This window comes from Trachypithecus francoisi, unplaced genomic scaffold (genome assembly GCF_009764315.1).
Source record: "Trachypithecus francoisi isolate TF-2019V2 unplaced genomic scaffold, Tfra_2.0 Lachesis_group5, whole genome shotgun sequence".
NCBI lineage: Eukaryota > Metazoa > Chordata > Mammalia > Primates > Cercopithecidae > Trachypithecus > Trachypithecus francoisi.
This window is the reverse complement of record NW_022681470.1, coordinates 138,087,291-138,159,087: the sequence shown is the minus strand read 5'-3', so window position 1 is coordinate 138,159,087 and position 71,797 is coordinate 138,087,291. Positions and strand designations below refer to the sequence as shown.

At 44.5% G+C, this 71,797-nt stretch overlaps 2 protein-coding genes across 5 annotated transcripts in view; one reads left to right on the top strand and one right to left on the bottom strand.

Annotated features, from left to right (window-relative positions):
• Positions 1–14,787: 14,787 nt before the first annotated feature.
• ZNF823 (zinc finger protein 823) lies at positions 14,788–56,231 on the bottom strand. Of its 4 annotated transcripts, none has more exons than XM_033196943.1 (4): positions 56,151–56,231; positions 18,722–18,848; positions 17,727–17,787; positions 14,788–16,873 (listed from the first exon to the last, which is right to left on the bottom strand). In XM_033196943.1, exons 2-4 carry the CDS (start codon positions 18,753–18,755, stop codon positions 15,232–15,234), a joined length of 1,737 nt encoding a protein of 578 aa, XP_033052834.1. In that variant the 5' UTR covers positions 18,756–18,848; positions 56,151–56,231; the 3' UTR covers positions 14,788–15,231. The 4 variants fall into 4 exon arrangements, with proteins under 4 accessions (XP_033052834.1, XP_033052833.1, XP_033052835.1 ...); XM_033196942.1 differs by lacking the exon at positions 56,151–56,231 and adding an exon at positions 32,496–32,697; XM_033196944.1 differs by lacking the exons at positions 17,727–17,787; positions 56,151–56,231 and adding an exon at positions 32,496–32,697.
• A 6,988-nt stretch (positions 56,232–63,219) lies between these two features.
• Positions 63,220–71,797, top strand: part of ZNF441 (zinc finger protein 441) — a 17,958-nt gene continuing 9,380 nt past the window's right edge. Inside the window, exon 1 of the mRNA XM_033196866.1 lies at positions 63,220–63,424. Within this exon, the coding sequence (XP_033052757.1) occupies positions 63,422–63,424 (3 nt within the window). The 5' untranslated portion in view covers positions 63,220–63,421. The remainder of the gene's footprint in view (positions 63,425–71,797) is intronic.

The window sequence follows — 71,797 nt, the reverse complement described above, 5'->3', positions numbered from 1 at the left end:
TGCAACCTCCACCTCCTGTGTTCAAGCAATTCTCCTGCCTCACCCTCCCGAGTAGCTGGGACTACAGGCACCCGTCACCACACCTGGCTAATTTTTGTATTTTTATTAGAGATGGGGTTTCACCATATTGGCCAGGCTGGTCTCAAACTCCTGACCTCATGATCTGCCCACCTCGGCCTCCCAAAGTGCTGGGATTACAGGCGTGAGCCACCACACCTGGCTGAGCACTCATCTTCTGTTATAATTTGCTCCTAACTCTGAAAACAGGTGGCCTGTTCTGGACTCAGGGCTTCAAATAACCTCCACATGATAATATTCTCAATATTCCATCCAGATCTTCCTCGCAAGCTCCAGACTCCCAGGTCCAGTGGCCCACTCAACATCTTCCCTCGTTTGGCTCAAATATATCATGGCTGAACATGAAGCGTAACCCTTGACTTCCCCTCCTATCAACTCCCCTGAGTCTTGTTCCTCTGAGTGAGAGGCAGCACCCAGGGGCTCTGAACAGTAGGATGTATCCTGGACTCTCCTTTCTCTTTTCACTTCATCAGAAGTTGTATAGGAGCTACCTCTGCCTGATTCACTCCTACTCAGGCTTCCGGTTTTATTTTGAGCATCAGTCCCCACACCAGGGAAGCCCCCACTAACCTCTCAGACTCGTTTGGGAACCTCCTCCATTGTCTTATGCTCTCAGATCCACACACCCTTCTCTACTGCACTGAACACGATCAGCACTGGTCCTTTATCTTTATGTCCAGACTCTACTAAATAGTGGGAATGGTGGGGCCTTTCTCTACCGTCCCACCCGGCTCCAAAAACACTGCTCAGGTTCGTATCTAGATTTCTAAATACACAACCTTCTGTTAACATCCACTAACACTACCCAAGTCCAGGCCAGCACAACCTATCTTGCAACTACTAGTATGGTTTTCAAACTGGTCTTCCAGCTCCCCTCTACCATCTTTTTTTCCCACCCAACAGAAGGAGTCAGCTGCTTCAAATGCTAATGAAAATTGCTACTTTGCTCAAAATCCAGTAACTGTCTATCACACGGTGACAAGATCCCATGTGATCCAGCCCCTGCCTATCTATTGAAGCCCGTCTGTTATTACCTTGGCACTCTATCTGTGGTCCAAGGAACAACAATATAGATGACACCTGGAAGCAAGTTAGGAATGCAGACTTCCTTTCTTCCTTTCTTTCTGTCTTTCTTCCTTCCTTTCTTCTTCTTTTTTTTGAAATGGACTTTCATTCTTGTTGCCCAAGCTGGAGTGCAATGACGCGATCTCGGCTCACTGCAACCTCTGCCTCTCGGATTCAAGCAATTCTCCTGCCTCAGCTTCCTGAGTAGCTGGGATTACAGACATGCACCACCACGCCTGGCTAATTTTTGTATTTTTAGTAGAGATGGGGTTTCACCACGTTGGCCAGACTGGTTTCGAACTCCTGACCTCAGGCAATCCACCCGCCTCAGCCTTCCAAAGTGCTGGGATTAGAAGCGTGAGCCACTGTGCCTGGCCAGGAATGCAGACTTTCATGCCCTACTCTTCACTTGCTGAATCAGAAGCTGAATTTGAAGATCCGTATTTCCTGTGAAAGTTTGAGAAGTGAGTCTCATAAGCTTCCCCCTCAGCCTGATTCAGCCCTAGGGTATTGCATATTCCTCACCACTGAGATATTTGAATCAACAGAATGTCTGAGGTGGTGGAGACCCAGGAGGGCTGCAAAATGCTTGGGCTGGAACTGGGAGAGGATACTACAAAGACGGTCCCAAGAAGACCATGCGGCCAAGGGCGAGGCTGCCTTTCCAGCACTGCCATGGCAGGTCCCACCACTCCTGACGTACAGGAATGGCCACTCATGGGAACTGATTGGGAGTGACTGTGTGCTCAGTCAGCAACACACTGAGGCTGGAGTGCTTGTAGCAGGACGAGCCACAGACAAAACCCCTAAGACATAGAGTTAAAGAAGGAAGCGCTTTATTCGACCAGGAGCATCGACAAGACTCACATCTTAAAAACCGAACTCCCCAAGTGAGCAATTCCTGTCCCTCTTAAGGCTGACAACTCTAAGGGGGTCTGCATGAGAGGGTTGTGATCGATTGAGCAAGCAGGGGGTACGTGACTGGGGGCTGCACACACCAGTAATGAGAACAGAACAGAACAGGACAGGGATTTTCACAGTACTTTTCTAGACAATGTCTGTAATCTATAGATAAAATAACCGATTAGGTCAGAGGTCGATCTTTAACTACCAGGCCCAGGGTGCGGCGCCGGGCTGTCTGCCAGTGGATTTCATTTCTGCCTTTTAGTTTTTACTTCTTCTTTCTTTGGAGGTAGAAATTGGGCATAAGACAATATGAGGAGTGGTCTCCTCCCTTATGCTCACACCCTGAGGCTGGAGTGCTCACACACTGAGGCTGGAGTGCTTGCACACTGAGGCTGGCGTGCTCACACCCTGAGGCTGGAGTGCTCACACACTGAGGTTGGAGTGCTCACACCCGGCGACCGATGTGCTCACACCCTGAGGCTGGAGTGCTTGCACCCCTCGACCGATGTGCTCACCCTGGGATTCAGGGAACCATGCACACAGGCAAGCAGGAAAAACACGAGGATCCTGCAAGGGGATGGGCAGAACGTGATGGAGGAGAGAGGTTTCTGCTTCCTCCGAGGGCCAAAAGTCACTGTCTGACATGAGAACGACAGGCTCTAACACAGTTCGGGGGTGGGATGGGGGCGGATATCCAGTACCTGCCACACAAGGCCAGTAGTAGTGTCACAACAAATACCAGAATGTCATGTTTCAAAGGTTCTTTAGATAAGCATTGATTTTAAAACCATGTAAGAAACTTGTTGCCAGGCACCATGACCCATGCTTGCAATCAAAACGCTTTGGGAGACTGAGGCAGGAAGATGGCTCAAGGCTAGGAGTTCAAGACAGCCTGAGCAAGATAGCGAGACCCCATTTCTACAAAAAAAAAAAAAAAAAAAAAAAAAAAAAAAAGCTGAGTTTGGTACCATGCACCAGTAGTCTTAACTACTTAAGACTGAGGCAGAGGATGTCACGAGCCCAGGTGTTCAAGGCTGCTGTGAGCTATGATCACACCACTGCACTCCAGCCTGGATGACAGAATAAGATGATATCTCTAAAAATAATAATAAAAAAAGAAATAAATCGACTTGTCTATTACACATAAACTTCAAGCAACTCAAGGATCCAAGAGAATACAAAATGGAAAGAAAAATTTTATTAACTGACTTTACCAAAACAAACCCACCACCTATTCAACTTATGAAAGCTCTTTTTTAAATCAACTTTTATTTTAGATTCAGGGAGTACACATGCAGGTTTGTCACTTGGGCATTTTGTGTGATGCTGAGGTTTAAAGTATGATTGATTCCATCACCCAGGTAGTGAGCATAGTATCCCATCACCCAGGTAGTGAGCATAGTATCCAACAGGTAGTTTTTCAGCCTTTCACTTCCCTCCCTCCCCCATCTACTAGTCCCCAGTATGTATTGTTCCCATGTTTATGTTCACGTTTACTCAATGTTTAACTCCCATTTATTATTATTTTTTTGAGATGGAGTCTCGCCCTGTCGCCCAGGCTGGAGTGCAATGGCACGATCTCGCATCACTGCGACTTCCACCTCCCGGGTTCAAACGATTCTCTTGCCTTAGCCTCCTGAGTAGCTGGGATTACAGGAGCCTGCCACCATACCCAGCTAATTTTTGCATTTTTATTAGAGATGGGGTTTCACCATGTTGACCAGGCTGGGTCTTGAACTCCTGACCTCGTGATCTGCCTGCTTCGGCCTCCCAAAGTGCTGGGATTACAGGCGTGAGCCACTGCACCCAGCTGTTTAACTCCCATTTCTAAGTGAGAATATGTGGTACTTGGTTTTCTGTTCCTGTGTTAATTTGTTTAGGATAACAGCCTCCAGCTGCATCCATGCTGCACCAAAGGACATGATTTTCTTCTTTTTTTTTTTTTTCCAAGACAAGAGTCTCGCTCTGTCGCCCAGGTTGGAGGGCAGTGGTACGATCTCAGCTCACTGTAACTTCTACCTCCCAGGTTCAAGCAATTCTCCCGCCTCAGCCTCCCAAGTAGCTGGGACCACAGAGATGCACCACTACGCTGGGCTAACTTTTTTTTTTTTTTTTTTTTTTTTTTTTTTTGAGACGGAGTCTTGCTCTGCCACCCAGGCTGGAGTGCAGTGGCCGGATCTCAGCTCACTGCAAGCTCCGCCTCCCGGGTTCACGCCATTCTCCTGCCTCAGCCTCCCGAGTAGCTGGGACTACAGGCGCCCGCCTCGTCGCCCGGCTAGTTTTTTGTATTTTTAAGTAGAGACAGGGTTTCACCGTATTAGCCAGGATGGTCTCGATCTCCTGACCTCGTGATCCGCCCGTCTCGGCCTCCCAAAGTGTGGGGATTACAGGCTTGAGCCACTGCGCCCAGCCTTATGTATTTTATAACATCTCTTTGATGTGGCAACTTTTCTGGAATATTATACATGAATTAATTTGGTTAAAGCTTTCCTGAATTACTTATGTACATTTACCTCCAGTTGGGTGAAGATGAGGAGCCTTCAATCCAACACAGTTGTAGACATATATCCATGGAGGTGACAAGCAGGTCATTTCATCAGGAAACTCTCACACTTGTCAGCACATAGATGCTGCACATGGAATTAGTTCTATTCCTCAGAAATTTATATATATTTGTAAGAAATGTGATTTTAATTCAATAGTATATAGTTTATGTTATTGTGTACACAGCATATGTTTATTCCGTAAGCAGGAACTTGACTCCATTATCAGGTTTAATACTTTTCCAGGTGTTTTGTTTTTAGTTTCCTGGGCAAATAGTGCTATCACCTCCAATCACAATACTTGCTTCTTCCGTCTGGTTCTTCATAGTGTTTTTTTTTTTTTTTTTTTTTGAGACTGAGTCTTGTGCTATCACCCAGGCTGGAGTGTAGTGGTACAATCTCAGCTCACTGCAACCTCTGCCTCCCGGGTTCAAGCGATTTTCCCACTTCAGCCTTCTGAGTAGCTGGGATTACGGGCACCCACCACCACACCCGGCTAGTTTTTGTATTTTTAGTAGATGTGGGGTTACGCCATGTTGGCCAGGTTGGTCTTGAACTCCTGACCTCAAGTGATCCACCCGCCTCGGCCTCCCGACATAATGATCATTTTTTGACAGTAAGTAATATAGACTACTGTAATAATAAATGACTTGGGTGAAATAGACATATTTGCTTTTTTTTTTTTTTTTGAGACTGAGTCTCACTCTGTCACCCAGGCTGGAGTGCAGTGGTGCGATCTTGGCTCACTGCAAACTCCACCTTCTGGGTTCACACCATTCTCCTGCCTCAGCCTCCTGAGTAGCTGGGACTACTGGCGCCCGCCACCACGCCTGGCTAAATTTTTTGTATTTTTAGTAGAGAGGGAGTTTCACCGTGTTAGCCAGGATGGTCTCCATCTCCTGACCTCGTGATCCGCCCACCTCAGCCTTCCAAAGTGCTGGGATTACAGGCCTGAGCCACCGCGCCTGGCTATATTTGCTTTCATTAGATTCTGTTCCTCCTTTCACTGGGAAACCTCTCACCTACCAGTTCCTCATCATGCTGTGCTTTGAAACATACCTTAATGAAGAATCCTATATCCAAAAAATTCATTTTCAAAATGGAAGACAAAAGAAAAACTATCCCAGGCTTAAAACATACATATATATATAAAGAGAATGTGTTCCTACTACACCAGCCCTACAAGAAAGATCAAACGAAGGTCTTCAATTTGAAATAAAAACATGTCAAAATCTTTTTTTTTTTTTTTTTTTTTTTGAGACGGAGTCTCGCTCTGTGGCCCCAGGCTGGAGTGCAGTGGCCGGATCTCAGCTCACTGCAAGCTCCGCCTCCCGGGTTCACGCCATTCTCCTGCCTCAGCCTCCCGAGCAGCTGGGACTACAGGCGCCCACCACCACGCCCGGCTAGTTTTTTGTATTTTTTAGTAGAGACGGGGTTTCACTGTGTTAGCCAGGATGGTCTCGATCTCCTGACCTCGTGATCCGCCCGTCTCGGCCTCCCAAAGTGCTGGGATTACAGGCTTGAGCCACCGCGCCCGGCCAAACATGTCAAAATCTACAGGGAAAAACAAAGAGCACCATTAGAGATTAAGTAAGCGGAAAAGACAAACGGTATGTGTATTTTTTCATCTTTCTTCTCGTTATAGATTTAAAAGGCAACTGCGTAAAATAATAAGTAGTTAATGGATTGTGGGGCCTGCAATATAGAAGAATGTAACATGTACATTATATTTACAAATGAAACCATAAAAAAGTGAGCTAACTAAATGACTACCATAGCAAAGTAGAAAGAATGTACTGTTGGATGTGTAAACCTAAGGGTTGTTAACACATGCAACAAAATACCTCAGAAAGGCAAAAATATAATAGGGATTTAGGCTGGGCGCGGTGGCTCACCCCTGTAATCCCAGCACTTTGGGAGGTCAAGGTGGGCAGATCATGAGGTCAGGAGATCGAGACCATCCTGGCTAACACAGTGAAACCCCATCTCTACTAAAAATACAAAAAATTAGCGGGGTGTGGTGGTGGGAGCCTGTAGTCCCAGCTACTCGGGAGGCTGAGGCAGGAGAATGGCGTGAACTCGGGAGGTGGAGGTTGCAGTAAGCTGAGATCACGCCACTGCACTCCAGCCCGGGCAAGAGAGTGAGACTCCATCTCAAAAATAAATAAATCAATAAATCAATAAAATAGGGCTTTAGAGGATAAATATGTTTGTATATCACTGGAATTTATCCATAGATCACTGGAAAATTGACCCTGATTGTGGTAAGTTATTTACATGATAAACACTTGAGTAAACATGACAGAACCTCAAGTCATCCTACATTGTAAAGACATATTGGATGAAAGCAGAATTTACTGTCCTTCCTAAATTAAAAATGAACTCTACATACATTCTATAACATTATGAGGATAAGATTTCCCTCATTCATCCAACCTGGAAATTTCCATGTTATATTACATATTTCCCCTTCACCATTCACTCTACAATTAGAATCAGAAAATTGTTTCTTGTACAGGTCGTGATCTCTGTATATCCATTTCTTGAACTTCTAGCCCAGGTACAAAATTACATTTCAATGATCCCTTATGTTGCATTATATGTTCTCAATTTTTTATAGTTAGGAAATTCTTTTCTACTTTATTGTTATTTTTAGTTTGTGCTGCTTAATTTTTCTCATATTTTAGAAGACTCAATCATGAATAAAACTTTTTAATGGCTCAACTTCAGCTTATGAATATTATGCAGAGGAAATTAAGACAGTCCCTTCTAAACAGACAATAGGAAGGGGTTAGCATCATCCATGGGTCCAAAGTCAGTATGATGCAAATTGGGAGCAAAGCTGTGTGGTAGTAGGTGACCTAAGCCTGGAGATCAAATCTAAAGGTTGCCTGACAGTCAAAGGGACTGCATGGGAACAGGTTTTTCACGGACAGAAGAAAATGAACAAAGTGCTCAGGACAAGGAAACATGTGACCAAGTGCTGCTTGGTATCTTGATAATCTAAGTCTCTGCACTATTGTGACTTTTTCCCGTGACTTTATTTATGGTGCAAAAATACACATAAAATAAAATTTACTCTCTCTCTTTTTTTTTTTTTGAGACGGGGTCTCACTCTGTCACCAAGTTGGAATGCAATGGCACGATCTCGGTTCACTGCAACCTCTGCCTCCTGGGTTCAAGCGATTCTTCTGCCTCGGCCTCCGGAGTAGCTGGGACTGTAGGCATGCGCCACCACACCCAGCTGATTTTTGTATTTCTAGTAGAGACGGGGTTTCACCATGTTGGCCAGGATGGTCTCGATCTCCTGACCTTGTGATCCCCCTGCCTCGGCCTCCCAAAGTGCTGAGATTACAGGGATGAGCCACTGTGCCTGGCCAAAATTTACCCTCTTAACCCTATTCATGAGGGCCCTACCCTCATGGTCTCATTTCATCCTAATGACCTCCCAGAGATCCCATCTCCTCATTCCATATATTAGAGAGTAGGCTTTCAATGTGTGAATTTCAGGGGACAAATAAACTCAATAATATTGTACTCGCCACCCCAATTTATTTCCTCACATGCGGAATCATCATTTATTCCATCCTAATACCACCAAAAGTCTTGACTCATTCTATCATTAACTCTGAAGCCTAAAATCAAAGTCTCATTTAAATAGCATCTGAATCAGATAGAGGTGAGAGTTGAGGTCGCATTCATGCTGAGCCAACATTCTTCTCCAGATGTAAAATCAAATCAGTTGTGTGCTTATAAAATATAATGGTGGAACAGTTATAAGATAAACAATGCTATTCCAAAGGGGAGCAATATAACGGCTGGAAGACTGACAGTTCCCAAGCAAGTCCAAAACCTAGAAAGGTAAACTTCATAAGATCTTAAGGCTAAATAATAATCCCTTTTCATTCGGTACTCCGCCCTCAAGGAATTGGGACACAGCGATTGTGTCCCAGCAACTCTGTTAGACACGGTCAAACCCAAATAGCGTTTGATGGCGCCGCATCCACACTTCTGGGTTTAGCTCATCTTGTTTGTGGACACTCCAAAATGTCCCCTACTGTTTATACTCAGGAGGCAGCCTTCATGACCTCTAAATAGCTATGGGGATCCTTCTTCTCTTGTCTCTAAGAATACCACACATTCAGCACTATGGATGATTCCTGTAAAATAACACAGGTTCAACAACTTTCATTCCTTTCTTCCTGTGACCTTCACTTTCAGTTCAAAGGGGCTATTTGACTGCTGAGGTGGCTAAGTCCATGCTTGGCAAACATACCACTTTCCTATCAAAAGGTCTTGGACACACCCTTGGTGCGCTCTTCCCAACGTGCCTTTTCATCTTTGCAATAATCCTTTTCTAAACATTTTCATTTCAATTTCTTCTTGCTTAATATTTCCATCTCCAACATTTTTCTCTACTCACATTTTATTTATTTATTTATTTATTTATTTGAGACAGCCTGTCGCCCAGGCTGGAGTGCACGGATGTGATCTCGGCTCACTGCAACCTCCACCACCCGAGTTCAAGCGATCTCCTGCCTTAGCCTCCCGAGCAGCTGGGATTACAGGCATGCGCCACCACACCTGGCTAATTTTTGTATTTTTAGTAGAGACAGGGTTTTACCACGTTGGCCATGCTGAACTTGAACTCCTAACCTTAAGTGATCTGCCTGCCTCAGCCTCCCAAAGTGCCGGGATTACAGGTGTGAGCCACCGCGCCTGGTCTCTCCTCACATTTTAGTATATGCAGTCAAGAGGAACCAAGTTGTTTTTTTCAACACTTCCAAGAAATATTGTCAGCTCAGTATCAAGTTTCATCACTTCTTAGTTCTACTTTCTCCAAAACAGCACTGAAGTACAGTGGCAAAGTACAAGTTCTTTGCCACTTTCTACAATGATTCATCTTTTCTGTATTATGCAATAATATTATCCTCAATTCTGAGACCACATCAGTATTGCCTTTATTGTCCATATATCCACCAAAATTTTGTACATGATTTTTTATGTGCCCTAGTAAGATGAAAACTTGCTTTATGCCTCTTTTTATTTTTATGTTTTAGAGATGGGGTCTTGCCACACTGCCTAGGCTAGACTTGAACTCCTGGGCTCAAGCGATCCTCCTTCCTCATTCTCCCAAAGTGCTGGCATTATAGGCATGAGCCACCATACCCAGCCTGCCTGTCCTCTTTTGTGAGCTCTTACCAGTGTTCAAAGACAAAATTACAACAAATTTAGGTACTGGCAGACTTAGTGTCTGATGAGGGCCTATTTTCTGATTCACAGATAGCTTTGTTTGTTTTTTGAGACACAGTCTCACTCTGTCACCCAGGCTGCAGTGCAGTGGCATGATCATGGCTCACTGCAGCCTCGGCTTCCCTGGGCTTGGGTGTCCTCCCACCTCAGCCTCCCGAGTAGCTGGAACTACAGGTGTGTGCCACCATGCCCAGCTCATTTTTGTATTCTTTGTAGAAATGGGACTTTATCATGTTGCCCAGGCTGGTCTTGAACTCCTGGGCTCAAGTGATCTGCCCACCTCAGCCTCCCAGAGTGCTTGGATTACAGGCATGAACCACCATGCCTAGCCTCATAGATAGCTATCTTAATGTATCCCCCAAGGCAGTAGAGCAAAAAAGCAAGCTATTGGGAGGATTCACAATAGGTAACCGATTGCATTATTGAGGCTCCACTTTCATGATCTAACCTAGTGTGTATTATATTCCAAAGAAGACATTCCCTAATTCTGTCACATTAGGGAAACGGATTAGAATGAGTGAATTTTATGAGGACACATTTATTCCATAACAGGTGGTCTGCTTTTTTTTGTTGACTTTTCAGAGTTTTCTCAGCAGTCTGCATATTAACTTCTTTTCAGATACATGAATGGAAATGCTTTCTCTCATTCTATGGGTTGTCTATTTTGATGCCAAAAGTTTTAAAATTCCATACATTTCCATTTATTTTTTCTCTTACGGGTCATATCCAGAAAATCATTGGAAAATCCAGGTTCATAAAGCTTTCGCCTTATAACTTTTTTTTTTTTTTTTTGAGACGGAGTCTCACTCTGTCACCAGGCTGGAGAGCAGTGGCGCGATCTCAGCTCACTGCAACCTCCACCTCCTGGGTTCAAGCGATTCTCCTGCCTCAACCTCCCAAGTAGCTGGGATTACAGGCATGCGCTACCATGCCCAGCTAATTTTGTATTTTTAATAGAGACGGTGTGGTCAGGCTGGTTTTGAACTCCTGAACTCAGGTGATCTGCCAGCCTTGGCCTCCCAAAGTGCTGGGATTACAGACGTGAGCCACCGTGCCTGGCCAGGGAAGGGGACATTTTCATTCTGTTGCATACGGATGTGCATTTTCCCCCAGCATCATTCTATGGAAACACGATCTTATCCTCCATTGTATCATCATAGTATGCGTGTCAAAAATTGTTGGACTCACTAGGCAAACATGTATTTCTGTCCTGTGTATTTTGTCACAATGGTCTATTTCTGTGTCAGTATGCTGACACTAGATTTTTTTATTAGTATAAATTTGCTCTAAGTTTTGAAATCAGAAAGTGTCAGTCTACCAACTTTGCTCTTGTTTTTCAATTCTTGTTTTGTCTGTTCAGAGTCCCTTGAGATGCCATATGTAAAAAAATGGAAAAATGGGTCCTAAAAACGAATCAAGTGGTCAAAGCTATCCCTAAAAAGGCTAGCAGGGAGCAAAAAGTGCTATTTCTCAATGAGAAAATAAAAATCTTAGCGAGGCCGGGCGCGGTGGCTCAAGCCTGTAATCCCAGCACTTTGGGAGGCTAAGACAGGCAGATCACGAGGTCAGGAGATCGAGACCATCCTGGCTAACACGGTGAAACCCCGTCTCTACTAAAAAAATACAAAAAACTAGCCGGGCATGGTGGTGGGCGCCTGTAGTCCCAGCTACTTGGGAGGCTGAGGCAGGAGAATGGCGTAAACCCGGGAGGCAGAGCTTGCAGTGAGCTGAGATCCGGCCACTGTACTCCAGCCTGGGCGACAGAGCGAGACTCCGTCTCAAAAAAAAAAAAAAAATTAGAGAGATGTCTTGAAAAATGCCATGTCACTTTTGAAAGTGGGCCACATGGTACGAACAAACTAAGCATTCACACACTAAAGCAGAAAGAAGCTGCAATTCTTGGAAGTCTTAGAGCTGCCTCTATAATGGGAAAAACGACCCCTCTGCTTCATGATAAACTGTGTGTAAAGACTGAGAAAGCATTAAGTGTGTGGCTAGAGGACACATTGCTAAACAACATCCCTTTTTTTTTTTTTTTTTTTTTGAGACGGAGTCTGGCTCTGTCGCCCAGGCTGGAGTGCAGTGGCCGGATCTCAGCTCACTGCAAGCTCCGCCTCCCAGGTTTACTCCATTCTCCTGCCTCCGCCTCCCAAGTAGCTGGGACTACAGGCGCCCGCCTCGTCGCCCGGCTAGTTTTTTGTATTCTTTAGTAGAGACGGGGTTTCACCGTATTAGCCAGGATGGTCTCGATCTCCTGACCTTGTGATCCGCCCGTCTCGGCCTCCCAAAGTGCTGGGATTACAGGCTTGAGCCACCGCGCCCAGCCACAACATCCCTTTTAATAATAAAATAAAGTGTGAAAAAACAGCCTCTATGAATACTACTGTGAGAAGGTAGAGGAGAGCAAGAAAAAGGAGTTTCAGGCCAGTATTGTCTGGCTGCGCTAGCTACATAAAGCACCAGAGCCTCAAAAACTTAAAGACCACAGGAGAATTGACACTGGCTTATGCCAACGCAATATCAGCATTCCCAACAGAGCTCACAAAACTCATAAAAAGGAAGTCTACCTTCCAAAGCAAGTCCTCCATTGCAATGAATTGGGTAAGTCCTAGAAAAAGAAAGAGGTCCAGTGGTACCTACATCCATGACTGCCAAGGAGGCCCTGGGGTTCAGGGCTTGGAAAGATCACCTACTCTGGTGCAGTGTGGCAATGTGGCAGGTCACAAGAACAAGCCAGGCCTTGGCTCCTAAGCAAATAATCCCTAGGTCCTTTAGAACAAAAGCAAAACTTGCCTGCCTCCATTCTGGCAAAAATACAGGAAGGCTTGGGTGATGGCCATCTTGTCCTTGGAATGCTTCTACCAAGGCTTCATCCTGATGTGAAGAAATACCTTGAAGAGGCTGGGCGTGGTGGCTCATGCCTGTAATCCCAGCACTTTGGGAGGCTAAGGTGGGTGGATCACTTGAGGTGAGGAGTTCAAGACCAGCCTGACCAATATGGTGAAACCCTGTCTCTACTAAAAATACAAAAATTAGCCATGTGTGGTGGCACATGCCTGTAATCCCAGCTACTCAGGAGGCTGAGGCAGGAGAATTGCATGAACCCGGGAGATGGAGGCTGCAGTGAGTCAAGATTGTGCCACTGCATTCCAACCTGGTTGACAAAGCAAGACTCCATCTCAAAAAAAAAAAAACAAAAAAAGGAATACCTTGAAGAGGCCGGGCACGGTGGCTCACACCTGTAATCCCAGCACTTTGGGAGGCCGAGATGGGTGGATCACGAGGTCAAGAGATCAAGACCATCCTGGCCAACATAGTGAAACTCCATCTCTACTAAAAAAAAAAAAAAATTAGCTGGGCTTGGTGGCGTGTGCCTGTAGTCTCAGTTACTCGGGAGGCTGAGGCAGGAGAATTGCTTGAACCCGGGAGGCAGAGGTTGCAATGAGCCGAGATCGCACCACTGCACTTCAGCCTGGTAACAGAGCGAGATTCCATCTCAAAAAAAGAGAGAAATGCCTTGAAGAGAAGGGACTGCCACTCAAGGTCCTTCTCATAATTGACAATGCTCCTGGTCATCTCCAATCTCTGCTTTGCCACTAAGAATGTGGAAGTGATGTCCCTGCTCCTAACACTACATCACAGTGACAGCTACTCAATTAAGGCATAATCAAGTAGATTAAGGTGACTTATACTCACCTGACCTTCGGGAGGATTCATGCCATCCTGATGCTAACTCTGACTGTACTATAGTGGATTTATGAAAGCACTTCACAATTGCACATGCAACAGTTCTTACTGCAGAGGCTATAGATGCCCCAAAGCTCAAGAACCCCAAAGCAAGCTGGAAGCCATTATGGAGTGAGGGAGTCAATGATTTCAGGGGCTTCCCCACTATTGATGCAATAGTTAGGAATATCTTTTATTTTTTATGGTTTATTTTTTTTGAGATGGAGTCTCGCTCTCTTGCCCAGGCTGGAGTGCAATGGTGTGATCTCGGCTCACTGCAACCTCCACCTCCTGGGTTCAAGTGATTCTCCTGTCTCAGCCTCCTGAGTGGCTGAGATTACAGGTGCATGCCACCACACCTGGCTAATTTTTGTATTTTTAGTAAAGACAGGGTTTCATCATATTGCTCAGGCTGGTCTCGAACTCCTGACCTCAGGTGACCCACCCTCCTTGGCCTCCCAAAGTGTTGGGATTACAGGCATGAGCCATCGCGCCTGGCCAAGAATATCTTAAATACTGCAAGGGAAGTTGGTAAGAAAGGCTATCTCTGACAGGACTGAAGACGATGTTGAGGAACACAGGGAAGAGCATAAATTCTTACAAGGAACTCAAAGATGTGCTGAAATGCTGTATAGACTGATGATGATGACGATGACTTAAAAGAGGTAGGGCCACAGATTTGGACACTTGAAACATGTGCAGTTTTTCAATAGGCAAAAGTATTAAGAAAGTTCATCATCCTCAAGTAAGATCCTTTGATGGAACTAAGCCTCCATGTCACCCACGGAATAACATGCCAACAAACAGTGCAAGATTTTTTTGATGACTCAAAAAAAAAAAGAAAAGAAAAACTAGCTTCCTACACTTCTCACTAAGCACCTGCAAACGTAAACACAGAACCATCCATGGTTAAGGATCTGCAGCACTGAAGCTGAACAGATCTTGACAGCAGTATTATTTGACCTCCTCCAACAAGTCAACATCTGCATCAGAACCTAGTTCTTTCAACACTGATGATCATCCTGACATTCTGTCAATATTCAACTTAGCCTGGTGTCTCACTGCTTATCTACAATGCTACAACACGTGACAGTGTTAGGCACCATCCAGCAATCATCATCATCATCATCATCATTATACTTGGGTTATCAAGAGAGAAGCAGGATTTTGATGAGTGTTAACATGCTCGTTCAGGTCACAAAACAAAAGCAATCTGTGAATGTTAAAACAAAGAAATTTTAATGTTCTGGGTGACATATACTCTGTAGGTGGGCCTGCAATGCTTGTGTCTGCGTTGAACACGTGGAGACTATTTTTCTTGTCATGATTCTCTAAACAATACAATCAAACAACTATTTACATAGCTTTTACAACGCATGAGGTATTAAAAGTAATCTAGAGATGACTTACACAGTATACAGGAGGATGTGCATAGGTTACATGCAAATATGCCATATAACAAAGGACTTGGCATCTGTGGATTTAGGGGGTGCTGGAACCAATCCCCTGCAATATATTGGGGGATAACTGTATTTAAAAAATTGAAACTGCTTAAGGCTTTATCCCATGTTTACATTCATAGGGTCTATCTCCAAAGTGAGTTCTTTCAAGTTTCTGAAATTAAATAAAAGTACTGAATGTTTTCCCACATTCCATACATTTACAGAGTATCTTTCCAGTGAGTCCTTTTATGTCTATGCAAGGAACGGAGAGAACTCAGTGCTTTCCCACATTCCTTACATTCATACAGCTTCTCTCCAGTGTGAGTTTTTTCATGTCCTCGAAGGAAACGGGAACGAGTGAAAGCTTTACCACATTGGAGACATTCATAGGGTTTCTCTCCAGTGTGAATTCTTTCATGTCTTAGAAGGCAAGTGAGCCAAGAAAATGCTTTCCCACATTCCTTACATTCATATGGCTTCTCTCCAGAGTGAATCCTTTCGTGGACTTTTAAGTTACTGAAATGACTGAAGGCTTTCCTACATGTTTTACACTCATAAGGTTTTTCTACTGTGTGGATCCTTTTATGCTGAGAAAGATATTTGAAACAACTGAATGCTTTCCCACATTCCTTACACTCATACGGCTTCTCTCCAGAGTGAGTTGTCTCATGATTTTGAAAGGAAGAGAGATCACTAAAGGCTTTCCCACATTTACATTTATAGGGTTTCACTCCAGTGTGAGTTGCTTCATGTCTTCGAAGGGAACCGGAAAGACTGAAAGCTTTACCACATTGTTTACATTGATAGGGTTTCTCTCCAGTGTGAGTCCTTTCGTGTCTTTGAAATAAACTGGGACAACCGAAGGCTTTCCCACATATCTTGCATTTCTGGGGTCCATCACCTGTGTGTGTTATCATGTGACTTCGAAAGCTCGAGCTATGAGATAAAACTTTCCCACACTGCTTACATTCATAGAGTTTCTCTCCAGTGTGAGTCGTTTCATGATTTCGAACCGAACTAGGACAATCAAAGCCTTTCCCACATATCTTACATTTATGAGGTCCATCTCCAGTGTGCCTTATCATGTGTCTTCGAAAGCTTGTGTGATGATAAAACGTTTTCCCACATTGCTGACATGCGTAGGGTTGTTCTCCCGTGTGAGTCCTTTCGTGGAGTCGAGTGTAATAGTAACAGCTGAAGGCTTTCCCACATTGTGTACATTTATAGGGTTTCTCTCCGGTGTGAGTTCTTTCATGTCTTAGATAGGTACTGTAATCAGGAAAGGCTTTGGAACACTGTTTACATTCATACGCTTTCTCTCCCGTGTGGATTCTCTCATGTCTTAGATAGGAACTGTAAAAAGGAAAGGCTTTAGAACACTGCTTACATTCATACGGTTTCTCTCCAGTGTGCGTTCTTTCGTGCAAATGAAATAAACTGGGCCAAACAAAGGCTTTCCCACACAACTTACATTTATAAGGTCCATCTCCATGGTGTGCCGCCATGTGTCTGCGAAGGTTTCCAAGAGAACTAAAGGTTTTTGCGCATTCTTTACAATCGAAGGGTTTCTTTCCGGTGGGAGGCCTTTCGTGTGTTTGAAAGGAGTGCTGATGACTGATGGTTTTCCCACGTTGTTTATGTGTATATGGCTTCTCTCCATATTCCTGATGCTCACATGATTTGTGTCCAGTGTCAACTCTGATGTTGCAATTAAGAGATGAATGACCCATGGCGACTTCTCCACACTCACTGCTGTCACATGGATTTCCTCGAGGAGTGTTCTTGTTCACAATACTATCTGGAATCTGGCCAAAAGTTTCTCCACATTGACTATCATCTTTAATTTCACATGTATGACTTCTGTAACGAATAAGAAATACATTACTAAAGGTTTGTTTACAAGTGATTTTATGTGTATTGAAGTACTAGATTTACATTTTTAACATTATCATGCAAAGTACAAGCTTCATCCCGTTTGAATGTGAAGTGACAGTGCTGTGTAAGATGGTCCCATGACAGCTATTAGCAAAACAGTGATATTCACATGGAGATTCTTTCTTTCTTTCTTTCTTTTTTTTTTTGAAACGGAGCTTTGCACTTGTTGCCCAGGCTGGAGTGCAATGGCGCAATCTCGGCTCACCACAACCTCTGCCTCCCAGGTTCAAGCAATTCTCCTGCCTCAGCCTCCCAAGTAACTAGGATTACAGGCATGTGCCACCACGCCTGGCTAATTTTGTATTTTTAGTAGAGAAGGGGTTTCTCCATGTTGGCCAGGCTGGTCTTGAACTCCCAACCTCGGGTGATCCACCCACCTCAGCCCCCCAAAGTGCTGGGATTACAGGCGTGAGCCACTGCTCCTGGCCCACATGGAGATTCTTAATTCCATTTCCAAGGGAACTATTTTGCAAAGACTGAATAACTATGTCACATTTAACTATATGTTCCTGGGGAAAGGTTTTTTTTTATAGAGATGGGGATCTCACTATGTTGCCCAGGCTGATCTCAAACTCCTAGACTCAAGTAATCCTCCCACCTGGGCCTCCCAAAGTGCTGGGATTACATGTGTGAGCCACTGTGCTTGGTCAGAAAAAGAATTATTAGAATGAATAAATTTAAGCTGGGCTTGTTTATTTTCTCTGCTTGTTTTTAAAGTTTTCTTATCATTCTATGAACCACTACAGGGACATAGCTTTCTTTTGTGAGCACAAATTACCTTAGATTTCTCCTGGGATTTTGGCACTGATCTCCAATGTTCTGGTCCTCCCATTTCGTTTCTAAAAGGTAGACCCAGGAAAATCACTAAAAATTTTTACAAAATTGTAGAAAAACTCTTAAGATTTTACGTGTACTGCAATCATGCATGATTCATTCACCAAAGTACACGTGACTCTTCAACAACACGGGTTTGAACTGCACAGCTCCACTTATACATGAATGTTCTTCAGTCTCTGCTACCCCTGGGATGGCAAGACCAACCCCTCCTCTTCCTCAGCCCACTCAATGTGAAGACAAGGGTGAGAACCTTTATGATGATCTACTTCCACTTAATGAATAGTAAATATAGTTGCTCTTCTTTTTTTTTTTGAGACAGAGTCTCGCTCTATCGCTGAGGCTGGAGTGCAGTGGCACAATCCCAGCTCACTGCAAGCTCTGCCTCCCGGGTTCACGCCATTCTCCTGCCTCAGCCTCCCGAGTAGCTGGGACTACAGGCACCCGCCACCACACCTGGCTGATTTTTTTTGTAATTTTAGTAGAAACGGGGTTTCACCGGGTTAGCCAGGATGGTCTCGATCTCCTGACCTCGTAATCCACCCACCTCGGCCTCCCAAGGTGCTGGGATTACAGGCGTGAGCCACCGCGTCCGGCTACTTTCTCTTCTTATGATTCTCATCAACATTTTCCTTCCCTAGCTCACTTTATTGTGAGAGTACAGTAAATAATACATGTGACATACAATATGTGGATTAATCTAATGTTTATGTTATCGATAAGTGGGCCAGTCAACAATAGGTTATTAGTGGTTAAGTTGTGGGGGACAAAAAAAGTTATGAAAGGATGTAAGTCTGTTTGAGGGGCTGGCACTTCTAAACCCTGTGTTGTTCAAGGGCCAACCATATGCCCTTTCCATATTTCAAATCATGAACAGGGTTGATGACCAGGAAACAAATGTCTCCAATTGACTGAGTGAAGAGATGATGTCATCCTTACCTATACAGTCCAGGTTCCTAATGGTTTCCTGCATGACATTTCTGTAGAGACTCTTCTGTGATGGACCCAGCAAAGCCCACTCCTCTTGTGTGAAGTTCACAGCCACATCTTCAAAGGCCACTGAGTCCTGAAACATCCCACATGTGCAGAGGAGGAAGGTTGAGACAGACAGCACTGAGAATCCATACTCACTGCATAAACTGCATGATGCTGTGGTTTCCAAGCATTTATTCAATGACATAGTAAACCCACTCTTATTCTGTCTACACTCACTTTTCCCCACAAAACCATTGTGATGCTTTAGTTGAATGTGTTTGGTAAAGTAATAGTCGAATAGGAACCTGCCTCTTGTTGGTGAGTTAAGTGAGTGAGTCTTATTGCCTGCGTCACCCCGATGTCTATTTCTACAGCGGTTTGTGTAGTTCTTGTCATGACAACGTATAACTACCTATTGTGTAGAAGAATTACCACTTCCAGTCCTGAAACTGCATATCCTGACAAAGGCTCATTTGCAAACTTGGATCTTTCATGGTGTCTAGGCACTGGACTAAGAACGGGGTCCCACCAACGTAACTAAAGCAGAGGCTGAGTGTACCTAAACTGTTTATGCAAAATATAGGGGCCAGGCATGGTGACTCAGGCCTGCAATCCCAACACTTTGGGAGGCCAAAGTGGAAGGATCACTTAAGAACAGGAGTTTAGACCGGGCGCGGTGGCTCAAGCCTATAATCCCAGCACTTTGGGAGGCCGAGATGGGCGGATCACGAGGTCAGGAAATCGAGACCATCCTGGTTAACCCGGTGAAACCCCGTCTCTGCTAAAAAAATACAAAAAACTAGCCGGGTGAGGTGGCGGGCGCCTGTAGTCCCAGCTACTCGGGAGGCTGAGGCAGGAGAATGGTGTGAACCCGGGAGGCGGAGCTTGCAGTGAGCTGAGATCCGGCCACTGCACTCCAGCCCGGGCAACAGAGCGAGACTCCGTCTCAAAAAAAAAAAAAAGAAAAAAGAAAAGAACAGGAGTTTAGGACCAGCATGGGTAACATAGTGAGCCCTTTTCTTAACAAAAAATAAAACTAGGTCTGACTCAGTGGCTCATGCCTGTAATCCCAGCACTTTGGGAGGCCAAGACAGGTGCATCACTTAAGCCCAGGAGTTCGAGACCAGCCTGGGCAACATGGTGAGACCTTATCTCTACAAAAAATAATAATAATAATAAAAATACCAAGATGTGGTGGCGCATGCCTGTAGTCCCAGATATCCAGGATGCTGAGGTGACAGCATCACCCAAGCCCAGGAGGCTGGGGCTGCAGTGAGCCGTGATCATGCCACTATACTCTAGCTTAAGAAACAGAGTGAGATCCTGTCTCAAAAAATATAATAAAAGTAAAAATATATATGTATGTAATATATATTTTAACTCTTATTCCCCCTCTGAGAGTCTGGAAGTTTGTTATAGGGTCAGCAGAGAGAGAATACCTGTTAGCCACTGCTAGGTGTGAATGCTTGTGCTCTCCAAAACTCATGCTGAAACTTCATCCTCAATATGACAATAATGAAATGTGGGGCTTTAAGAGTTGATTGGGACTGGATGCGGTGGCTCACACCTGTAATCCCAGCACTTTGGGAGGTCAGGAGATTGAGACCATCCTAGCTAATACAGTGAAACTCCATCTCTACTAAAAATACAAAATATTAGCTGGGTGTGGTGAAGGGCACCTGTAGTCCCAGCTACTTGGGAGGCTGAGGCAGGAGAATGGCATGAACCTGGGAGGCGGAGCTTGCAGTGAGCCAAGATCGTGCCACTGCACTCCAGCCTGGGTGACAGAGCAAGACTCTGTCTCAAAAAAAAAAAAAAAAAAAGAGTTGATTGGATCTTGAGGGTTTGGACCTCAGGAATGTACTAATCCATTCATAGATTAATGGCTTAATGAATAAATGGGATATCTCAGGAGTAGGCCTAGTGTCCTTATGAGAAGAGGAAGAGACCTGAACTAAACACTGGGCCCCTGGCCATGCAATATCCTGTGCCACCTAGGGACTCTGCAGAGTCCCTACCAGCAAGGAGGCTCTTACCAGATGCCAAGCCTTGATCTTGGGCCTCCTAGCCTCCAGAAGTATAAAAAACAGTGTTTTTTATAAATTACCCAGGCTCAGGTAATCCTGTTGTAAGTAACAAAATCAGACTAAGACAGTTATGAGAAAACACTCTGGACACTGGATCGCTACTGAGGGACCCTAGTAGCTAACGTTTCACATGTTTGGTTGCAATGGGATATTGGGATATTCAGCCCATCCTATGCAATTACACTAAGAGAGAACATTTGGAAACTGGCAACTGGTTTCCTCTAGACCAAACATAGTTAAGCACGATAAAAAGACTATTAAAAAATATCTCGCAGGCCGGGCACGATGGCTCACACCTGTAATCCTAGCACTTTGGGAGGCCGGATGGGCAGATCACCTGAGGTCAGAAATTCAAGACCGGCTGGCCAACACGGCGAAACTCCGTCTCTACTAAAAAGTACAAAAATTAGGCAGGCATTGTGGCGGGCACCTGTAATCCCAGCTACTTGGGAGGCTGAGGCAGACAGAATTGCTTGAATTACAGAATTGCAGACAGGTTGCAGTAAACTGAGACCGCGCCACTGGACTCCAGCCTGGGGAAAACAGCAAGACTCTGTCTCAAAAAACAAAAACAAAAAGAACTCACTATCTTAATGGAAAAATTACAAATTTTGCATTGGATAATGACAAAGGAGAAGGAAAGACAGGGAAAGATTGCACATATTCTAAGAAAAAACTCAATGTCACCTCTCATGATTATCTATAATATTCCCTAAATTCCTAAAGAGACTTTTAGTAGTCAACAAAGATTATATTGCCAAACCTAATAAAAGTCACCAACATCTGAAAAGGTTAAAAACCTTCTAACCAGCCGGGTGCAGTGGCTCACGCCTGTAATCCCAGCACTTTGGGAGGCCTAGGCGGGTGGACCACAAGGTCAGGAGATCGAGACCATCCTGGACAACATGGTGAAATCCTGTCTCTACTAAAAATACCAAAAAACTTAGCTGGGTGTGGTGGTGTGCGGACGTGTAATCCCAGCTACTGAGGAGGCTGGGGCAAGAGAATTGCTTGAACCTGGGAGGCGGACACTGCAATAAGCCAAGATCGTGCCACTGCAGTCCAGCCTGGTGACAGAGCAAGACTCCGTCTCAAAAAACAAACAAACAAAAAAACAAAAAGAACCCCCCCAAAAACCCTTCTAACCAAGAAAGTTATAGCTTTCTAAAAACAGATAAAGGATTTTGAAACTATAATAGTTGGCATCCCATACTATTAACAGGGAGATAAACAGACAGAAAAAGGAACGCAAAAAATGGTGAAGAGCTTCGTGGAGTTTGTATCTGTCCTTGGCCCAATCCCTCCTCACGTCAGAGCCAGTCTTGAAGACAGCAGACCAAGTTTTCAGTGTGGATCTCCAGAGGCAGCAGATCAGGTCTTATTTGCAAATTATTGCCTTTGTATTTTCCAATCGGTATGGGGACTATCCAAAGGTCTGAAAGGAGGTTCTCTTTTCTACTTCATCAGTAATGGAACCCAATCAGGGTCAAAAACGTGTCAAGAACTGCTTCAAAATGTTGCAAAATACACAAAAAGCCTGCAATCTCCTGGAACAACAGATTACAGTTAAGACGACACACAGCAGACCTACTAAATCATGGGAAGAAAAGCTGGAGATAAAATTTCTTTCAGAAATTAAGTACTGAAGGCCAGGCACGATGGCTCATGCCTGTAATCTCAGCATTTTGGGAGCCCAAGGTGGGTGGATCACCTGAGATAAGGAGTTCAAAACCAGCCTGGCCAAGATGGCGAAACCCTGTCTCTACTAAAAATACAAAAAACATTGGCCAGGCGCGGTGGTTCACGTCTGTAATCCCAGCACTTTGGGAAGCTGAGGTGGGTGGATCACGAGGTCAGGAGATCGAGACCATCCTGGCTAACACGGTGAAACCCCTAATACAAAAAAAAAATTAGCCAGGTGTGGTAGCGGGCGCCTATAGTCCCAGTTACTCAGGAGGCTGAGGCAGGACAATGGTGTGAACCCGCGAAGCAGAGCTTGCAGTGAGCCAAGATTGTGCCACTGCACTCCAGCTTGGGCGTGGTGGTGAGCTCCTTGTAATCTCAGTTACTCAGGAGTCTGAGGCAGAGAGAATTGCTTAAAACCCAGTAGGCGGAAGTTGCAGTGAGCTGAGATCGCACCACTGCACTCCAGCCTGGGCAACAGAGTGAAACTCCATCTCGGAAAAAAAAAAGAAATTAAGGTACTGAAAAGCACCCAGTTATATTAGGGAATATTTTTGTTATACCTACCTGATCTAACAGATACAAATTTGTTTGAAATAATTCTAGCAATGTATTGGGCAGTAACAGGTTTCAATAGGGCAAATGAATGACAGTGATGTTATATTGGATGGGAGGAAGGAATTTGGAACAGTAAGTAATACCAGTGCTACTCTCAAAGCCAGTATAGCGTTATTTGAAACTGAAGGTCCATTAGTTGTAAATGGTGTACTACAAACTCTAGGGAATTCACTGAGAAAATTTAAGAAATAAGTAGACTTATGGCCGGGTGTGGTGGCTCATGCCTGTAATCCCAGCACTTTAGGAGGCGAGGCAAGTGGATCACGAGGTCAGGAGATCAAGACTAGCCTGACCAATATGGTGAAACCCCATCTCTACTAAAAATACAAAAATTAGCTGGGCATGGTGGCATCCCTGTAATCCCAGCTATTGGGAGGCTGAGGCATGAGAATCGCTTGAACCTGGGAGGCAGAGGTTGCAGTGAGCCGAGATCATGCCATTGTACTCCAGCCTGGGTGACAAAAGCAAAACTCCGTCTCAAAAAAAAAAAAAAAAAAAAAAGAATCATACAGAATGCTCAGTTAAAATGAAAACAGAAAAAGTGAAGAAGTTGAAAAAACAGTCAAGCATAAGAATAGAAAACAATAACATGTATACATATTACCAATTATGTCAATACCACTTTGAATGCATATTAGCTATATATACCAGTTAAAAAGACATGGACTGGCTGAATAGAATGAAAAAAAACAAGGCTGGTCGGCTCGGTGGCTCATGCCTGTAAGCCCTGCATTTTGGAATGCTGAGGCGGGTGCATTGCTTGAGGCCAGGAGTTTGAGACCAGCCTGGCCAACGTGGTGAAATCCCATCTTTACTAAAAATACAAAAAAATTAGGCCGGGCGCAGTGGCTCAAGCCTGTAATCCCAGCACTTTGGGAGGCCGAGGCGGGCGGATCACAAGGTCAGGAGATCGAGACCATCCTGGCTAACATGGTGAAACCCCGTCTCTCCTAAAAAAAAAAATACAAAAAACTAGCCGGGCGAGGTGGCGGGCGCCTGTAGTCCCAGCTACTCGGGAGGCTGAGGCAGGAGAATGGCGTGAACCCGGGAGGCGGAGCTTGCAGTGAGCTGAGATCCGGCCACTGCACTCCAGCTTGGGTGACAGAGCGAGACTCCGTCTCAAAAAAATAAAAAAAAAATAAATAAATAAAATACAAAAAAATTAGCCTGGCGTGGTGATGCATGCCTATAATCTCAGCTACTCGGGAGGCTGAGGCATGAGATTCACTTGAACCCAGGAGGCGGAGGCTGCAGTAAGGTGAGATTGTGCCACTGCACTCCAGCCTGGGCAAGACAGCAAGACTCTGTCTCTAAAAAAAACCAACAAATAAAACAAGATTCAGCAATGTGTACATGAAAACCATTTTAAACTGAAAGACACACATACATGAAATATAAAGATATGGAGCAATATATGCCATTCTTGTCCTAATCAAAAGAAATATGGAATAGCTATTTTAAATTCAGATAAATCACGTTTTAGGTCAAGGAAAGATACAAGGGATGAAGAGATTTCATAAAGATATAAAGTCAATTCTACAAGAAGACATAATAATCCTTAATATCTATGCTCATAAAACAAATCATCAAAATACATAAGGCAAAACTTATAAAACCACGTGGCAAAATACACATGCCCTAGATGGCTTCCCAGTACCTACTGGCATTCAATGCTTGCTAACCTCTTCTTTCTGGGATCTCTAAGTAATATATAGTTTCTCTTATTTCTTGCATTTTGTTGAGTTGCTTTCTCTGTGTCTTACCTGACCAATATACCTGAATCTAATTTCTACCCAGTCAGGGCTTTCTTTGTAAGATTATTTTGGCAGTGGCTACCTTGGTAATAATAAAATAAAAACAGGTCAGACAATGGGCCATAAGGTGTCTACCAGGAAAAACAATTAGGTCACCTGGCCAGATAAAGAAGTACTATCCTACAGGTTACGTTTGGAAATTAACCTGTTTGGGGAGGTCTTATGATTTAGGGCTTACATCTTGTCCCTGAGTAAAGAATCTTTTTTTTTTTGAGACAGAGTTTCACTCTTGTTGCCCAGGTTGGAGTGCAATGGCGTGATCTCAGCTCACTGCAACCTCTGTCTCCTGGGTTCAAGTGATTCTTCTGCCTCAGCCTCCCAAGTAGCTGGGATTACAGGCCTGTGTCACCCTGCCCAGCTAATTTTGTATTTTTAGTAGAGACAGGGTCTCACCATGTTGGTCAGGGTGGTCTTGAACTCCCGACCTCAGGTGATCCACCCACCTCAGCCTCCCAAAGTGCTGGGATTACAGGCGTGAGCCACCGCAACCGGCCGTTTTCTTATGTAAGTAGGTCCTAAAGGAAGGAACTGAGAAATTCAACTCTGAAAATTAAGAAGAGTTGTGTGTGACTTATGCCTGTCATCCCTACACTCTGGGAGGTTGGGGCAGGAGGACTGCTTGAGTTTGAGACCAGCCTAGGCAACATGGCAAAACCTCATCTCTACAAAAAAATTTAAAAATTAGCCAGGGATGGTAGCATGTGCCTGCCGTTCCAGCTACATAGGAGACTAAGGCAGGAGGATTGTTTGAGCCCGGGAATCTGAGGCTGCAGTGAGCCATGATCCCAGAACTGCATTCCAGCCTGGGTGACAGCGCAAGACCCTGACTTAAAAATTAATTAATTAATTAATGAGAAAATGGATGAAAATTATTTCACAGAAGATGAAAGACCATATAGAAAAAATGCTCAGCACCAATGCTAATAAGTAAAAGCAACATATAATCACATGAGATAAACATTTGTTTTTTTTTTTTTTTTTTTTTTGAGGCAGAGTCTCGCTCTGTCGCCCAGACTGGAGTGCAGTGGCGCAATCTCGGCTCACTGCAAGCTCCGCCTCCCGGGTTCACGCCATTCTCCTGCCTCAGCCTCCCGAGTAGCTGGGACTACAGGCGCCCGCCACCTCGCCCGGCTAGTTTTTTTTTGTATTTTTAGTAGAGACGGGGTTTCACCATGTTAGCCAGGATGGTCTCGATCTCCTGACCTCGTGATCCGCCCGTCTCGGCCTCCCAAAGTGCTGGGATTACAGGCTTGAGCCACCGCGCCCGGCCGAAGATAAACATTTGTAAGGAATAAACACACATGCACACATGGTCTGCCAGTTAATCCATACGTGCCAACAGGTTTTCCTAGTACATTTAAATTTATCCATAATCTACAACCCAGCACATTTCCCCCCATATGTACAAAATTTATAAAGTGTTATCATTTGGGGACAAAAACAAAGATGACATTGTCAACAAAGTCCAACAAAAATGAAACAATTCAAATCCTATGAGCTGTGGAATATGAGAGTGAAGTGGGTGACCCACGCCTCAGACAGCAGCATGTATCAAACAGACTGAGGCAAAGAAACTAAAAAAAAACCGGCCAGGTGGTCTGCAATCCCAGCATTTTGGAAGGCTGAGGCAGGCGGATCACCTGAGGTCGGGAGTTCGAGACCAGCCTGACAAACATGGAAAAACCCTGTCTCTACTAAAAATACAAAATTAGCCAGGTGTGGTGGTGCACGCCTGTAATCCCAGCTTCTCAGGAGGCTGAGGCAGGAGAACCACTTGAACCCAGGAGGCAGAGGTTGCCATGAGCCGAGATTGCACCATTGCACTTCAGCCTGGGCAACAACAAGAGCAAAACTCCATCTCAAAAAAACAAAAAAACCTCTTCAGCATCATATTAATGGAATATTAAGTGTAATATTAATTAACTGAAAACTCAGAAGAAAGAAAACGATGCATCTGGATTCATACATGTATAAACATATAATGAATAATAGACAGTCAGTTTAAGGCTTTGACCTGTGGTGCCTCTGACTTATAACAAAGGTGTGCTGTTCGCTGAACACCAACCAATTCTCCAGCAACAACTGGGTGTCCGATAATTCAATTCTTACCCTACCCAGAATTAACACAGATCCCTTAAGCTTCTTACTAGAGGGCTCAGTCTCACAACAGGCGCCCACTGCACATGTCATTTATAAGCCCCAGGAACTAACCTTTTAACCAACTGTGTATAAATACAACAGCACCATCCTCCAGTTCAATAATTGGCTAAAGGCCAGGCACAGTGGCTCACGCCTGTAATCCCAGCATTTTGGGAGGCCAAGGCAGGTGGATCACCTGAGGTCAGGAGATCGAGACCAGCCTGGCTAACATGGAGAAACCCCACCTCTACAAAAAAGACAAAATTAGCCAGGCATGGTGGTGCATGCCTGTAGTCCCAGCTACTTGGGAGGCTGAGGCAGGAGGATCGCTTGAATCCGGGAGGCGGAGGTTGCAGTGAGCCGAGATTGTGCCACTGCACTCCAGCCTGGAGAGAGAGTAAGACTCCACCTCAAAAAAAAAGACAAGAAAAAAAGAAACAACTACTAAATTTTTTTAGGCTGGGCATGGTGACTCACACCTGTATTCTCAGCACTTTGGGAGGCCAAGGTAGGAGAATCACCTGAGGTTGGGAGTTCAAGACCAGCCTGGGCAACATGGCAAAACCCTGTCTCTACAAAAAATACAAAAATTAGCTGGGCATGGTGGTGCACGCTTGTAGTCCCAGCTACTTGGGGGGTTGAGGCAGGAAGATGGTTTCAGCCCAGGAGACGGAGGTTGCAGTGAGCTGAGATCATGCCACTGCCCTCCAGCCTAGATGGCAGAACAAGACTCTGTCTCAAAAATAAAAAAAGACCAAATATTTTTAAAAATTATATCACAGACCCAAATAAACTCTCAGATTCATAAACTTGTCATCCAGCAGGCAGAACCAAAAGGAGTCTTTCTCTAAGTCAGCCCCAACAGACTTTTAAATTTATACAATACTCTGATTAAACAAACACAGTGAATGTAAAACCAGACTTCTAATAATGTTGAATTTAACCCCAGCTCTGTAATCTCGGTTAATAGCTAGAATTAAATAAATCACCTCAGACCAGGTTAGGTGGCTCACACCTGTAATCTCAGTACTTTGGGAGGCCGAGGCAGCTGGATCACTTGAGCCCACGAGTTTAAGACCAGCCTGGGCAACATGGCGAAACCCCATCTCTATGAAAAATACAAAAATTAACTGGGCCTCATGGCGCATGCCTGTAGTTCCAGCTACTCAGGCTGAGGTGGGAGGATCGCTTGAGCCTGGGAGGCAAGGTGGAGGTTGCAGTGAGCTGAGATCATGCCACTGCACTCTAGCCTGGGAAACAGAGTGAGACTCTGCCTCAAAAAATAAAAAGAAAAGAAAAGAAAAGAAATCACCTCAGCCTTCTACCACCTAAGTCCTGTGTATTCTGAACAAGCAGCTGAATGCAATCTAACACCCTCTGCATTGCTTCGACTATGCCCCCTTTTTAACCTATAACAAGACCAGACAAAAACCCCACCAAATTCCCACTTTTGCCTCAGAAATGATTAGCCGAACAATTTTGTCTTCACTAAACAGCCTGCACAAAATTAATGTAGAGCAAACCTTCCTTAAGTTTCTCTCCCTGCTGGACTTAGTCTGAGCCAGCACACAATTCCTCTTTTTAATTAATCAATTTATTTATTTATTTTGAGATGGAGTCTTGCTCTGTCACCCAGGCTGGAGAGACGGGGTTTTGCCAAATTGGCCAGGCTGGTCTCGAATTCCCGACTTCAGGTGATCCACCCGCCTTGGCCTCCCAAAGTGTTGGGATTACAGGTGTGAGCCATGTGCCCCGCCACAATCCCTCCTTTTTAACCTCTCCTAAGAACTGACTGAAGTCAAGGTGAAACATTCTCTGATGTAGGATCTGATTTTCACCTTCCATCCTGCTCTCTCTCCTACCTTCTTTCTAATATTGTTTGCTCTTCACTTTGAAAAGCAATTTTTCTGGCTGTGTGTGGGGGCTCACGCCTGTAATCCCACCACTTTGGGAGGCTGAGGCGGGCTGATCACTTGAGGTCAGAAGATTGAGACCATCCTGGCTAACACGGTGAAGCCCCATCTCTACTAAAAATACAACAATTAGCTGGGCACGGTGGTGGGCACCTGTAATCCTAGCTACTCAGGAGGCTGAGGCAGGAGAATCACTTGAACCTGGGAGGCGGAGGTTGCAGTGAACTGAGATCGCACCACTGCACCCAGCCTGGGCAACAGAGCAAGATCCCGTCTCAAAAAAAAAAAGGAAAGCAATTTTCTGCCTAAGCTTTGAGATCCTTGCAGATCTTATAGTTGGTAGTTTTCTCCTTTTGCAATATGCTTTTAGAATGAAGTCACTTCTTGCCCAAATCCAGATTCATTTTACTTGAGAATGTCTAGCAACATTCCCACAACAGTAACAAAGACTACCTCAGACAGGGCATCACCCCAAATGTCTCTGCCTGTGGATCTCCAACTTTCCAGTGCTTTGTAGCTTCTCTCAGTATAAAGGGCTCCTCCCATGTTTGGAATGAACAGGTTGGGACACCTGCCAGGGAGGTTCCCCAGGAAGAACCAACTCAACTGGGTCTTCAATGACCTCCCTTTGCAGGCTCCAGATTGACCTTAGCTCAGAGTCAGTGTCCTCAGGCTTCTCCACCCCAGTCAAGGCTACTCACTTACCCTTACCTGCCTTACACCGGTATTTAAAAAAAACATACCCATGTGTGATGAGTTCAGCAAAATCACTCCAATCCAGCGTTTATATTTATAGGAGGGAAGAAAACCACAATGCACCTATATTTTATAGCTCAATAGAAAAAGCACAAGTATCTATCCATTTCAGAAAACAAATGTCATTAATTTATCATTTTCCATAATAATAAATCATTTAATAAATGAATAATGAGATTTGAGTTCTTTAGCTGTTGGAAAGTCCTGTCCCACAGGATTTAGCATTAATCTGTCAAGTCCACATAACAGGAACAGAATAGAGTTATCCACTGTCTCAGATTCTCCACTCTACAAAGGACAGGAACTAATATTTTGGTAAATCTTTATAATTCATCAATATATCCACCACACTTCCTTGCAAAAATGTATTCATTTTTCTGCAGTCATAAAGGAAAAGAGTTTTTCCCAATTTCTTTTCACTGCTAGGCCCTGAAATTCCATTTGAAATCATCCAATAAAAAAACAGACCTGAGGCCAGGCGTGGTGGCTCACTGCTGTAATCCCAGCACTTTGGGACGCCAAGGCAGGTGGAACACTTGAGGTCAGGAGTTCAAGACCAGCCTGGCCAACATGGTGAAACTCTGTCTCTACTAAAAATATTCAAAAAATTAGCTGGGTGTGGTAGCGTACGTCTGTAATCCTAGCTACTCAGGAGGCCAAGGTGGGAGGATTGCTTGAACCCAGGAGGTTGAGGCTGCAGTGAGCCGAGATCACGCCACTGCACTCCAGCCTGGGCAACAGAGTGAGACTCCGTCTCAAAAAAAAAGTAAAGTATAAAAAAGAAATAAAATATAGGACTAAATATGTAATTAGTTTTCTGAAACCCAACTTGTTCTTGCCGTTTTGAACATACTTTACCTTCTTTATTGAGCTCTAATGATAAAATACATTTAGCAGTTAATAAAAAGCTGAAGCCGAAATGAGTGAACAAATCTTTTCAAGATTACAAATGCAGGGAGGGGCTGACTGGAACACAGACAAATCTGACTCAAGTGTCAGGTCAGGTCCTCCTATCACTTGGGACATCTTCCACCCCATGAACTGCTGAGTAATTACCCTCCCAGGAGAAGCTCCCTCAATACTGCCAACCAGCTGGCTCACCAGCCACGTGTCCCCAAGGAATGGAAACTGGGGTTGGGGAAGAAAAACTGAATGTGTTAAGGGCTTCGCTTTTTGAGGAACAGTATATCAGGGAACTCCTCCCACCCCAAGGCATCCGGCCGCTCCCCTATAAGGTCCCACCCCCCACCGCAGGCTGTCCTCTGGGAGAAGTTACTCAAAGCTGATATTCACTAGACACTACCAAAGACTTAGCAGCTATGAGCATCTTGGAGCAGCACCAAACAGTTCTGTAACCCAGGACCAGGACACCACAGAGACTGGGCTGAGGACAGATCACCCTATGCCATTTGCAAAGAGGAACCTCAACTGAAAATATTCTGGTATCTCTATGTAGACAAGATAAAGGACAGTCACACATACACTTTTTTTTTTTTTTTTTTTGCACTGGAGTCAAGAGGTCATTCTTTGCTTCCTCACATGTGAAATGTTCACAAACCCAAAACAAATCTTTTAAAAAGAGCCATACTTGCTATGTGAAAAGAAAGTGACAATTAAAATAATGCCTCTGTTTGAAATATTGCCTAAGGGACAAAGAGTTCATAAAGTTGCTGTGAATTGAGAGAAAGTTAGCCTGGGGAAGGCCCTGAAACGAAGGGATTTGCTGCCAGCCCTAGGAGGAGTTAGGATGGGGGACAGGGTGGTGGATTTGAGACCCTGCTGCCCACATCTGTGGAAGACTCGGAGGGGAACCGGTCACCCTTGGGAAGAAAAAGGGGACCGAGGAATCCACCGACCACAGCTCCTCTTCCCAAGCACAAAGCTCACACACACGAGTCTGGATTCTGCCTGGTGACCCTCCGTTGTCACCGTGCAGCCTCCTTACCGGGTTCACAGGAACTGCGAGCCCGGCTGGAGGCGAGATTGCAGTTAGATATTAACCAGGTGCCCTCAGCCCCGCTGCCTCACGGGGCCGCCTCCCTGAGAGTCAGGTCACAGCAGACGCCGACCGCCGGCTTCCCCACTGTGCCTGGGATAAGATCTCTGAGAGTTACTCAAGAGTCGTCTAAGTTCTTTCTCAGATCTTGAATTCCAGCGGAAAGGCTGGCGCCAAGCAGGCTGAAGACCTCACGAGGGAGCCCACTTAGCAGGAGAAAGCGGTTTCTTCACCTCCAGTCCCAGGAGTCACCCCTCACTTCCCCACCAACCAGCGACCCCACACCCCAGCCGCCCCTGTCCACACCCCCAAACACCCCATCCCCAAACCTCTCAGGGACGCGGATCTGGGGTTTCCTCCCCTCTCCCCCTATTAAACTTTCTGATGTAGCCTTCCGCGTCTCGGTGCAGTGACTCGGGCCGCGAACCTGTGGCGGTTACAGCCGCACAATCTGGGCAGACGCGGAGCTGCGGGCGCGGAGCTGCCCAGAGAGGGCGCCGGGGCCGGGGCCGCAGTGGCCGCGCAGGGACGGGACAGGACGCCCGGGGTCCCGGCTGCCGCCCCAGCCCCATCTTGCGGCCGAGGGGACCAAGGGCCGAGCTGCGCCAAGGGCACTCTGGTTTGCAGACCCCAGAGTCGCCCACGACGAGGCCCGGGTCCCCTCACGGTCGGTTCCGGCCAGTTCCAACCTGCCCCTTCTTTGCCTCGGGACGCCGGGCCCCGCACACTCACCATTTCCCGGCTTCTTGGTGTCCAGGTGTCCTCCCTATAAGCCAGCGTCCAGTGTGGGTCCCGGCGCGACAGATGCTGATACAGACCTTCAGGGCGTCTCTCTCTCAGCGACAGACCCAGGACTCAGAGCGCAGGGGCGTGGAAAAGACTCCGCGGGCTCTTTGAACGTCGCACCCTCCTCCCTGCAGCGTGCCTGATTGACAGTTCTCACACACCCCCGCCCCCTCGGCCCTGATTGGATAGTGCTCCAGATCCCGCCCCTTGGTGACTGATTGACAGAAGAAGCGATCTCACAGTGCTGAGTGGAGCCGGATGAACAGGTTCCAGACACTGCCCTTGGCAAGGCGGGCTTCCTCCCAACGCAGTGACCTGACCCCTCCCGAAGTGACGTTTGCATTTTAGAATTTCCTGATTGTACTCAGTGGGTTCTTCCTGCTTTTTTCTCCTGGACAGGGATTCACAAGTGTGTGCAGGGAATTCGAGGCTCCCTGTCCAGTGGGGCCATTCCCGGACCTCGGAGCAGGAGGGGATCCCAGGGCACACAGGCCACCCTGGAGCAGGAGGGAGGGCCTGACGTCCTCCAGGGATCAGGAATTTGGGATGAGGCTGTTGGCGACGTGGTCAAGCCGTTCCCTCACCTTATCTCACAATCTACTCATTTTCAGCCCAGAAGATAAAAACACGACAACAAAATAAAATTGTTAAGTATGTGGAAAAACTGGAATTATATGGCAGCAATATTTTCTAAAGAATCAAAAGAGAAGAAAAGCAAAAACTTGAACTAGCTCAGAGAAGCAGCCTATTGCACCAACAGTTCACAAGCAGACCCCCTTTCAGGAGGTCAAACGTATCCCCAAGCTGGGAAGCCAGACAATGATTCCTAAAAGGGAGCCCCGGGGTGGATCAGAAGCTGGTGATATGGGAGGGACAATTGAGAATTTAACTCTGAGATCTCAAAATACCTGTCCCCTCTGGACAGCGTGGAAATTCTCCCTCCTTATGCCATTAAATGTTAATAAATTAAACGCTTCAATCAAAAGCCAAGACATTAGACTTTGAATTTGAAAACACTAGCCTTTCTCCATATATTTATGAAGTAAGAACACTAGACTTAAAAGCGTTATGGGGCCGGGCGCGGTGGCTCAAGCCTGTAATCCCAGCACTTTGGGAGGCCGAGACGGGTGGATCACGAGGTCAGGAGATCGAGACCATCCTGGCTAACACGGTGAAACCCCGTCTCTACAAAAAATACAAAAAAAAAAAAAACTAGCCGGGCGAGGTGGCGGGCGCCTGTAGTCCCAGCTACTCCGGAGGCTGAGGCGGGAGAATGGCGTGAACCCGGGAGGCGGAGCTTGCAGTGAGCTGAGATCCGGCCACTGCACTCCAGCCTGGGTGACAGAGCAAGACTCCGTCTCAAAAAAAAAAAAAAAAAAAAAAAAAAAGCGTTATGGCCGGGCGTGGTGGCTGACGCTTGTAATCCCAGCACTTTGGGAGGCCGAGGCGGGTGGATTACCTGAGGTCGGGAGTTTGAGACCAGCCTGACAAACACGGTGAAATCCCGTTTCTACTGAAAATACAAAATTAGTCGGGTGTGGTGGCCCATGCCTGTAATCACAACTACTCAGGAGGCTGAGGCAGGAGAAGCCGAGAGGCGGAGGTTGCGGTGCGCCGAGATCGTGCCATTGCACTCCAGCCTGGGCAATAAGAGCGAAACTCCGTCTCAAAAAAAAAAAAAAAAAAAAAAAAAGGATCACGAGGTCAGGAGTCCGAGACCATCCTGACTAACATGGTGAAACCCCGTCTCTACTAAAAATACAAAGATTAGCTGGGCATGGTGGCGCGCGCCTTTAACCCGGGCTACTCAGGAAGCTGTGGCAGGAGAATCGCTTGAACCCGGGAGGCAGAGGTTTCAGTGAGCCAACATCACACCACTGCACTCCAGCCTGGGCGACAGAGGGAGAAAAAAAAACAAAACAAAAACAAAACTCCATCTTAAAAAAAAAAAAAAAAGAATTGTTATAAACTAGAAGCTGGTACCCATGGCTAAATAGAAAGGAGCTGAACATGAGATGTCAACAGATGAAATGAGATCTTCAATCAACTTCTAGAAACTATAGCATTTTCTGCCCGGACAAATGGACATGTTTAGAAAATGAATGAAAAAAATGATGTCTGGGCCGGTGCGGTGGCTCACGCCTGTAATTCCAGCACTTTGGGAGGCCAAGGCGGGCAGATCATGAGGTCAGGAGATCGAGACCATCCTGGCTAACACTGTGAAACCCCGTCTCTACTAAAAATACAAAAAATTAGCCGGGCGCGGTTGCACGCGCCTGTAATCCCAGCTACTCAGGAGGCTGAGGCAGGAGAATCGCTTGAACCCGGTAGGCGGAGGTTGTGGTGAGCCGATATCACGCCCCTGCACTCCAGCCAGGAAGACAGCGAGACTCCGTCTCAAAAAAAAAAAAAAAAAAAAAAAAAAAAAAAAAAAATTAAGCGCACACACACGCACATACACACACACTCCCAGTCTATTATGCTAGAAACTGCTTTCTGAAGGATAAACTACCATTCTATGAAATGCTCCACCCCTCACTCCTCACATTAACTGCTCCTGGAACAATGGTCTATTTATTTGTTTCCACACGTTAAAAGAGAGCACAATGTATCAAACTAACTGATTGTCAGGGGTTTATATACAGATTTTGTATATTTTTACAAATGGCAACAAGTAAGTAGTTGATTTCTGCAATGATTTAAATACATATAAAAGCTTCCAGACAAAAATAGCTGTTCACAATACCATGATGAAGGAAAGATCAACAATCGTGAGACCCACTCTTCCCAACCCCCAACAGGGAGAAAGGATAAAAGAAATCCTAAGAGAAGCTAGAAAGCTCAAAATTTGTGTGTGCAAGTTTAAACAAAATATAGAAATTATTGCTGTTAGTTTCCTCACAGTCAGTTCTATGGCAACACTATGCTTTTCTGAATTAGGATGTTTATTTCTGAGTTTTTTTTTTTTTTTTTTTTTTTGAGATGGAGTCTTGCTCTGTCGCCCAGGCTGGAGTGCAGTGGCCCAATCTCGGCTCACTGCAAGCTCTGCCTCCCAGGTTCACGCCATTCTCCTGCCTCAGCCTCCCGAGTAGCTGGGACTATAGGCCCCCACCACAGCGCCCAGCTAATTTTTTGTATTTTTAGTAGGGACGGGGTTTCATCGTGGTCTCGATCTCCTGACCTTGTGATCCGCCTGCCTTGGCCTTCCAAAGTGCTGGGATAACAGGCACGAGCCACCATGCCCGGCTGAGTTTTTTTTTTTTTTAAAGAAAATGAAACACAGCTCCTTCCCCAACCCTCTGTCACCAAGATCCTCTAATATCTGCTGCTGAATTTATATATATTTTTACCATTTCAGTGTGAGTTAACTTTAATGCATGCTGTCAGGAGCTCAGTTCATGTTTCTGAAGGTCAATATTCAACTTCTCTAGTAACTTGTTGAAAAGACTTTCCCCTGGCCGGGCGCGGTGGCTCAAGCCTGTAATCCCAGCACTTTGGGAGGCCAAGGCGGGCGGATCACGAGGTCAGGAGATCGAGACCATCCTGGCTAACACGGTGAAACCCCGTCTCTATTAAAAAATACAAAAAAAACTAGCCGGGTGAGGTGGCTGGCGCCTGTAGTCCCAGCTACTCGGGAGGCTGAGGCGGGAGAATGGCATAAACCCAGGAGGCAGAGCTTGCAGTGAGCTGAGAGCCGGCCACTGGACTCCAGCCTGGGCGACAGAGCGAGACTCCGTCTCAAAAAAAAAAAAAAAAAAAAAAAGAAAAGACTTTCCCCTTTAATTTATCTTGGCCTATATGTTGAAAATTAATTAACTATCCATGAAGAGTGTCTCAGTCCGTTAGTGCTGCTATAATGAAATACTGCCAAATGGGCAATTTACAGAGAATATTCATTAGTTTTCTCATAGTTCTGGATGCTGGGAATTCCAAGATACAGGTGCCGGCACCTAGGGAAGGCCCTCTTACTGCGTCTTCTGGAGGGAAGGAACAGTGCATCCTCACAGGGCAGAAGACACTAGGGCAAGAGAGGGCAAACCCCATCCACCAAACCCGTTATAGTGGCATTAGTCTATTCATGAGGGCTCTGCCAAAAGACCAAAAGTCCCCACCTCCCAAAACTGTGGTGCTGGGGATGGAGTTCTAACCTGTGAATTTTGAGGGAACACAAACATTCAAATGACAGCAAAGGGGGTTATTTCCAGACTCTCAGTTCTGTCATATTGATTTATTTCTGACATCTTCCCAGTAAATCTGGCCACTATACTACCTTGACCTGATGTTGGAGAGCCCCACCCCATTTCACATGACTATCCTGCACAGATAGAAATGGTCCTAAAGCCACAGGAAGATCTCCTAGACACCTCTGTGAATGACCTAGACTTACTATCATTCTGAGAAGGTCCCTCTTAACACAAATGTGGGGAAAACATAGTAACTGGTTTTGTCATAATTTCTCCACATGAAACAATTGAGGCATACTCTTTACTCACTGCAAAATCAGCCTGCGCCTCTAGCTCATTGCTCTTACTAGATCTTGCATGTTGGCAAAGGGGAAACTACTACCATTGACACTGATTCCAGATATGCTTTGGGAGTATTTTTTGCTGTTGGCACAATCTGAAAATCCTTTGCATTTACAACTTGTTCTGGTACACCCATTGCCAATGAACATACATAACTGGGACACTATTAGAGGTTGTTCACCTCTCTACTAAAATGGCTATTGTTCACTTTCTAGCCCATGCTAAGGAGACTTCTACTACATCTCTGGGCATTAAAAGACTGCTAAGCAGAGTGGGGCGCGATGGCTCACACCTGTAATCCCAACACTTTGGGAGGCTGAGGCAGGTGGATCACCTGAGGTCAAGAGCTCAAGACCAGCCTGGCCAACATGGAGAAACCCCATCTCTACCAAAAATACAAAATTAGCTGGGCATGATGGCGCATGCCTGTAATCCCAGCTACTTGGGAGGCTGAGGCAGGAGAATCACTTGAACCCGGGAGGCAGAGGATGCGGTGAGCTGAGATCGCACCATTGCACTCCAGCCTGGGCAACAAGAGCAAAACTCCATCTCAAAAACAAAGCAAAAAAAAAAAAAAAAGAGGCCGGGCGCGGTGGCTCAAGCCTGTAATCCCAGCACTTTGGGAGGCCGAGACGGGCGGATCACGAGGTCAGGAGATCGAGACCATCCTGGCTAACACGGTGAAACCCCGTCTCTACTAAAAAAATACAAAAAACTAGCCGGGCGTGGTGGCGGGCGCCTGTAGTCCCAGCTACTAGGGAGGCTGAGGCAGGAGAATGGCGTAAACCCGGGAGGCGGAGCTTGCAGTGAGCTGAGATCCGGCCACTGCACTCCAGCCTGGGCGACAGAGCGAGACTCCGTCTCAAAAAAAAAAAAAAAAAAAAAAAAAAAAAGAAAAGACTGCTAAACAGGAAGCCAAAAATGGCACCTTATCTCTGCTGAATTTACAACCTGCCGTTATCCTTGATTTATATTATCAAGTAAAACTCAATAATCGAAAAACATCAATAGGTACGAAGGGGAGACAACTATTGCACAGATTATACATTAGGCCAATCACACAGTAGCTCCTTTCTTTTCTTTTCTTTTTTTTTTTTTTTTGAGACAGAGTCTCCCTCGGTCGCCCAGGCTGGAGTGCAGTGGCCAGATCTCAGCTCACTGCAAGCTCCGCCTCCCAGGTTTACGTCATTCTCCTGCCTCAGCCTCCCAAGTAGCTGGGACTACAGGCGCCCACCACCACGCCCAGCTAATTTTTTTGTATTTTTTAGTAGAAACAGGGTTTCACCGTGTTAGCCAGGATGGTCTTGATCTCCTGACCTCGTGATCTGCCTGTCTCAGCCTCCCAAAGTGCTGAGATTACAGGCTTGAGCCACTGCGTCCAGAGTGTAGCTCCTTTCTTTTGATGCTTTGCCTTGTGCTAATCTTCCACTGGGTTGGACATAGACGCAGATGATGGATACTTAATAATCTAAAAGGTAACTGGCTGGCTGCCTTGGCATGCACAAAATTTATGACCCAACTATATGTTGCATGAAACCAACATATCTCAGAGAATACTCCAATGCCCATGCTACCCCTCACAGTATTCCAAATGGATTAGTTTCTCTCCAGCTTGAGGCCATTCCCATTGTTTGGAGATTGTCTGCATGTTTAATGGATGGGCTCAGTGCTGTACAGCTACACATGCTCATGTGTGAATGGTGAAGTAATTGATAACTGAAATTATTTCTCAGTTTGGCATTCCTTCGTAGGCTGAATCAGACCATGGAAGTAATTTTATAGCTGATATAAAACACATTCTTCCAAAAACTATGGAGGACTTACTAAAATTTTACACCATCCTTAATCATCAGGGCAAATGTAAAAATCTAAACATACAGGGCAAGAGGGGCTTTAGGGTAGTATCTGTCAGAACACTGGACATCAATGGCCAGAAGAACAAAATATGAACTGACATCTTGCGGGGCAGAACATTATGATGTACCCCTGCCTGCCATCAAAGTAAGAGCCATCATCATTCAAAATGAGAACCATGTTTTATATATAAGAGCCATGAATTCATGTAAGCCATGTCAAACTTGACATGTATCAGCATTTCAAGGACAATTGGAAGACCATTTCTACAGGTAACCACCAAGAAGGATCATTGGAGCCAATTCCCAGGCTCCAGAAATAAATGGTATCACCAAATATAGACAAAAACAAGCAAACAAAATGACCTGATTCAAGATAAACAAAGGACTTGAAATAAAGCTGTTCAGCTGGGCGCAGTGGCTCACACCTGTAATCCCAGCACTTTGGGAGGCTGAGGCGGGCAGATCACCTGAGGTCGGGAGTTTGAGACCAGCCTGACCAACATGGAGAAACCCTGTCTCTGCTAAAAATACAAAAATTAGCCAGGCGTGGTGGCACATGCCTGTAATCCCAGCTACTCAGGAAGCTGAGGCAGGAGAATCGCTTGAACCCGGGAAGCGGAGGTTGCGGTAAGCCGACATCATGCCACTGAACTCCAGCCTGGGCAATAAGAGTGAAACTCTGTCTCAAAAAAATAAATTAATTAATAAATTAATTAACAAAGTTGTTCAAAGAAGATATATAAAAGACAATTATGTACACGAAATGATGCTCACCATCATTGGTCATTAAGGAAATGTAAATCAAAACCACAATGAAATTACAATTCACACCCATTAGCATGGCTGTTATACAGCCAATGTGGGAGAGGATGGAAGAAATCACAACCCTTGTACATTGCTGGGGAGAATGTTAAATACTGTAGTCACTGTGTAAAACAGTATAAGTATTCCTGAAAAAGGTGAACTTAGAATTTCTCTGTAAGCCAGCCATTCAACTCCTAAGTATACATCCAAAGAAATAGAAATGAGAAACACACACAGACACACGTACCCCCATTTCATGGCAGCCTTATTCACAATTCCCAAAACAGTATTGTGGATATAACCCACATGTTCATCAGCCTCTGAGTGAAGAAGCAAAGTGTGGTTTACCCACAAAATAGAATATTCAGGCATAAAAAACTGAACCACTGGTACATTCTGCGACATGGAAGAACCTTGAAAACATTTTGCTAAGTGAAATAAGTCAGACACATAAGGAGAAATATTGTAGACTTTTACTTATGAAGTACCTAGAATAGTCAAATTCAAGGAGCAAGAAAGTAGAAGAGAGATTATCAGGGCTTGACAATAAGGCAGAATGAGTTCTTTTATTTACTGGGTAATGAGTTTCTGTGTGGCATGATGAAAAGTTCTGGAGATAGCTGCGGTGGTCACACTACATCATAAATGTATTTAATGCTACTGAATTGCATACGCGGTAGCTCATGCCTGCAATCCCAGCACTTCGGGAGGCCGAGGTGGGCAGATCACGAGGTCAGGAGATTGAGACCATCCTGGCCAACATGGTGAAACCCCATCTCTACTAAAAATACAAAATTAGCTGGGCATGGTGGTGGGCGCCTGTAATCCCAGCTACTTGGGAGGCTGAGGCAGGAGAATTGCTTGAACCTGGGAGGCGGAAGTTGCAGTAAGTCGAGATGGCGCCACTGTACTCCAGCCTGGTGACGGAGTGAGACTCCCTCTAAAAAAAAAAATTCAATGGCAAATTGTATGTTACTATGTGTTACTTCAACACAATTTATAAACGAAAGACGACACAATTCCAGTTATTAGAGAGGAACATAACTATATCTGGGATGAAAACATACACTGGATAGGACTGTGCATATTGGTGTCTACCTGTAGCTACTCTGGAGTCTGAGGTGGCAAGATCACTTGAACCTAGGAATTAAAATCCAACTGTGGCAACATAGCCAGACCCCACCTCTAAAGAGAATAATAATAAAATAATAATAATACACTGGCTGAAGCCACACATGGTGGCTCATTCCTGTAGTTCCAGCTACTTGGGAGGATGCTGTGGGAGGATCCCTTCAGGCCAGGAGTTCAAGACCTGCCTGGGCCACATAGTGAGACCTTGTCTCTAAATAAATTTTAAAACGTAGTACAGTGTGCTGTTGCATGCCTGTTGTCCCAGCAATTTGAAGGCTGAAGTGGGAGGATCACCTGAGCCCAGGAACTTGATGCTTCAGTGAGCCATTATCACACCACTGGGTATACCAACCTGGGTGAGAAAGCAAGACCATGACACAAAAAAAAAAAAAAGGAAGAGAGAGAGAGAGAGAATAGCGGTAGAAAATATTTAAAATGAAACACCCACCAAAAAAATAAGTGACCAAAAACTATGAACAGAACATCAATGAACTGTGTGGTGGTGACTACACAGCTACAAGTAAATTTTTTTTTTTTTTTTTGAGATGAACTCTCACTCTGTCACACAGGCTGGAACGCAGTGGCGTGATCTTGGCTCACTGCAACCTCTGCCTTCTGAGTTCAAGCAATTCTCTGCCTCAGCCTCCTGAGTAGCTGGGATTACAGGTGCCCACCACCACACCTGGCTAATTTTTGTATTTTTGGTAGAGACAGGGTTTCACCATCTTGGCCAGGCTGGTCTTAAACTCTTGACCTCATGATCCACCTGCCTTGGCCTCCCAAAGTGCTGGAATTACAGGCGTGAGCCACCACACCTGATCAACAAGTAACTTTGAAAAAACAATCAGAGGCTGGGTGTGGTAGCTTACGCCTGTAATTCCAGCACTTTGGGAGGCCAAGGCAGGTGTATCACCTGAGGTCAGGAGATCGAGACCAGCCTGACTGACATGGTTAAACCCCATCTCTACTAAAAATACAAAATTAGCTGGGTGTGGTGGCACATGCCTGTAATCCCAGCTATTTGGGAGGCTGAGGCAGAAGAATCGCTTGAACCCAGGAGGTGGAGGTTGCAGTGAGCTAAGATTGCACCATTGCACTCCAGCCTGGGCAACGAGAGCGAAACTCTGTCTCAAAAAAAAAAAAAATTAGAATATCAATAAGTTGTGTGATGGGACAACTACAAAGACTCCTGAAAAAGCAGGAGGAAACATAGAATAAAAACTTCTGTTAAAAAAAAAAAATCAGCCACGGCCAGGTGCAGTGGCGCATGCCTCTAATCCCAGCACTTTGGGAGGCCAAGGATAACAGATCACTTTAGGCCAGGAGTTCAATACCAGCTTGGCCAACATGGCGAAACCCCATCTCTACTAAAAAATACAAAAATTAGCCAGGTGTGGTGGCGTATGCCTGTAATCCCAGCTACTCCGGAGGCTGAGGCACGAGAATCTCTTAAACCTGAGATATGGAGGCTGCCAGTGAGCTGAGATTGTGCCACTGTACTCCAGCCTGGGTGACAGAATGAGACCCTGTCTCAAAAATAAATAAATAAATAAAAAATAAACAAAAATAAATCAGCCATACATTTTCCAAATTAGACGAAAACTATGAACCTTGAAATACAAAAAGCTCAACAAACCACAAGCACAAAATGTATGAAAAAATCTACACCAAGGCACATCATCATCAAACTGCTGAGAGTCAGGGATAATGAAAAATTTTTAAAACCACTGGAGAAAAACAGACACCTTAACCACAGAGATGCACAAATTGATTACATACTTATTATCAGAAACAATGCAGTCGGGCACGGTGGCTCAAGCCTGTAATCCCAGCACTTTGGGAGGCCGAGACGGGCGGATCACGAGGTCAGTAGATCGAGAGCATCCTGGCTAACACGGTGTAAACCCCGTCTCTACTAAAAATACAAAAAACTAGCCGGGCGAGGTGACAGGCACCTGTAGTCCCAGCTACTCGGGAGGCTGAGGCAGGAGAATGGCTTCAACCCGGGAGGCGGAGCTTGCAGTGAGCTGAGATCCGGCCACTGCACTCCAGCCTGGGAGACAGAGCGAGACTCTGTCTCAAAAAAAAAAAAAAAAAAAGAAACAATGCAAACTAGAAGACAATGGAGAAAAATGTTTAAGAAACTAAAAAACCAAATATGCCAACCAAGAATTCTATGTTCAGCAAATACCTTTCCAAATAAAGGGAAAATAAATACTTTATTCAGTCATGGTAACAGTGTTTGTAATCAGCATACTTGCTGATTGTCAATTGAATTCCCGGGGCAGAAGAAAAATGTTACCAGATGGAAATCTGTGAAGAATGAAAAGCACCAGAAATGCTAACTACTTGAGTAGATACAAAGGAGTTTTTACTATTGTCTATTTTTAAAATAAAAGATCATTGAATCTGCAAAAAAAAAAAAAAAAAAAAAAACTAAAGTTGGGGGTAAGAAAATGAAAGACAAATAGCAATTTATTATGGCGTTACACAATCAGTATGGAAAGGAGCTGCAATCGGCAAACAAACAGCCAAACAATTCTAAGCAAAACAAACGCACAACAAAAAAACTGGAGGACTTAATAAAGCTGAATCAAGATAACGTGGCTTTGGCACAAAGACAGGTGAATACATTGATGGAATAGAATAATCATACCATACTATACTCACACATGTGATCCAGTGGTTTAGGATAAAGATTCAATATAATATTGTAGAGTTACACTATGAATTATGAATCTATTTAAAAGAGGTACGTGTGTATGTATATGAAATGTTAAATGAAAATAGCAAGGTGTGTAGTAACATGTATGCAAATGATCCCATCTTATGTGAATTCTAGTTTGAATCAACACCAAGAAGTGGTCTGGCTGGGCGCAGTGGTTCACGCCTGTGATTCCAGCACTTTGGGAGGCCGAGGTGGGTGGATCACCTGAGGCCGGGAGTTCGAGACCAGCCTGGCCAACATAGAGAAACTCCGTCTCTACTAAAAATACAAAAAAATTAGCTAGGCATGGTGGCATGTGCCTGTAATTCCAGCCACTCGGGAGACTGAGGCAGGAGAATTGCTTGAACCCGGGAGGTGGAGGTTGCTGTGAGCCAAGATGACGCCACTGCACTTCAGCCTGGGCAACAAGAGCAAAACTCCCTCTCAAAAAAAAAAAAAAAGAAGGGGTCTCACAGAAGGGCAGTTGCAGTGATTACACCTGGCAGTTTCAAGGGTAACACTGCCCCCTAGGCAACATCTTACCATTTATTTGGAGTACATTTCAATATAAGGTATTCTCATGAATACTTTCATGAAACAGCTCTCCAAGGCCCGCAGTGACCAAGCGCTTGCCAAACTCTACAGTTAACCTGCATTCCTTATCTTATTCAAACGCTCAGTGACCTGTGACACAGTTGATCACTATCCCCAGCTTGAAATGCCTTCTGCAAGCTTCCAGGAGAGGACACCCACCTATTCTCCCTCCCACCTCACTGGCCTGCCCAGTCTTTTGCAGGCTCTTCCTCTTGCTACACTCAGAGGTGGACAGCCTCTGGTCTCCTTCTGAACCCTTTACTTCAGCTATATTTTGTCCTTCACCCTGAAACCAGGTGACCTCTTCTGGAACCAGGGCTTTAAATGGTCTCCATATGCTAAGGACTTTGTTTTTTTTTTTTTTTTGAGATGGAGTCTCGCTTTGTGGCCCAGGCTGGAGTGCAGTGGCATGATCTCGGCTCACTGCAAGCTCTGCCTCCTGGGTTCACGCCATTCTCCTGCCTCAGCCTCCTGAGTAGCTGGCACTACAGGTGCCCGCCACCTCGCCCGGCTAATTTTTTGGTATTTTTAGTAGAGATGGGATTTCACTGTATTAGCCAGGATGGTCTCGATCTCCTAACCTCGTGATCTGCCCACCTCGGCCTCCCAAAGTGCTGGGATTACAGGCGTGAACCACCGCGCCCGGCCGCTAAGGACTTTCAAAGTGGCGTTCAGAACTTTCTCTCAGGTTCCAGACTCCTAGGCCTGCACAACACCTCCCTCGTTTGGCTCGAACTTATTATGGTCAGACATAAACATAACCCTTGACTTCCCCTCCAGTAATCTTCCTTGAGTCTTCCTCCTCAGAGTCAGAGGCAGCATTCAGGGGCTCTGGAAAATAAAATTTATCCTTGACTCTCCTTCACTACATCAGAAGTCCTGTAAAACCTATCTTTGCCTGTTTAATTCTGATTCTTTTTTTTTTTTTTAAACGGAGTCTCGCTCTGTCACCCAGGCTGGAGTGCAGTGGCACGATCTCGGCTCACTGCAATCTCCGCCTCCGGGGTTCACACCATTCTCCTGCCTCAGCCTCCTGAGTACCTGGGACTACAGGCATCCACCACCATGCCCGGCTAGTATTTTGAATTTTTAGTAGAGACGGGTTTCACCGTGTTGGCCAGGCTGGTCTCGATCTCCTGACCTCGTGATCCGCCTGTCTCAGCCTCCCAAAGTGCTGGGATTACAGGCGTGAGCCACCGTGCCCGGCCATAGTGGTGTATATATTTATGAGTCACATGAGAGATTCTGAAACAGGCATGCAAAGTCCAATAACCACATTATGGGGAATGGTGTATCCATCAACTCAAGTATTTATCCTTTGGGTTACAAACAATCCAATTTTATGCTATTAATTATTTTAAAGTGTATAACCAGATTATTGTTAACTATACTCATCCTGTTATGTTATCAAATAGTAGGTATTACTTAATCTTTCTATTTTTGTGCCCATTAACCATCCCCACCTCTCCATCACCACCCCACTACTCTTCCCAGCCTCTAGTAACCATCCTTCTACTTTCTATCTCCACGAGTTCAATTGTTTTGAATTTTAGATCCACAAATAAGTGAGAATATGCAATGTTTGTATTTTTGTGTCTGGCTTATTTCATGTAACATAATGATCTCCAGTCACATCCATCTGTTGCAAATGACAGGATCTCATTCTGTTTTTAAGGGAAAATAAATTTATTAAGAAAGTAAAGGAATAAAACAATGGCCACTCCATAGGAAGAGCAGTCTCATTCTTTTTTATGGTTGAAAAATACTCCATTGGCCGGGCGCGGTGGCTCAAGCCTGTGATCCCAGCACTTTGGGAGGCCGAGGCGGGCGGATCACAAGGTCAGGAGATCGAGACCATCCTGGCTAACACGGTGAAACCCCGTCTCTACTAAAAAATACAAAAAACTAGCCGGGCGAGGTGGCGGGCGCCTGTAGTCCCAGCTACTCGGGAGGCTGAGGCAGGAGAATGGCGTGAACCCGGGAGGCGGAGCTTGCAGTGAGCTGAGATCTGGCCAGTGCACTCCAGCTTGGGTGACAGAGCGAGACTCCGTCTCAAAAAAAAAAAAAAAAAAAAAAAGAAAAATACTCCATTGTGTATGTATATCGTATTTTCTTTTTTTTTTTTTTTTTTTTTTTTTTTTTTTTTTTTGAGGCGGAGTCTTGCTCTGTCGCCCAGGCTGGAGTGCAGTGGCCGGATCTCAGCTCACTGCAAGCTCCGTCTCCCGGGTTCCCGCCATTCTCCTGCCTCAGCCTCCCAAGTAGCTGGGACTACAGGCGCCCGCCACCTCGCCCGGCTAGTTTTTTTGTATATTTAGTAGAGACGGGGTTTCACTGTGTTCGCCAGGATGGTCTCGATCTCCTGACCTTGTGATCCGCCCGTCTCGGCCTCCCAAAGTGCTGGGATTACAGGCTTGAGCCACCGCGCCCAGCCCGTATTTTCTTTATCTATTCATCTGTTTATGGACACTTAGGTTCCAAATATTAGCTATTATGAACAGTGCTGCAACAAACATGAGAGTGCAGATGTCTCTTGAATATACTGATTTCCTTTCTTTTGGGTATATACCCAGCAGTGGGATTGCTGGATCATATAGTAGCTCTATTTTTCATTTTTTGAGGAACCTCAAAAATGTTCTCCATAGTGGTTGTACTAATTTACATTCCCACCAACAGTCCATGATGTTTCCCTTTTCTACATCCTCTCTATCATTTCTTATTGCTTGTCTTATTATTGCTTTTTTTTAATTTATTTTTTTTGAGATAGAGTCTCACCCTGTCGCCCAGGCTGGAGTGCAGTGGCACGATCTTGGCTCACTGTGAGCTCCGCCTCCGGGGTTCACAGCATTCTCCTGCCTCGGCCTCCTGAGTAGCTGGGACTACAGGCACCCACCACCACGCCTGGCTAATTTTTTGTATTTTAAGTAGAGACGGGTTTCACCGTGTTAGCCAGGATGATTTCTCGATCTGATTTCATGATCCCAAAATGCTGGGATTACAGGCGTAGACCACCACACCTGGCTTGTCTTTTGAACATAAGCCATTTTAACTGGAGTGAGATGATATCACACTGTAGTTTTGATTTGGATTTCTCTAAAGATCAATGTTGTTGAGCACCTTTTCATATGCCTATTTACCATTTGTATGTCTTCTTTCGAAAATGTCAGGCTGGGCACGGTGGCTCACACCTGTAATCCTAGCACTTTGGGAGGCCTAGGTGGGTGGATCACCTGAGATCAGGAGTTCAAGACCAGCCTGACCAATATGGTGAAACCCCGTCTCTACTATATATGTTGGCATACAGAAATGCTACTGACTTCTGTATGTTGATTTTTTTATCCCACAACTTTACTAAATGTGTTCACAGTTCTGACAGTTTTTTGTAGTCTTTGGGTTTTTTGAAATATAAGAACATATCATCTGCAAACAAAGATAACTGGATTTCTTCTTTCCAATTTGGATGCCCTTGATTTCTTTCTTTCTGTCTTTCTTGTTGTCTGCTCCAGCTAAGACTTTCAGTAGTTTGTTGAATAACAGCAATGAAAGTGGGCATCTTTGTCATGTTCTAGATCTTAGAGAAGACTCAGTTTTTCCCCCATTCAGTATGATACTAGCTGTGGGTCTGTCATATACGGCTTTTATTATGTTGAGCTATGTTCCTTCTATACCGAATGTTTTGAGGGCTTTTATCATTAAGGGATATGTAATTTTATCAAATGCTTTTTCAGTGTCAGTTGAAATGATTATTTGTTTTTTTTGTCCTGCATTCTGTTGGTATGATGTATCCCATTGATTGATTTCAGTATGTCAAACCAAACTTGCACCCCAAGGATAAATCTCACTTGGTCATGATGAATAATCTTTTTCATGTATTGTAGAATTCAGTTTGCTAGTATTTTATTGAGGATTTTTGCAGCAATCTCATCAGAGATATTGACCTATAGTTTCTTTTTCTGATGTTTTTTCTAGTTTTTGTCTCAGAGTAATACTGGCCTTATGGGATGGACTTGGAAGAATTTCCTTCATCTCTATTTTTTTTTTTTTTTTGGAAATAGTTTGAGTATGATTGATATTAGTTCTTCTTTAAATGTTTGGTAGAATTCACCAGCGGAACCACTGGCTTTGTTTTCCTGGGAGAATTTTTATTACAGCTTCGATCTCATTACTTGTTATTGGTTTGTTAAGGTTTTGGGTTTCTTCATGGTTCAATCTTGGTAGGTTGTATGTGTCTAGGAATTTGTCCATTTCTTCTAGATTTTCCAATTTATTGGCATGTAGTTGCTATAGTAGCCACTAATGATCCTTTGAGTATCTGTGGTATCAGTTGTAATGTCTCCTTTTTCGTATCTTATTTTATTTATTTGGATCTTCTCTCTTTTTTCTTAGTCTGGCTAAAAATTTGTCAATTTTGTTTAACTTCTCAAAAAACTAACATTTTGTTTTATTGATCTTTTGTGCTGTTTTCATTTCAATTTCATTTATTTCTGCTTTGGTATTTATTATTTATTTTGCTCTACTGATTTTGGATTTGGTTTGCTCTTGCTTTTCTAGTTCGTTAAGATGCATTTTATTTATTTGAAGTTTCTCTTTTTTGACTTATAGCTTATAAACTTATAGCTATAAACTTCTCTGTCAGTACTGCTTTTGCCATATCTTATAGGTTTTGGTATGTTGTATTTCCATTAGGACTTTTTTCTAGAAAGTTTTCAAATTTTCTTCTTAAAGTCTTTTTTGACTCACTGATCATTCAGGAACATATTCTTAATTTCCATTTATTTGTATAGTCTCCAAAATGCCTCATTATTGATTTTTAGTTTTATTCCATTGTGGCCAGAGAAGATGTTTGATACTATTTAAATTTTTTGAATGTTTTAAGACTTGTTTTTTGACCTAACATATGGTCTATTTTTTTTAGAATACTCCATATGCTGAGGGAAATAATGTGTATTCTGCAGCCATTTGATGAAATGTTCTGTAAACATCTATTAGGTCCATTTGGTCTACAGTGCAGACTAATTCTGATGTTTCTTTGTGCATTTTCTGTTTAGAAGATCAGTCCAATATTGAAAGTGAGAAGTTGAAGTCTCCACTATTGTTGTATTGGTGTCTATCTCTCTCTTTAACTCTAATAATATTTGCCTTATATATCTGGGTGCTCCAGTGTTGGGTGCATATGTATTTAAAATTGTTATATCCTCTTGATAAATTGATCCCTTTATCATTATATCATAATCTTCTTTGTCTCTTGTTACAGTTTTTGTCTTTAAATCTATTTTATCTGATATAAGTATATCTACTCCTGTTCTTTTTTTGCTTCCATTGGCATGTCATATCTATCTTTTTCCATCACTTGATTTTCAGTCTATATGTGTCTTTATAGGTGAAGCATGTTTCTTGTAGGCAACAGATCATTGAATTTTGCTTTTTTATCCATTTAGTCAGTCTATGTCTTTTTATTGGAGAATTTAGTCCATTAACATTCAATGTTATTTTTTATAAGTAAGGACTTACTCCTATTTTTTCATTTGTTTTCTAGTCTTCTCTTTCTTCTTTCCTTTCTTCCTGTCTTCCTTTTTGTGAAGGTAATTTTTTTCTAATGGTAGAATTTAATTTCTTGCTTTTTGTTTTTTATATATCTGTTTTACATTTTTCAAAATTTAAGGTTACCATTAGGCTTGCAAACCCTATCTTAGAACCCATTATTTTAAACTGATGACAACTTAACCGTGATTGTGTAAACAAACAAGAGAAACTTGAAAACTCTACACTTTGTCCCTAAAACTTTTTGTTGTTTCTATTTATATCTACTGTACTGTCCATGTCTTAAAAAATTATAGTTATTATTTTTTGAATGATTCATCTTTTAGTTTTTCTGCTTAAGATTCGGTCACACACCACAATTACAGTATTATAATACTAACATTTTGTGTTTTTCTATGTACTTACTACTACCAGGGACTTTTTTTTTTACCTTCAGAGGATTTCTTATTGCTCATTAACATCCTTTTCTTTCTAACTGAAAAACTCCCTTTAGTATTTCTGGTGGGACAGTCTGGTGTTCATGAAATCCCTTAGCTTTTTTTTTTTTTTTTTTTTGAGACGGAGTCTCGCTCTGTCACTCGGACTGGAGTGCAGTGGCCGGATCTCAGCTCACTGCAAGCTCCGCCTCCCGGGTTTATGCCATTCTCCTGCCTCAGCCTCCCGAGTAGCTGGGACTACAGGCGCCAGCCACCTCACCCGGCTAGCTTTTTGTATTTTTTAGTAGAGACGGGGTTTCACCGTGTTAGCCAGGATGGTCTCGAACTCCTGACCTCATGATCCGCCCGTCTTGGTCTCCCAAAGTGCTGGGATTACAGGCTTGAGCCACCGCGCCCGGCCTCCCTTAGCTTTTGTTTGTCTTGGAAAGCCTTTATTTCTCCTTCATGTTTGAAGGATATTTTTACCAGATATACTACTTTAGGGTAGAAGTGTTTTCCTTCAGCACATTTAAAATATGGCCATGCCACTGTCTCCTGCCCTGTAAGTTTTCCCTTAAAAAGTCCTCTGCCAGACATTGGAATTCCATCGTGTTTCATTTGTTTCTTTTCTCTTGATGCTTTTAGGATCCTTTCTTTATACTTGACCTTTGGGAGTTTGATTATTAGATGCCTTGAGGTATTCTTCCTTGGGCTAAATCTGCTTGGTGTTCTACAACCTTCTTGTACTTGGATATTGATACCTTTCTCTAGGTTTGGGAAGTTCTCTGTTATTATCTCTTCGAATACACTTTCTACCCCTATCTCTTTCTCAACCTCCTCTTTAAGGCTAATAACTCCTAGATTTGCCTTTTTGAGGCCATTTCCTAGATCTCATAGGTGTGCTTCATTCTTTTTTATTCTTTCGTTTGTCTCCTCTGACAATATTTTCAAATAGCCTATCTTCAAACTCACTAATTCTTTCTTCTGCTTGATTAATTCTGCTGTTAAGAGGCTATGATACATTCTTCAATATGTCAATTGCATTTTTCAGCTCAAGATTTCTGCTTGATTCTTTTTAATTATTTTAATCTTCAGCTCAAGATTCCTGCTTGATTCTTTTTTTTTTTTTTCAAAACAGAGTCTCACTCTGTTGCTCAGGCTGGAGTGCAGTGGCATGATCCTGGCTCACTGCAACCTCTGCCTCCCAGGTTCAAGCAATTCTCCTGCCTCAGCCTCCCAAGTAGCTGGGATTACAGGCACACGCCACCACACCTGGGTAATTTTTGTATTTTCAGTAGAGACGGGGTTTCACCATGTTGGCCAGGCTGGTCTTGAACTCCTCACCTCAGGTGATCCGTCTGCCTTGGCTTCCCAAAGTTCTGGCATTACAGTGAGCCACTGTGCCTGGCCTGCTTGATTCTTTTTAATTATTTCAATATTTTTGTTAAATTCACCTCATAGGGTTCTGAATTCCCTCTTTGTGTTATTTTGATTTCACTGTGTTCCTTAAAACAGCTACTTTGAATTCTCTCTCTGAAAGGTCACATATTTCTGTGTCTCTAGGATTGGCCCCTGATGTCTTATTTAGTTCACTTGGTAAGGTCATGGTCATGTTTTCCTGGATGGTTTTTTGTTTTGTTTTGTTTTGAGATGGAGTCTTGCTCTGTTGCCAGATTGGAGTGCAGTGGGGTGATCTCGGCTCATTGCAACCTCCGCCTCCCAGGTTCAAGCAATTCTCCTGCCTCAGCCTCCTGAGTAGCTGGGATTACAGGTGCATGCCACCACGACCGTCTAATTTTTGTATTTTTAGTAGAGACTGAGTTTCGGCCGGGCGCGGTGGCTCAAGCCTGTAATCCCAGCACTTTGGGAGGCCGAGACGGGTGGATCACGAGGTCAGGAGATCGAGACCATCCTGGCTAACACGGTGAAACCCCGTCTCTACTAAAAAAAAATACAAAAAATTAGCCGGGCGAGGTGGCGGGCGCCTGTAGTCCCAGCTACTCGGGAGGCTGAGGCAGGAGAATGGCGTGAACCCGGGAGGCGGAGCTTGCAGTGAGCTGAGATCTGGCCACAGCACTCCAGCCTGGGCGGCAGAGCGAGACTCCGTCTCAAAAAAAAAAAAAAAAAAAAAAAAAAAAAAAAAAAAAAAAGAGACTGAGTTCACCATGTTGGCCAGGCTGGTCTTGAACTCCTGACCTCATGATCTGCCCACCTCGGCCTCCCAAAGTGCTGGGATTACAGGCATGAGCCACCGTGCCTGGCTCCCGGATGGTCTTGATGCTTGTGGATGTTCATTGCTGTCTGGGCGTTGAAGCACTAGATATTTATTGTAGTCTTTGCAGTCTGGGCTTGTTTGGACCCGTCCTTTTGGGAAGGCTTTCTAGGTATTCAAAGGGACTTGGCTGTTTTTGTCTAAACTATTTCTGCTTTGTGGGGTACTCCAAGCCTAGTTATACCTGGTTTTTGCAGACTCACAGTGGTACCACCTTGCTGGTCTTAGATAAGATCCAGATGAATTCCCTGGATTACCAGGCAGGGTCTTTTGTTCTCTTCCCTTACTTTCTCCCAAATAAATGGAGTCTCTTTGTGCTGAGATGATTGCAGCTGGGGGTGGGGTGACACAAGTGCCTCATGTTCGCCAGCACTGGGACTGCGTTGGGTCACATCTGAAGCCAGCACAGCACTGAGTCTCACCCAAAGCCCACTGTAACCTCTACCTGGCTAAAGCCTATGTTTGCTCAAGGCCCTAGGGATCTGCAGTCAGCAGACAGGGAAGCCAGGCAGGTTTGTGTCCTTTCCTTCAGGGCACCAAGTTCCCCCAGTCCCTGACTCGGTCCAGAGATGGCATACAGGAGCCAGGGACTGGAGTCAAAAATCTTAGAAACCTACCTGATGCCCTATTCTACTGTGGCTAAGCTGGCACTCAAACCATGAGACAAAGTCTTCCCACTCTTCTCTCCCCTTTCCACAGGCAGAGAAGCCTCTCCCACCATGGTCACCAACATCACAACCCATGGGTAATCTTGCCAGGCTGCTACTGATATTCACTTAAGACCTAAGGGTTCTTCAGTCAGCCTATGGCGAATGCTGCCAGCCTGGAACTCACCCTTCAGAGCAGTGGACTCCCCTCTGGCTCAGGGTAAGTCAAGACATGCCATGCAAGAGCCCAGGCCTGGTATTGGAGACCCCAGGAGCCCGCTTGGTGTTCTACCCCACTATGGCTGAGCTGGTACCTAAGGTGCAGGTCTAAGTACCTTCTACTTTTCTGTTTTTCTCAACAGAAAGATTATCTTACTGTATTTCCCAGAGCTGGGAATGTGCTGGGTCTCACCTGAAGCCAGCACACCTCAGAGTCTCGTCCAGGCCCACAGCATACTACCCGGGTGTTACTACTGGTGGTTCAGGGCTCAAGCGTTCTTTAGACAGCAGGTGATGAATCTTGCCAGGTCAAGGTCCTTCCCTTCAAGGCAGTGGGTTCACATCTGACCAAGGGTGTGTCTAGATATGTTGCCCAGGAGACAGGGCCTGGAAAGGGGCTCTGCTGACTCTGCCCAGTTCCCTATTGTACTGTGCCTGAGGTGGTACCCAAGATGCAAGACAAAGTCCTCTTTAGTCTTCCCTCTCCTCTCCTCAAATTGAAGGGAGGACTCACTTTTGTTGCTGTGAGCTGTGCTGCCTGAGGTTGGGGGACAGGTGGTGCAAGCACTCCCTTAGCCACCCAGCTGATGTCTCACTAGGTCATGAGCCCCTCCCCACTCATGTCCACTGGCTCTGAGCCCAGCACAGCACTAGGACTTGCCTAGGAATTGCAGTCGTTATTGCCTAACCTGCCTTTTAAGTTTATTCAGAACCTCAGAGCCCTTTAGGCCACAGTGACGAGGCTTGCAAAAACTCAAGTTCCAACTGCTGGGATGAGTAATTCCCCTCTGGCTAGGGTTGGTCTGAATGCTCCCTCTGTGGGTGGGCATCAGCTATTTAGCCTGGTTTTGCTTTCCATTGTGACAGGACAGCACTGAGTCAAATGCAGGGTCTCCTAATTACTGCATCTCCTTCACCAAGCACACAGATTCTCCAAGGCACATGGCCACTGCCAGGGGATGGGGGAGGGGTGATGACAGCGATTCAAGACTGCTTTTCTAATTTCTTCAGTTCCACTTTCAGTGATACGAAGTTAAAAACAGGTGCTGTGGTTGCTCACCTGATTTTTTTGTTCTTAGGAAGGTGATTTTTGTGTGTGCGTAAACAGTTGTTACATTTGATGTTCCAGTAGGGGGCACATTTAGTGAAGGTTTCTATTCGGCCATCTTGCTCCATCCTCCCTCTGGTTTTACCATTTTGCATTCTCACCAGTAGCACACAAGAGTTTTGGTTAATTCACATAGTTGCCAGCATTTGTTATTTTGTTTTTCTTAGGTAGTGGCAAAATAATGAAGGTGAGGGTGTATGGATGTCATTGCGGTTTTGATTTGCATTTCCCTAACCATGAGTGATGTTGAACTTCTTTACGTGATTATCACCTATTTGTATATTTCATTAGAGGAATGTCTATTCAATTCCCTAACACATTTTTCAATGTAATTGTATTTTACCCAGCATGCACTGCTGAAACAAAATACCAACTATTGAGGGTATTAACCCACTAACTTTTTTTTTTTTTTTTTTTTGAGATGGAGTCTTGCTCTGTTGCCCAGGCTGGAGTGCAGTGGCACAATCTCGGTTCACTGCAACCTCTTCCTCCTAGGTTCATGGCATTCTCCTGCCTCAGCCTCCCGAGTAGCTGGGACTATAGGCGCCTGCCACCACGCCCAGCTAAATTTTTGTATTTGTAGTAGAGACAGGGTCTCACCATGTTAGCCAGGATGGTCTCGATCTTCTGACCTCATGATCCGCCTTCCCCGGCCTCCCGAAGTGCTGGGATTACAGGCGTGAGCCACTGTGCCCGGCCGACTGAACCCACTAACTTTTAATTCTCACTGTACAAGATGCTATTAAGTAAGTCCAAGGTCAAAGTAGTGGCAGATTCAGTGCCTGGTAAGGGTCTGCTTCATGGTACAAGCAAGGCTGTCATCTCATTGAATTCTCACATGGTGAAGAGCAAAAGAAAGCTACTTAGGGAAACGTATAAGCCCATTCATAAAGGACTACCCTCATGATCTCATCTAATTCTAACTACTTCCCTGAGATCCCATATCTTCATTCCATACATTAGGAAGTAGGGCTTCAGTATTTGAATTTCAGGAGACAAACTCAGTAACTTTCTACCCTGCCTTCCCAAATTTATATCCCTACATGTAAAATACATTTATTTCATTTCAACAGCATCAAAAGTCTTGAGTCAGTCCACAATGAGCTGTAAAGCCTAAACTCAAACTCAATTAAATATCAACTGAATCAGATATGGGTGAGAGTTGAGGTAACATTCATCCTGAGGCAACATTCTTTTCCAAATGTGAGCCTTAGGAAACAAACAGGTTGTGTGGCCTAGTGTTGAGACAGGCTTAGGAAAACACTTCTATTTCAAATAAGAGAAATATGAGAGGAGGAAGTGGTGACAGTTCCCAAGCAAGACAAAACCTGGAAGGTAACTTTCATATAAGAATAATCTTCTTTGACTCAATATTCTGGATAAGAAATTGGTGGGAAAGGCTGTCTGACATGATCGAGGATGACACTGAAAAATTTACACAAAAGCAAAGACAAATGTTTACTAACAAGAAACTCAAAAGATCTGCTGAAATCCTCTACGATGGCAACAATAATGACATTATGATGATACAGAAGATTTAGGAGGTGTAGAGCCATTGATTGGGACCTGAAAACATTGCAGCAGTTTTTCAACAGGCAGAGGTGTTAAAGATATTACCCTCAAGTAAGACCCCTCAGTGGAGCAAAGTCTCCACCTCATCGGAGTAATCACAACATGCCTACAAACACATTTGATGACGCAAGGAAATAAAGGAATAAGATTCCTATAACAATGTTTCTAACTAAGCATTTGCAAATATGAAGACTGAACCCTCAGTACTTACAGATCTTCAGCCCTCAAGCCAAACAGATCCTGACTGTATTATTTAGCCTCCTCCAAAGAGTCAACAACTGCAGTCAGAACCTTGTCCTTGTAACACTGATGATTGTTCTAATGTTCTTTTTTTTTTTTTTTTTTTTTTTTTTTTTTTTTTTGAGACGGAGTCTTGCTCTGTCGCCTGGGCTGGAGTGCAGTGGCCGGATCTTAGCTCACTGCAAGCTCTGCCTCCCGGGTTTACGCCATTCTCCTGCCTCAGCCTCCCGAGTAGCTGGGACTACAGGCGCCAGCCGCCTCGCCCGGCTAGCTTTTTGTATTTTTTAGTAGAGACGGGGTTTCACCGTGTTAGCCAGGATGGTCTCAAACTCCTGACCTCGTGATCCGCCCGTCTCGGCCTCCCAAAGTGCTGGGATTACAGGCTTGAGCCACCGCGCCCGGCCTGATTGTTCTAATGTTCTGTCAGAAGATTCCATTTAACCTGATCTCTCACTACAATACCACATGTCTAGTGACCTCAACAAATCACAATGTTAGGCACCATACAGTGATCATCATCACTGTCATTATACCTGGGTAATCAAGAGAGACAAACTAGGATTTTGCTGAATATTAACATACTATTTCAGGTTAATTCTCAAAAGGAATCTGTGTGTATTGAAGGAAATTGTAACTTTCTGGCTGATATGTACTATTTAGGGAGACTTGTGATGGTTGCTCCTCTACTGAATAAGTATAGACTTTTTCTCACTATAATTCCCTAAACAATATAACTATTTTTTTTTTTTTTTTTTTTTTTTTTTTGAGGCGGAGTCTCGCTCTGTCGCCCGGACTGGAGTGCAGTGGCCAGATCTCAGCTCACTGCAAGCTCCGCCTCCTGGGTTTCCGCCATTCTCCTGCCTCAGCCTCCCAAGTAGCTGGGACTACAGGCGCCCGCCACCTCGCCCGGCTAGTTTTTGTATTTTTAGTAGAGACGGGGTTTCACCGTATTAGCCAGGATGGTCTCGATCTCCTGACCTCGTGATCCGCCCGTCTCGGCCTCCCAAAGTGCTGGGATTACAGGCTTGAGCCACCGCGCCCGGCCACAATATAACTATTTACATAGTATTTACAATGCATGAATTATTATAAATAATCTAAAAATGATTTACAGTGTACAGGAGGATGTGCATGGGTTACATGCAAATATATCATTTTTATTTTTATTTTTTTATCTTATTTTTTATTTTTATTATTATTTTTTTCTGAGATGGAGTCTCGCTGTATTATCCAGGCTGGAGTGCAGTGGTGCGATCTTGGCTCACTGCAAGCTCTGCCTCCCGGGTTCACGCCATTCTCCTGCCTCAGCCTCCCGAGTAGCTGGGACTACAGGCGCCCGCCACCTCGCCCGGCTAGTTTTTCGTATTTTTTTTTTTTAGTAGAGACAGGGTTTCACCGTGTTAGCCAGGATGGTCTTGATCTCCTGATCTCGTGATCCGCCCGTCTCGGCCTCCCAAAGTGCTGGGATTACAGGCTTCAGCCACCACGCCCGGCCTTTTAATGATTTCAGAAAGAACATACATCCCTAAAGGCTTTCCCACATCTACATTTACAGGGTTTCTCCCCAATGTGCGTCCTTTTATGGCTTTGTAGAAAACTGGAAGAATCAAGGGCTTGCTCACATACCTTGCATTTCTGAGCTCCATCTCCAGTGTGTGTTTTCACGTGTCTTTGAAAGCTTGTACATGAAAGAATGCTTTCCCACATTGCTTGCATTGTTAGGGTTTCTTCTCAGTGTGCGTTCTTTCATGTCTTTGAACTAAACTGAGATAATGAAAGCTTTTCCCACATATCTTACATTTATGATTTCTGTTTCCAGTGTATGTTCTCGTGTATCTTTGAAAGCCTCTGAGATGATAAAATGCTTTTACACATTGCTGACATTCATAGGGTTGTTTTCCAGTATGAGTCTTTTCATGTATTTGACTGTAACAGGAACAACTGAAGGCTTTCCCACATTGTTTGCATTTATAATGTTTCTCTCCAGGGTAAGTTCTTTCATGTATTTGAAACGGTCTGTGAAAATTGAAGCCTTTCCCACATATCTTACATTTATGAGGCCTACCTCCACTATGCAAAGCTTCTGAGATGATTAAGTGCTTTCTCACATTCCTTTTAGTCACTAAGTTTCTTTCCAGGGTTAGGCCTTTAGTGTATTCAAAGGAAGTGGCAGTAACTGGAGGCTTTCTCACATTGTTTATGTGTACGTGGCTTCTCTCCATATTCCTGATACTTATATGGCTTGTGTTGAGCATGAGCTCTATGGTAGTAATTACAATGAATGACCCATGCTGACTTCTCCACACACGCTGCTTTCACGTGGTTTTGCTCAAGGGAGACTTTTTTTTTTTTTTTTTAATGGAGTTTCTTTCTTGTTGCCCAGGCTGGAGTGCAATGGCCAATCTTGGCTCACTGCAACCTCCGCTTCCCGGGTTCAAGTGATTCTCCTGCCTCAGCCTCCCGCGTAGCTGGGATTACAGGCATGTGCCACCGTGCCCAGCTAATTTTGTACTTTTAGTAGAGACGGGGTTTCTCCATGTTGGTCAGGCTGGTCTGGAACTCCCGACCTCAGGTGATCCACTCGCCTCGGCATTATTTTCAGGGCTGGTAGATCTTGAGGCTTGGTTAAACAGAAAGAAAAGGGTAAAGCAGAGCTTTAAGCAGCTGGGCTAAGGATTCAAGGAATTCTCCAGCTCAGATCCATCCACAGAGACTGAGAGAGGTCAATTTTTTGCTTGTTTCATTTTTTCTTTTTCTTTTGTTCCTGGCATTGTCAGAACACTGGGTGAATATAAGCTAAAGGAACAGAGACTTCAGTGACTACACTGGACAAGCAATACGGTCTCTGTAAATACACTTTTGAAAGTTACCAAACAAATAAACAATTACAGCCTTCAGCAGACATAAATAGCATAAAAAGGAAGGGGGAGAATTTGATTTACAGAGTTACTCTTATTATAATATTCAAATGTCTATTTTCAACCTTTATTTTAGGTTCCAGGGTACATAGGCAGTTTTTTTTATAGATAAACTTGTGTCATGGGAGTTCGGTGTACAGATTATTCCATCACCCGGGTACTAAGCATGATACCTGATAGTTATTTTTTTCTGATCCTTTTCCTCCCCCCACCCTTAAGTAGGCCCCAGTGTCTGTTGTTTCTCTCTTTGTGTTCACATATTCCCATGATGTAACTCCCACTTATAAGTGAGAACATGTGATATTTGGTTTTCTGTTCCTGTGTTAGTTAAGGATAATAGGCCGGGCACGGTGGCTCAAGCCTGTAATCCCAGCACTTTGGGAGGCCGAGACGGGCGGATCACGAGGTCAGGAGATCGAGACCATCCTGGCTAACACGGTGAAACCCCGTCTCTACTAAAAAAAATACAAAAAAGCTAGCCGGGCGAGGTGGCGGGCACCTGTAGTCCCAGCTACTCGGAGGCTGAGGCAGGAGAATGGCGTAAACCCGGGAGGCGGAGCTTGCAGTGAGCTGAGATCCGGCCACTGCACTCCAGCCTGGGTGACAGAGCAAGACTCCGTCTCAAAAAAATAAAAATAAAAATAAAAAATAAAAAAAAAAAGGATAATAGCCTCCAGCTCCATCCATGTTTCTGCAAAGACATGATCTTGTTCTTTTTTATGGCTGCATGGCATTTCTTGGTGTATATGTGCCAAATGTTCTTTTTTCAGTCTACTGTTAATAGGCATTTAGGTTGATTTCATATATTTGCTATTGTGAATACTGCTGCAATGAACATAGGTGTGCATGTGTCTTTATGGTAAAATAATTCATATCCTTTGGGTATATACCTAGTAATTGGATTGCTAGTTCAAATGGTAATTCAGTTTTTAGTGCTTTGAGGAATCACCACTCTGCTTTCCACAATGGTTGAACCAACTTAAACTCCCACCAGCAGAGTATAGCATTCCCTTTTCTCCACAACCTTGCCAGCATCTGTTACTTTTTGACTTTTTATTAATAGTCATTCTGATTGGTGTGAAATGGTATCTCATTGTGGTTTTGATGTGCATTTCTCTAATGATTAGTGATATTGGGCATTTTTTTTTTTCATTTGCTTGTTGGTTACATACATGTCTTCTTTCGAAAAGTGTCTTTAATCCATCTTGAGTTGATTTTTGCATATGATTTAAGAAAGGGGTTCAGTTTCAATCTTTTGCATATGGCTAGCCAGTTATCCCAGCACCATTGATGAGTACTTCCCCACTGCTTGTTTTTGTCAGCTTTGTGAAAGATCAGATGGTTGTAGGTGTGCAGCATTATTTCTGGGCTCTCTATTCTGTTCCATTGGTAATGTGTCAGTTTTTGTAAAAGTACCATGCTGTTTTGATTACCGTAGCCCTATAGTATATAGTTTGAAGTCTGGTAGCATGATGCCTCCAGCTTGTTCTTTTTGCTTAGAATTGCCTTGATTATTTGGGAATTTTAAGTTATTTTTTCTGAAGAACCAACTCTTGCATTTGCTGATCTTTTTTTGGTCATTTCTTGTCTTCTGCTAGCTTTGGAATTGGTTTGCTCTTGCTTCTCTAGTTCTAGTTGTGATCTTTTACAACTTCCTCTAGTTCTTCTAGTTCAGCTCTTTCTTTTTGATTTGGGCAGTTAGTGCTATAAATTTCCATCCTAACACTTCTTTAGCTATGTCTCAGAGATTCTGGTATGTTGTATCTTTCTTCTCCGTTTCGAAGAATTTCTTTTTTTTTTTTTTTTTTGAGGCGGAGTCTTGCTCTGTTGCCCAGGCTGAAGTGCAGTGACGCAATATCGGCTCACTGCAAGCTCCGCCTCCCGGGTTCACGCCATTCTCCTGCCTCAGCCTCCTGAGTAGCTGGGACTGCAGGCGCCCGCCACTGCGCCCGGCTAATTTTTTGTATTTTTAATAGAGACGGGGTTTCACCGTGGTCTCGATCTCCTGACCTTGTGATTCGCCCGCCTTGGCCTCCCAAAGTGCTGGGATTACAGGCGTGAGCCACCACGCCCGGCCTCGAAGAATTTCTTAATTTTGGTATTAATTTCTTTATTTACTCAGAAGTCATTACGAACCAAGTCATTTAATTTTCACATAATTGTATGGTTTGGGGAGATTTTCTTAGTCTTGATTTCTACTTTTATTGCGCTGTGGTCTGAGAGTGCAGCTGGTATGATTTTGTTTGCTTGTTTTTTTAATTTGCTGAGGGTTATTTTATGTCTGATTTTAGAGTATGTGCCATTTGGTGAGGAGAAGAATATATAATCTGCTGGTTTTGGGTAGAGAGTTCTGTAGATGTCTATTAGGTCCATTTGGTCAGGTGTTGGTGGAAGGCTAAGGAGGAACAAAGGCAAATGTTACATGGTGGCAGGCAAGAGAGCATGTACAGGGAAACTGTCCTTTATAAAGCCACCAGATTTCATGAGACTTATTCACTATCACAAGAACAGTGTGGGAAAACCATCCCCATGATTCAATTAACTCCCACTGAATCACTCCTATGACATGTGGGGATTATGGGAGCTACAATTCAAAGTGAGATTTGGGTGAATAAATCTCATGAGATCTGATGGCTTTATAAAGGGCAGTTCCCCTGCACATGCTATCTTGCCTGCCACAGTGTAACATTTGCTTTTGCTCCTCCTTCACCTTCCACCATAATTGTGAGGCCTCCACAGCCATGCTGAACTGTGAGTCAATTAAATCTCTTTTTCTTCGTATCGCCATGGGTGCCAGCTCCCAGTTCATAATGCCTTTTTTTGTTTATTTTTAAATAGAGATGGGGGTTTCACCACATTGCCCAGGCTGGTCTTGAGCTCCTGAGCTCAAGCAAACCACCCACCCCAGCGTCCCAAAGTGGTTGGATTACAGGCATGAGTCATGGTGCCTGGCCTCATAATGCTTTTCTATCTGGTATTCTTCATAAAAATATGAAGATGAATGTTTTCAAATTCAAAGTCTAATGTCTCAGCCTTTGATTGAAGCATTTAATTCAATAACGTTTAAAGGCTTGATGGAAGGAGCATTTCCACACTGTGTTTAGGAGACAGGAGGGCAAATTGAACTTCCAAAGTTAAATCCATTAGTGCCCCTGACTCATCCCCAGGTTCTGATCCACCTCAGGGCTCCATTTCAGGAATTATCGTCTGGTCTCCAAGCTTTGGAATATGTTTGGCCTCCTGAAAGGGGTTGACTTGTGAACTGTGGATGCACCAGGCTGCTTATCTGAGCTAGTTCAAGTTTTTGCTTTATAAAATATTGCCGCCACATAATTCCAGTTTTTCCACACATTTAACAATTTTATTTTGTTTTTATTTTTATTATATATTTTTTTCGAGATGGAGTCTCCCTCTGTCTCCCCCACTCTCTCACTGCAGCCTCTGCCTTCCGGGTTCAAGCGAGTCTCCTGTCCCAGCCTCCTGAGTAGCTGGGACTACAGGCGTGTGCTGCCACATATGGCTAATTTTTGTATTTTAGAGACAGAGCCACCATGTTGGCCAGACTGGTCTTGAATTTCTGACCTCAGGTGATCCACCTGCCTCGGCCTCCCAAAGTGCTGGGATTACAGGTGTGAGCCACCAAGCCCGGCCTTGTTGGGGTGTTTTTATCTTCTGCACTGAAAATTAGTAGATTGAGAGATAAGGTGGAAGAAAGGCTTAGCCTGTGCAGCCAACAGCCTTATCCCAAACTCCTGATTCCTGGAGGACATCAGGCCCTCCCTCCTGCTGCAGTGTGGCCTGGGCTCCCTTCCTGCTCTCAAATCAGGGGATAGCTCAACTGGACAGTGAGTCTGGAATTTCCTGCACAGACTTGTGGGTCCCTGTCCAGGAGGAAGAAGGAGAAAGGTCCCATTGAGTACAATCAGGACATACTGCCTAAATGCAAATGTCCCTTGGGAGGGGGTCAGGTCACAGCGCAGGGAGGAAGCTAGTCCTCTCAAAGCCTGTGTCTGGAATCTGTTTATCAGGCTCCACTCCGCAGCTGAGATCGCTTCTTCCGTTACTCAGTCCCCGGGGGAGGGACCTGGCGCACTATCCAATCAGGGCCGCAGGGCGGGTTCGTGGGAACTGTCAATCAGGCGCGCTGCCCGGAGGAGGGTGCAAGGTTCAAAGAACCCGCCGAGTCTTCTCCACGCCCCCGCACTGGGCTCCGGGTTCAGTCACTGAGAGACGCCCTGGAACGTCTGTGGCAGCTTCTGTCTCGCTGGGACCCGCACTGACAGCGGGAGGCAGAGGGAGGAACCTGGACACCGGAAGCCGGGAAATGGTGAGTGTGTGAGGTCTGGTGTCCCGACGCGTGAGAGGAGAGACTGGTTGGAACCGGCCGGAACCGGCTGTGGTGGCACCAGGGCTTCTCCGCTGGCGACACCCCGGCGCAGCTCGGCCCTCGGTCCCCTCGGCCGCAGGATGGGGCTAGGGCGGCAGCCGGGACCCCGGGCGTCCTGTCCCGTCTGTGCGCGGCCACTGCGGCCCTGGCCCTGGCGGCCTTTCTGGGCAACTACGCGCCCGCAGCCCCGCGTCTCCCCGGATTGTGCGGCTGTAACCGGCACAGGCTTGCGGCCCAAGTAACTGCGCCGAAACGCTGAGGGCTGCAGCAGAAACAGTTGAATGGGGGGAGAGGGGAGGACACCCCAGATCCGCCTTCCTGAGAGGTTTGGGGATGGGGTGTTTAGGGGTGTGGACGGGGGCGGCTGGGGCGTGGGGTCGCTGGATGGTGGGGAATTGAGGGGGTTCACCTCCTGGGACGGGAGGTGAAACCGCTTTCTTCTGCTAAGTGGGCTCCCTCGTGGGGTCTTCAGCCTGCTTGGCGCCAGCCTTTCCACTGGAATTCAGGATCTGAGAAAGAACTCAGGCGACTCTTGAGCAACTCTCAGAGATCTTATCCCAGGCACAGTGGGGAAGCCGGCGGTCAGCGTCTGCTGTGACCTGACTCTCAGGGAGGCGACCCCGTGAGGCAGCGGGGCTGAGGGCACCTGGTTAATATCTAACTGCAATCTCGCCTCCAGCCTGGCTCGCAGTTCCTGTGAACCCGGTGAGGAGGCTGCACGGTGACGACAGGTCACCAGGCCGACTCGTGTGTGGGGTTTGTGTGTGGGAGGAGCTGTGGTCTCTTTGGTCCTCAGTCCCTTCTTTCTTCCCAAGGGCGACCGCTTCCCCTCCGAGTCTTCCAGAGATGTGGGCAGCAGGGTCTGAAGTCCACCACTGTGTTCTCTCATCCTAACTCCTCCTAGGGCGGACAGAAAATCCCTTGGCTTCCAGAGCCTTCCTCAGGCTTTCTCTTCTCGATTCACAGCAACTTTATGAACTCCTTGTCCCCCAGTTTATATTTCAAACAGAGGCTAGTATTTTAATTGTCATTTTGTTTATACATAACAATATATGGCTCTTTGTAAAAGGTTTTGTGTTTATGAACATTTCACATGCGAAGAAGCAGAGAAAAACCACGACACTTGGCTGTAAAAAAAATGAATATTAATAAATAAAATTTTTGTTATTGCCCTCCCTTCATCATCCCTAGACAGAGACACCTTTTGAGAATGTGTTTGGATTAAGGTTCCTCTTTGGAAACGTTACAGGGTGATGAGTCCTCAGTCCATCCTCTATGGTTTCCTGGTCCTGGGTTTCAGAACTGCCTGGGGCTATCCCAAGATGCCCACAACTGCCAAGTCTCTTATAGTGTCAAGTGAATATCAGTCCCTGTGTCTCTCCTTCTAGAGGACACCCTGAGGTGGAGATGGTGGGACCTTGTAGGGAAGTAGCGTGATGCCCTGTAGTAGGAGTCTCCTGGTATACCCTTCCTCAAGAAGCTACTTTCTTAGAACACTCAGGTTTTCTTCCCCCATCCCTTTCTTGGGGATATATGGCTGGTCAACCAATTGGATGGTGGTATTAAGGGGACAGGACTGAAATGATTCTTCCCTTCTGATGCTCTCACACTAATGAAGGGAGAAAACTATCCCTAAGGACAGGAAAACCAACCCCACTGAGGTGGTGCAAGAACCTGAAAAGCTAACAATGTAGTGTCTCCTGGGATCGTGGTTACTGAGCACTTTGGTGAGCAGCATGGGGATGGAGGATGTTCCAGGTGATAGGAGGACCTGACTTGACACACTTTGCACCCATAGGGAGGTGGTGAAAGGAAATGATGGTATAAAGGATGCATATGGATCAACCAAATTGAAGAACTGGGAGAAGATAGAGAACTAGAAACTGTGTCAAGGATCATAAAACCCCTTTTTTGGTATGATAAACATAAAACCACATTCAAAATGGAAGCTGAGGTAACAAACTGAGTAAAAATTAATGAAAACCGGAAAGTCTATAGTTAGTTGATCATTGTATATGGAGATGCTGGGCAGAAGATGGATTATTCTCCTGTAGATAACCATTTGTCTCTATCATTTCTTTCTTTTTTTTTTTCTTTTTTTTTTGAGGTGGAGTCCCGCTCTGTTGCCCGGGCTGGAGTGCAGTGGCCGGATCTCAGCTCACTGCAAGCTCCGCTTTCCGGGTTCATGCCATTCTCCTGCCTCAGCCTCCTGAGTAGTGGGGACTACAGGCGCCCGCCATCTCGCCCGGCTAGTTTTTTGTATTTTTTTAGTAGAGACGAGGTTTCACCGTGTTAGCCAGGATGGTCTCGATCTGCTGACCTGGTGATCCGCTCGTCTCGGCCTCCCAAAGTGCTGGGATTACAGGCTTGAGCCACTGTGCCCGGCCCTGTCTCTATCATTTCTGTTGAAGTGTGCCTTATTTGTATCACTGCCTGGCAATACCTGCTGTGTCATAGGTTCTTGTACCTTAAGTAGATGCTCTTGTTCCAGAATTTGCTATTTTTCATTGATTTATGTATCCATCAGTCTGCTAATATCATACTCTCCTGATTACTATAGTCTTCAAAGCCTTGATGTGTGGTAGAGAAAGACCCTTCCTAACTTAGTCCTTTGGGCTGCTATAACAAATTACCGTAGACTGCATGCCTTAAACAACAGATATTCATTTCTCAAAGCTATAAAGGCTGGGAATTCAGTTTCAAACAGCAGATCAGCTGTCTAATAAGGGCGTCTTTCTCTTTCTTTTCTTTTCTTTCTTTTTTTTGAGATGGAGTATTACTCTGTCGCCCAGGCTGGAGTGCAGTGGCATGATCTCAGCTCACTGCAACCTCCACCTTCTGGGTTCAAGTGATTCTCCTGCCTCAGCTTCCCAAGTAGCTGGGACTACAGGCACATGCCACCACGCCCAGCTAATTTTTTGTATTTTTAGTAGAGACGGTGTTTCACTGTGTTAGCCAGGATGGTCTCAATCTCCTGACCTCATGATCTGCCCACGTTGGCCTCCGAAAGTGCTGGGATTACAGGGGTGAGCCACCGCGCCCTGCCTGGGCCTCTTTCTTGATTTGCAGATGGCATTCTTCCCTTTATGCCCTCACATGTTTGAGATATGTCTGTAATGTCTTATCTAGTTTTGTGTATTAAGGCAGTTGTATTAGTCCATTTTCACATTGCTATAAAGAACTACCATAAAAGAAGTTTAATTGACTTACAGTTCCTCATGGCTGGGGAGGCCTCAGGAAACTTACAATCATGGCGGAAGGGGAAGCAGGCACTTCTTACATGGTGGCAGGCAAGACAGCACGTGAAATAGGAACTGTCAAACACTTATAAAACCATCAGATTTCATGAGAACCCACTGTCAGCATGCGGGAAATCGCCCCTGTGATCCAATCACCTCCCACAGGTCCCTCCCTTGATACATGGGGATTATGGGGATTACAGTTCAAGATTAGATTTTGGTGGTGACACAGAGCCAAACCATATTATCAGTGTTGGCCTTACAACATGAATTAGAAATTGTCCCCTCTGCTTCTATTTTCTGAAGGAGATTATAGAGAATTTGTGTCATTTCTTCCCTAAGTGTTTTCCAGAATTCAGCAGTGAAACCATGCTGGCCTGTTCCTTTTTCTTAGGACTTTTTGTTTGCTTGTTTGCTTGAAATGGAGTTTTGCTTTGTTGTCTAGGCTGAAGTGCAGTGGCATGATCTCACTGCAACTTCTGCCTCTTGGGCTGAAGTGATCCTCCCACCTCAGCCTCCTGAGTGGCTGGAACTACAGGCACGTGCCACCACATCCTGCTAATTTTTTGTGTTTTCTATAGAGATGGGGTTTCACCATGTTGCCCAGGCTGGTCTTGAACTCCTGGGCTCAAGCAGTCTGCCGATCTTGGCCTCCCAAAGTGCTGGCATTACACGTGTGAGCCACCATGCCTAGCCTACCAGTGCACCCAGTCTGGCCTGGGACTTTTATTATTTATTAATTCAATTTCTTTAATAGTTATAAGACTTTTAATATTAATTAGTTCTCCTTTTGTGAGAACTAATTTTGGTAGCTTGTGTCATTCAAGGAATTGGTGCATTCCGTGTAATTTTTCAACTATGTGGGCATGCAGCAGTTGTTCCTAATACTCCTTTGCGGTCCTTTAATGAACACAAGATTAGTAATCATAACCCCCCTTTCTTCTGAGTTAGCTTGGCTATGGGCTTACTCGTTTTATTGATCTTTTGAAGGAACCAGCTTTTGGATTGTTGATGTTTTCTACTTATTTCTTGCTTGCTATTTCATTAATACCTTCTCTTCGTTGTTATTTCCCTCTGCTTGATTTACATGTATCTTACTAAACTTTCTTTAGTTTCCTGAAGTGGAAGGTTTTTAAGCATTGGTTTTATATCTTTTCTCTCTAGAGATTGCATTCAATTCTTTTTTTTTTTTTTTTGAGACAGAGTCTGGCTCTGTTGCTCAGGTTGGAGTGCAGTGGCGTGATCTCGGCTCACTGCAAGCTCTGCCTGCCAGGTTCACACCATTCTCCTGCCTCAGCCTCTGGAGTACCTGGGACTACAGGTGCCTGCCACCATGCTTGACTAATTTTTTTTTTTTAAGTAGAGGTGGGGTTTCACTGTGTTAGCCAGGACGGTCTCAATCTTCTGACCTCGTGATCTGCTCACGTCGGCCTCCCAAAGTGCTGGGATTACAGGCGTGAGCCACCGCGCCCAGCCTGCTTTCAAATCTTTAAGTTTCCTTCTAAGTACTGCCTTTGCTACATTCTAAAAATTTTGCTATGATACACTCTTTTTTATCAACATTGCAGTATTTACATTTGCTTGAGAATTCTCTTTGACATTTTAATTTTATTTATTTATTTATTATTATTATTATTTTTTGAGATGGAGGCTCGCTCTGCCGCCCAGGCTGGAGTGCAGTGGCCGGATCGCAGCTCACTGCAAGCTCCGCCTCCTGGGTTTACACCATTCTCCTGCCTCAGCCTCCCTAATAGCTGGGACTACAGGCACCCTCCACCTCGCCCAGTTAGTTTTTTTGTATTTTTTTTAGTAGAGAAGGGGTTTCACCGTGTTAGCCAGGATGGTCTCGATCTCCTGACCTCGTGATCTGCCTGTCTCGGCCTCCCAAAGTGCTGGGATTACAGGCTTGAGCCACCACGCCCAGCCCTCTTTGACATTTTTAAAGTTGAGAGGTTTGTAACTTAAATCTCCAGGTTTTTTAGGCTTTTCAAGTATGTTTCTGTTATTTATTGCTACGTTAATTATAATACAGTTTGACTGCATACTTTATAGAATTTCTGTTTTTATTTGTATTTATTTATTTTTTATTTATTTATTTATTTATTTATTTATTTATTTATTTGAGGCGAAGTCTCGCTCTGTCGCCCGGACTGGAGTGCAGTAGCCGGATCTCAGCTCACTGCAAGCTCCGCCTCCCGGGTGTACGCCATTCTCCTGCCTCAACCTCCCGAGTAGCTGGGACTACAAGCGCCCGCCACCTCGCCCGGCTAGTTTTTGTATTTTTAGTAGAGACGGGGTTTCACCGTGTTAGCCAGGATGGTCTCGATCTCCTGACCTCGTGATCCGCCCGTCTCGGCCTCCCAAAGTGCTGGGATTACAGGCTTGAACCACCGCGCCCGGCCAGAATTTCTGTTTTTAAAAAGTTGTTCAAGTGTGTTTTATGGTTCAGAATATGGTCTATCTTGGTGTATACATCATGTGGGCTTGCAAATAATGTGTAGCCTGCTGGTGTACAATGAAGGTATAAATACACATCAATTAAATCTAGTTAATTAATAGTATTCTTGAGTTCAGGTGTATCATTAGTGATTTTCTGCCAAACTGATCTGTCAATTATTGAAAGAGGTGAGTTGTTTTCCTCCAGCTATAGTTGTAGATTTGTGTATTCTGCCTTGTGGTTTTATAAGTTTTTGCCTTATGTATTTTCATGATCTGTGTTTATGGGCATAGATGTTAAGGATTATTATGTCTTGTAGGATTGACCTCTTTATCATTATGAAATATCTCCATCGCATGTAATTTCCTTTGACCTAAAATCTTATTGATCTGAAATTAGTATCGCTGTTCCATATTTTTTTTGATTAGGGCTAGAATGGCATATATTTATCCATACCTTTCTGTTTAATGTATCTGTGTCTTTCTGTTTAAAATAGTTTTCTTGTGCACATTGATGGGCCTTCTTTTTCATTATGCTCTGCCAGTCCCTGCCTTTTTTACTGTTGAATATAGGTAATATATATTCTATGTTATAACTGGTATAATTGGATGAATATCACATATATGTTATTGTTTTCTATTTATTGTACATTATCTGTTTTTTCAACTTTCTCCTTTCTGCCTTCTTTCATTTTGATTGAGCATGTATATGATTCCATTTGCTTGCTTCTATGAGTAGAGTAAATCTATTTGTTTCTTAAATTTTACTAGTGAATTCACTAGAGTTTGTAGAATACCATTCACAACTAATGAGCCTGTAGTGTCAAATAACACTATACCGGCTTCAGGGGTAGTGCTGGTATAACAAACTATTCTGAATTCCTCTATGGTATTGCCCAATACATTGCTGATATTATGTTGAACAAACCTGTATCTATTATATTAGATCAGATAGGTATAAGAAAACTAAAGAATTCCAAATGTCTTCATGTAATTCTCAGACTCTGTGTGTGTGTGTGATCCAAATTTCTAATCTATATAATTTTTCTTCTCTCCAATGAACTTCTTTTAACATTACTGGCAAGGCAGTTATATTGATCATACGTTCTATCAATTTCATTCCTTTTTCTTTTTTTCTCCTCAGTCTAAATAACTTCAATTGTTCTATCTTCATTTTAGCTGATTTTTTTACTTTGGTTGCTCACATCTGTTGAACATCTATAGAGAAATTTTCATTTTAGATATTGTCCTTTGCAGTTGCATAAATTAAATATGGTCCAATTTCTAATTTTGTATTGATATGATTTTATCCATACATCCTTTTTCTGGTTTTCTTTTAGTTCTTCGTTCATAATTGCCTTTACCTCATTGAATATATGTAAGACAGTTGCTTTAAAGTTTTTATTCAGTAAGTCTAATGTCTGAGGTTCTCAGAGATGGTTTATCTTTTTTTTTTTTTTTTGAGACGGAGTCTCGCTCTGTCGCCCGGACTGGAGTGCAGTGGCCAGATCTCAGCTCACTGCAAGCTCCGCCTCCCAGGTTTACGCCATTCTCCTGCCTCAGCCTCCCGAGTAGCTGGGACTACAGGCGCCTGCCACCTCGCCCGGCTAGTTTTTTGTATTTTTAGTAGAGACGGGGTTTCACCGTGTTAGCCAGGATGGTCTCGATCTCCTGACCTCGTGATCCACCCGTCTCGGCCTCCCAAAGTGCTGGGATTACAGGCTTGAGCCACCGTGCCCGGCCTTTTTTTTTTTTTTTTGAGACGGAGTCTGGCTCTGTCGCCCAGGCTGGAGTGCAGTGGCCGGATCTCAGCTCACTGCAAGCTCCGCCTCCCGGGTTTACGCCATTCTCCTGCCTCAGCCTCCCGAGTAGCTGGGACTACAGGCGCCAGCCACCTCGCCCGGCTAGTTTTTGTATTTTTAGTAGAGACGGGGTTTCACCGCGTTAGCCAGGATGGTCTCGATCTCCTGACCTCGTGATCCGCCCGTCTCGGCCTCCCAAAGTGCTGGGATTACAGGCTTGAGCCACCGCGCCCGGCCGAGATGGTTTATCTAAATTAAATTTTTTCCATTGATGAACTGTATTTTCATGCTCCTTTATAGTCTTTGTGGACTTTTTGTGTTGTAAAGCAGACATTTGAATGTTATAATCCGGAAATCAGATTCCTCTTCACTGTTTGCCCTTCTGGTTTGTGGAAGGTTTTAATTATTCGTTTGTTTAGTAACATTTTCAGAGTGTGTTTGCAGAGACTGTATTCTCTGTCCAATGTAGTCATTGAAGTCTCTGTTCCCTTAGCTTGTGTTCATCCAGTATTCTGATAGATTTCCTGAATGCTAGCAGCTAAAAGTAAAAAAGATATGCCAAACAAAAACCTGACCTCTTCCAGTGTTTGTGGATGGGTCTGTGATGTAGTTTAGTATTTGAACACTTAGCCAGACTGCTTAAAACTCTGCTTTAGCCTTCCCTTTCTGTTTTACCAAACTGAGAGATGATGCAGAGCTGAAAATGAGGGCCTCCCCAGGTCTTTTGTGAAAATGTGTTCTTTCCAGTGCATGCATTTCCAGTGCATGCATTCTCAATTCCCCAAAAACACTTGAGTGCTTTTGAATGCCCTTTTTTTTTTTTTTTGAGACGGAAT

Excerpts from the sequence above, each read along its gene's own strand:
- ZNF823 (XM_033196942.1), bottom strand. Across the intron at positions 17,788-18,721 it reads TAGGAACCTGGACTGTATAG|AAACGAAATGGGAGGACCAG; the intron begins GTAAGGATGACA and ends TCTACCTTTTAG. Across the intron at positions 16,874-17,726 it reads AATCCCAGGAGAAATCTAAG|AAGTCATACATGTGAAATTA; the intron begins GTAATTTGTGCT and ends TATTCGTTACAG.